The 67,714-nt window shown below is 41.5% G+C and overlaps 1 protein-coding gene and 1 non-coding gene across 3 annotated transcripts; both read left to right on the top strand.

The window, feature by feature from the left end:
* Positions 1–22,925: 22,925 nt before the first annotated feature.
* On the top strand, positions 22,926–23,028 carry LOC112209366 (small nucleolar RNA U13). Its single transcript, XR_002944103.1, has one exon. It is a non-coding gene; the product is annotated as a small nucleolar RNA U13 (small nucleolar RNA).
* Positions 23,029–29,369: 6,341 nt separating this feature from the next.
* On the top strand, positions 29,370–34,128 carry DRD1 (dopamine receptor D1). 2 transcript variants are annotated; one of them, XM_016954223.4, is made up of 2 exons: positions 29,370–29,523; positions 30,587–34,128. In XM_016954223.4, the coding sequence occupies exon 2, from the start codon at positions 31,070–31,072 to the stop codon at positions 32,408–32,410; it is 1,341 nt and encodes a 446-aa protein (XP_016809712.1). In that variant the 5' UTR covers positions 29,370–29,523; positions 30,587–31,069; the 3' UTR covers positions 32,411–34,128. The 2 variants fall into 2 exon arrangements, with proteins under 2 accessions (XP_016809712.1, XP_001149473.2); XM_001149473.7 differs by lacking the exon at positions 29,370–29,523 and adding an exon at positions 29,530–30,470.
* Positions 34,129–67,714: the final 33,586 nt, after the last annotated feature.

Genomic DNA, 67,714 nt, shown 5'->3' with positions numbered 1-67,714 from the left:
AGGTATGGTGGTGCATGCCTGTAATCCCAGCTACTTGGGAGGCTGAGGCAGGAGAATTGCTTGAACCTGGGAGGCGGAGGTTGTGGTGAGCTGAGATCGCACCATTGTACTCCAGCCTGGGCAACAAGAGCGAAACTCTGTCTCAAAAAAAAAAAAAGTGTAGAATATGTAGCATGTTAGAAGGTAGTAAGTCCTATAAGGAAATAAAGAAGGGGGTGTGGGGGTGACAGGGAGCCAGGTCAGGGAAGACCTAGGGGAAGGTGCCCTTTCTTGTTTGAATGGCTGTAAAACATTTCATGGAGCAGGTGTGTCAGCTTCTACCTGACCTGTTGAAGAAAATCTTTTTGCACTACCCACTCATGCACATTGGATGCAGTGTGTTTTTTTCTCAGGTGAGGGAAGACCTGGAGATTTTGGGTCCAGAAACTCAGCAGAGCCTTACAGAAGGGAGGGAGAGGAATGCCGGTAACTGAGTGTCCACTGTGAGTGGGGCAGGCAACACATACCCTAACAACCACTTGCACAAATATCTTCTCTCGTCTTCACTGGAACCCTGAGGGGTTAACTACTTATATCGGTCAGGCTTCTCTAGAGAAATGGACCAATAAACTGTATCTATATCTATATCTCTCTCTATATACTATATCTCCATCCATCTCTCTCTCTCCATCTATTTGTCTAGCATGATTTATTTTAAGAAATTGGCTCACATAATTGTGGTGATTGGCAAGTCTGAAATCTCTAGGGCAGGTCAGCAGGCTGGAAACTCAGGCAAGAGTTGATGCTGTAGTTTTGAGGCTGAACTTCACTGGGAAAATCAGGTTTTCCTCTTAGGGCCTTCAACCAATTGAATGAGGTCCATCCACATTATTGAGGGTAATCTTTTTTGTTTAAAGTCAGTTAGTTGTAGATGTCAACCACATCTACAAAACTCCTTCGCAGCAACACCTAGATCGGTGTTTGATTAATTCACTCTATAGACTAGCCAGGTTGGCACATAAAAGCAACCGTCACACTACTCTACCCCTGATTTTACATCTCCATTTCTACTCTTGCCTCTAACTGTTCAGTCCCTGATCTCTTGGAAAGGTAAATAAAATCATGCGCCCTCTGCTTTTAAATCAGCAGCAGCTTCCAGTTATACTTATGATAAAATTTGAACTCTTTACTGTGGCCTATGGACCCTCATGATCTGTCCTGTTCCAGTTTTCCAGTTTTACCATATACCACTGCTCCCCATGCTCATGGTAATGCTGGCTCAACAGGGCAGCTTTACCTACCACAGGGCCTTTGCATATGCTGTTCCCTCTGCCTGGAATGCTCTCAGGTCAAATGTCATTTCCTCAGAGGTACCTTCCCTGGTCACCTGTCTGGAGTAGCCCCTCTCACTCACACTGGAGCTCATTGCTTGTTTATTTCTTTTGTCACACTGTCACTATTCAGAATTACCTCCTTTAGGCCAGGCATGGTGGCTCACGTCTGTAATCCCAGCACTTTGGGAGGCTGAGGTGGGAGGATCACTTGAGACCAGGAGTTCAAGACTGGCCTGGGCAACATAGTAAAACCCTATCTCCACAAAAAATTAAAAAATTAGCTGAGCATGGTGTGGCACACTTGTTGTCCCAGCTAGTTGGGAGGCTGAGGTGGGAGGATCGCTTGAGCCTGGGAGGTTGAGGCTGCAGTGTGCTGAGATCATGCTACTATACTCCACCCTGGGCAATAGAGCAAGATTATTTCTCAAAACAAAACCAAAAACAAACTAAACAAAAAATTACCTTGTTTACTTATTTTTGATTTGTTTCTTCTCTATGTTTTCAGCTAGAATTTTCTACCATAAGGGCAGGAATCCTGTCTTCTTTATCCCCTGCTATATTCTCAGCTCCTTGAAAAGTGCCTGCAGTTACTGTCACAGCCCAGATTATGCCACGGAACCATTGTGGTGAGGACTCTGTGCTATCCACCCCTGAACACTGGACGAAAGTCACTCCTCTCCTGAAACTGGTTGCTGCAGCCACTACCAGAATGGAGTCTCCCCTCTCTGGGCAGGAGCATCTGATTGGCTGAGCTGAGGTCACATGCCAGGCAACATCAGACCTTTCCTGTAGTGGCCAATGACGCCTGCCTCCCACTCAGACACAGAAGTTCCCTCCTGCCCTTTCTCAGTCAGGGTACCCGCACTCCCGACATCACATCATCCTGCTTTCTGTCACCGGCTTTCCATAATTTCTGACACTAATTTTCAGTTTTTAGTGTCACCTTCCTCAGAGGTGCCTTCCCTAACCACTTGTCTGGAGTAGCCAAGAGTAATTGCGTTGTTTGTCGTTACTTTCAATGGCAAAAACCACAGTTACGTTTGCATCAAGCGAATACTTTTGCCTGTTCTGGAACTCATTCATGCTCTGAAACATTTGTTATTCATATCAATGGAATCATACGGCCACACTTGTATGTGTATATGTCTGGCTTCTTTCACGCAGCATGTTTTTGAGATTTATCCATGGTGTTGGATTTTTTTTCCCATTGTGGCGTAAAATTCTGTTATATATCACATTTCTTTTTGTATCCATTTTTCAATTGTTGGACCTTTACAGTATTTCCAGTTTGGGGCTGTTATGAATAAAGCAGCCAAGAACATTCAAGCACAAACTTTTTAAAAAAATTAATTTATTTATTATACTTTAAGTTCTAGGGTACTTGTGCACAACGTGCAGGTTTGTTACATATGTATACACGTGCCACGTTGGTTTGCTGCACCCATTGGCTCATCATTTACATTAGGTATTTCTCCTAATGTTACCCCTCTCCCATCCCCCTGGCCAGCATTTCTTGTTTTAGAGTGAAAGCCCAGTAAGCCTCACATACAAAGCATCTGAAGAACACGTCATGAATTGGCTCTTTGTTTAAAAATAAAGCGTGCTAAGCATCGCTTAGAAGCCAATTATGGCTTTGAAATAGTTCCTAGAGGCTAAAGACAATGTTTATCATTCTGAGAAAACTGAGCCACTCCATTATGGGTTTTAAGGAACTGGTTCATTAGTCAAATTAATCTTATTATATGTAATAGGGCAGAATTAAGGAAGAAGTGATACTTCACATTTCTCTTTGCCCTGGTTCAGCACTTGCTGTTCTATTTCCTGCACTCTTTGGAGAGGAATACCACACTCTGCCTGCTGTTTAGATCCAATCCATGCATTCATCTAACATGTATTTGCTGAGCACCTACTCTGTGCCAGCGCAGGACGGCACCAATTAGTGAGTGAGACTGAGTCCCTCCTTTTGAGAAGCTTGCGATAAATGAATACATACACATTCCATGGGTGATAAGCAGGATGAAGAATGTGGAATGAGAGGTGAGAGCAAGGCAGGATGGGGGCCTATTTTAGAGGCGATGTGGAGGGAAGGCCTGTCTGTAGAGGTGATGTTGGAGCAGAGGCCTGAGTGAAGGAAGAGAGTGAGCCGTGTGGCTATCTGGGGAAGAGCATTCCAGGCAGAGGGAAGAACAAGTGAAATTTGCCTCAGGACTGTCCTAAAGGCAGATTGTAAAGGAAGCTAGTGTGAATTTCTGATAAGGATGTTGACCAGACTGAGACATGGGGAGGCTGAGGGTAAACTAAGTCAGGGCTCCAGCAAGTACGTACAGCACCATTGTAGGAATTTCGCAAGGTTACCCTTTCTGGCAGACAAGTTACAGCTGACCTCCTGAGGCTCCTCTCTAAGATTGAAAGAGCCCCAGGCTATGATTGAAAGAGGCCCAGGCAGGCCCAGCTCGTAAGCAGAGTCCCTGGTGAATTCCAGCTTCCTCCTGCTCCCCTGGGCAGGAGCATCTTTGTGCAGTGCACAGGCTGCACAACTGAATGTGGCAGTCCTCACGGAGGGTCATTTGAAACAGACTCATCCAAGTCATAGGCAAATTGCAACACAGAGTAGACATTCTTTTTCTGGTTATTTTGTTATGGATTTGAAAACTGTCACCAAGAACCCTGAAACATTCGTGGAGGGATAATATATCGAGATTTTGGCTGGTTAGCTGATTAACTGATCCAACCCCCAACTCCCTTTGCTATTCCTCTCCTTCCTCATCAAATGGCTGAGCTGTTCTGGGCTAATTTTCTCAATGATAAGCTGCATCAAGGCAGAAAGAAAGGCTCTAGACTCAGAACTCTAGGGTCAATAAATCTGAATCCTTAGGGGGATGGAGAAAGTCTGAATGGAGACAAGATGTTTGAAAGAAATCATTCACTTTATTCCCGCCCTCCATGTCTGTTTTCCTGTCCTCTGTAGGCAACAGCTCTAACACGTTACAAAATATCTTTGCAGAATATGTAATGCTTTGGGCCTATGGTTTTAAGTTATAAAAATGGTATTCTTTTGGAGATCCCATTTGCTTTCTCACTTGTCACTCACTTCTGAGTGCTTGGGATCTGTTTATGTTGTTTTGTATAGATCTAGTTTGTTCTTTCTAACTCCTGATAAAATTCCCTGGTGTAGAGCCACCACGTTTTACTTACCTACTACCTAGGATGCATTTTACTTATCTACTACCTAGGATGTGTTGTGGTACTTCTCAGTACCATAAACCCTGCAAAAACTTATTAACGTATATCCAATTATGGTCTTGTTTGATAAGGACTCCAGAAACATATCCAGGGGTGAAATTTCTGTAGATACCTGCATGTCTAATTTAGATAGCACTGTCAGAGGACTTTCCAGAATGATGTCATTGTATAACTCATCACCAGTGTGCAAAAATGCTCCTGCTTTTTTCATATCTCACCAAGACCTGGTGTTATTCTTCTTTCTAAGTTTTGCCAATCTAATGGGAATAAAGTGCTATATTGTCATTTTAATTTGTATTTCTTTGGTTATTAAAAAATTTGAGAATCTTCTCCTCTACTTATTAGCACTTCTTTATGTTTGTTGCCTTTTTTCCTTTCTTTATATCTTTGTAAGTGTTCCCAGTCTGCCAAAAACATTGCTAACATCTTCCCCCAACCTGTCATCCTCCTGTTAGTTTTGTCTCCAGTGTACTTTTGTTGAACAGATTATCTCGAACATCTGTGTAATTAAATCCATTAATTTGTTTTTCTTTTGTTTTGGCCTTTTGACGTCTTATTAGAGAAGGTCTCCCTCAACACTGGGCTTAAAAGGTTTGCTCTAATGTTTAATGCTTTCGTTGTATAGTTTACACCTCACATTCAGGTCTTTCATTCATCTAGAAGGTAAAATGTAATCTAAAATCTGTCTAGAGTTTGTATGCGGTATGAGAGGTAGGAATTCAGCTTTATTTTTCTTCAAAGAGTGAGCCAGTTTCCCTTGCACTCTCAGCTAAACTGGATCAGGGCGTTTAAGGCATGTCAGGATTTACTGCTCCCACAGAATGGAAATGATTTCATCAGGCTGAAGGAAGAGGAGAGCAGAGGGAAAACGTGGAAAACTCAGATATTAATGTGCTCCACGGAGAATGAATCTGCATCCTGCTTCCCTGACAGAGCATGGTGATGAGTCTTGGGAGATGGGGACTTCGCTTCATGGAGATTCTTGGGCTCTCAGTGTGGGATATGGAAACAGCTAGCAGATCCAAAGTGTCCCACGGACGGGAATGAGGGATGTGTAAACACAAGTACTGACAGACGGATGAGCAACTATGTAACCAGTGAGCTCTTTGAACTGTCGCAAGATCACATGGGCCCTCCCACTATGTCCTGGAAATTAGATGTAATCCCTAGAAAATGAGGAGGTAGGTAAACTTCGAATTAACTAAAATAAACATTCAATCACCCCGGTGGAAAGAGGGCTCCAGATAGAGACTTTTTTTTTTTTAAGCTCAATTATGGGAGATGCTCATGTTATTGGCTAATAAGTGAAGTTCACACATACATCTTTATGGTTTCAGTTTGTCTTACTACATCAAGCAAGGGGATGCCTGAATTAAACTTGATCAGTTGCAACCATAGGTTGGCTAAGAATCCAAGAGTTTGGCAAAAATCAATGAAAGTATCCTGTGAGAACCAGTTGCCTATATGAAACTTAGAATAAAGAGTATTGTAAAATTTATTATCATTTGTAAATTTTGCTCTACACATCCTTTATGTCAGTATATTTATAATAAATTTACTTGATAGGTGCAGCAAACCACCATGGCACACATTTACCTGTGTAACAAACCTGCACATCCTGCATGTGTACCCCAGAACTAAAAATAAAAATTAAAAAATAAAATAAATTTTCTTTCTATATATACACACCCATATATACAGCATATATATACACATATAGTGTATATGTATATGCATGACAGCAAATCTCCTGAGGTGCCTATATGCATATTCACATATGTGATATATCCACACACATATCCACAGTGTGGACCCCAGCACTCCCCCTTAGTGTTCTGGGTTCCAGAACCAAGAAGCATCTCCTCCAAGATGGGAAAAACGTTGTCCTTAACGGCAATGTTGAACAGTTGAATTATTAAGCAAATCTGGAGTAGCTCTTCCTGGGGAAGAAAATGTTTTCATTGCTTAAGCTAATTAAGTTGGAGTTACTACTTCTTGCAGCGAAAATGTCCTCACTGATACCCTGATTGTGGAATAGTTTGGGGGCTAGTTGTTAAGTAATCGTCTGTCTGCTCCAAACCCAATTTTTTTGTGCAATGCTTTGTGATTCTATGACTCTGTAAGCCACATTTGTGCTTTGCCAGCTGGCTCTAATGCAGACCCAGGGAGGGAGGAAAGACTGAAAGCAGAAGGAGAGACATGTCCCTTCCCGATTGCATCTTATTCTTCTTGGCATCACTACAGCCTTGCTTCTTCATCCAAGAGCTAGGTTTTTCCCACACACCCTGATTCAGCCCCATTACACCCCTTTAGAGATCCCAGCACCTCTCCTCAGGGTTCTGGGTCCTGGAACCAAAGGGCCTCTCCTCTAAGCTCAGGGCCAGGAGCACCAGCCAAAAAGTGCTCTCTTTTCCCCGAGTCTCTCCGATTTCATAATCCCAGCCTCTCCTCTTCATTCCCCTGGTATTAGGAATGGTAGCTGATTCCTGCAGTTGCTACACTGTGATGGCTTCAGTGTTCTGTCACCTGTTTAAACAATTCTTTAGATTAAATCCTCTGTTAAAATAACTTCTGTATTTTCTGTTTCCTGATGAACTCCCTGACAGACAGAATGTGTTCAATGGACATTCGTTGATTATCTTCCCATATCATTACTCCCCTTCTTCTGCTGAGAGAAGCAGTCACTTGTACCCCAGTTTGTAGCAGCCACTTGGTTGGAGAGCATAGAATCCAGATTTCAGCTCCAGGATGATTTGCTTAATCCTACTAGCATGTTACGTGCCCGTAGCTGCAGTTCTTGGCTAAGACAAAAGGCATGTGTTCCAACTGGGGACAGAGAGAGGGCCTTCAGGATGGCATGGGAGGCAGAGAGCTCTGGAGGCCCAAAGGGAGAGGTGGGTGCTGCTGGGAGGGAGTGCACCACATGGGGCCAGAGGATTATGCTGACATACCCAAGTGCATGGCAGAGAGAGGGAGAGAAATCCAGTGCCTGGCCTCGATGCTGACCTTCTGGAGTCAGTACAAGCTCTGGGCTCTTCTGCCATTAGTCTCACCTCTGAATAAATTGGGCCAGATGTTCTGTTATATGCAATCTAAAGAGCCATAACTGATGGCATGAAGACGGGAAACCAGGGTTTATTGAGCACACAGCATATACCCAGCTCTGGGCTGGGCTCTCTTGTGTAAGCTGTGTTGCTGAGCCCTCTTTGTACTGCTGTTTCCATAGTACACATGTGGAAACTGAATCACAGAGAGGTGAAGTATTATACTCAAAGTCACACAGAAAGTAAGTGCAGAGCCTACATATTTTTCTCAGACAACATTTTGTGATGAGGATAACTATAATTCAGGTTTAAGTGGCAGCAAAACTATCTATGCCCTCAGAGAGAACAAGGGGGCATGTATTTAAAGAGGAACACATAGAAAGGGGGTTTTCACATAGAAAGTCTTAGTCATCCTGACAGGATTCTTCTTGTTGACTTTATTGAGGCATAGTTAATATAACACACACTGCACAATTCACGGTAAGTTGTATAGTTCATTGAGTTTTGACCAAGTTATATACATTTGTATATCTACTATCACAATTGAAATTTAGAATATATCCAGTGTCCAAAAAAGTTTCCCTTGTGTCCCTTTGCAGTCAAGCCCCCATCCCCAACAACCATTAGTCTGCTTTCTGTAACTCTAAATTAGCTTAGCCTTTTCTAGCATGCCCAATCAATGGAATCCCTATAGCATGTCTTTTGTGTCTGTCTTGTTTTGCTTATCACAATGGCTGTGAAATTCCTCCACGTTGCTGCGTGCATCAGTGCATTGTTCCTTTTCATTGTCATGTAGTATTCCATTGTATAAGGATGCTGGATTTTTCATCCATTGAACAGATAGGATTTTTGAGACCAGCTTCTTGGCAGCCACTGGAGTGGGAATTTTGGCCAAGAGGCTTTGCCAGGCACGGTGGCTCATGCCTGTAATCCCAGCACTTTGGGAAGTCAAGGTGGGAGGACCACTTGAGGCCAGGGGTTTGAGATCATCCTGGGCAACACAGCCAGACCTTGTCTCTATGAAAAGAAAAAAAAAAAAAAAAAAAGGAAGAAAAGAAATTAGCCAGGTAAGGTGGTGAGAGCCTGCAGCCTTAGCTACTTAGGAAGCTGAGGTGGGAGGATGGCTTGAGCCCAGGAGTTCAAGGCTGCAGTGAGCCATAATCATGCCACTGCACTCCAGCCTGAGCAATAGAGCAAAACTCTGTCTCTAAAGAAACAACAAAACAACAGAAAAAGGCGGCTCTGGGGTCTGGATGACTTGGGGAGGTGTGGTCCAAGGTGGTGGTGCACTGAACGGTTCTGCTTGTAGCTTCTCCATGCAGAGGTGGCCTCTGAAATTTCTGTTTACCTCAATTCAGTACCTCTGTAGACCATAACAGCTTCCTGCTTTGTCAGATTTTCAGTGCAATCCTGAAAATGACCGCTTGAGGCAGAGTTGCAGAGGAGGACAGAGAGGCTCAGGGAAGGGAGAGCTTGCACACTGTCAGCATCGTTTTGCAGGGCTACGAGGAGGGTCCAGGTTTTTGTTTCCAGGTGCATGACTCTCCCCCTTACTAATCTCACTGTTGACTTCAACAGCCCCGCTTGCATAGGAAGAAGTCCCTAATGTGACTGAGCTCAGCCTGCAAATCAGCTCTTGACATTGTTGGCTGTTGCGTAGTGTGGAAACTTCCTTGAGGAAAAAGGCCTTTGATTTGATTTTGGTGGACAGGGAGGGAGGAAAAAAATCATACACATTCTCTGGATTACATCAGAGATAAAAATGGGACTTTTTAAGAGGGCCCTGTATTAAACAAAAATCTGTGAACACCTATTCGTGTTGTAGCTGAGGCACTTGATTTTTCAGCTAATATTTTGCTTTGTTTAAAGATGCTGATGGTTAATTTGCATACAGCTGGAAAAAAGTCTGGTTCTTGCATGGCAATTTCTAGGAGACCTGACACCCTTTTAACCAACACACTGCCTGCCAGGTGTGTACTTGATTTTTTTAGACATGTTTGCATGCAGCTAAGGCCAAAATGTGTTCAATTCATTTAGGAGAAATGCTGCAGCGCAGTACGCCAGAGCTTGAAAAATGCACTTGGATTTCAATTCAATTTCCCTGCTAAATAGTGCATTTGTGTCCGTATGGCTCAATGTACTCTAGCCAGTATCGTGAATCTCAAGGCTTTCTATTGCAGACAACAGAGGTCCTTCCTCCTAGAGTAAACAGAAAGTAATTTGTTAAAGGATATTGGATAGTTTGCAAAACTCTGGAGTGTTTAAAGAACCAGGCACAGCACAGTTGGGAGAATCAGTCAGTCATATCAAGGGTTGTTCTAGCAAAAACAATGCAGCTGTTAACCACCTGCCACTCGGCACCTGTAGGTCTAGGGACTAAGCCACAGAGCTGTCCAGGTGAGCCTCTTATCTGCCACAGTCCTACCTTTCACTTCTGACAGTCATGACCAAGTCTAGGGGTACATCAGACAGGCCTAAACCAGGTCACGCACCTGTACCCACACTGCAAAGGAATCTGAGACTTTGCTTTTTAGCTCTTCATCCCCTATCGTGCTGTGAGGCAAGCTTCGAGGGCACTGGAATGGGTGCTGAGGGAGCCAGCTTTTTCAGTCTCTGCCACAATTACTCACCATAATTCAGCAGAGACCATGATGTTAGAGGAGCAGAGCCAGAGTCTATGTTGTCCCATTCAAGGCAACGTTTCAAAGTTTGATTTTTGAACCTCAGTTTCCTAATTTGAGAAATATGGTTAGAAATCGTACATTACAGAGCATGGTGAGCGGCTTGGATCTCCCTTCAAATAAGAACTTGCTGTTTCACTGTGAGGAGTGAATTTAGCTGACAGCTTCTAGCTGTCAGAGCCTTCAGGGTCCACCTTCACTTTTGAGCAGAGGCCACACTGTTTCCAGTTCCCGCCAGCCAACGACCAAGCATGGTGGGAACACTAGGGCCTATTTCTGCCAATGCATGATGCTTGTGATGGGAAATCTTTGCTCTGAAGATCCCTATTGGGTTGGGGTGGCTGAATCTTCTGTCACATCTGCTTCGCAGTCTTTTCCCTGCCTAATCCTGCTTCCTCTCCTTTTTATCATCCACAGGTATTACCCCTAATAAACTTCTTATATTCTTAATTCTGTCTCAGTGTCTGCATCCCAGGGGACCCAATTGATACATGGGACTTTGGTGAAGATGAAATGAGGCAATAATCCATGAAAGCATTGAACAGAGTGCATGATACACAATTTTGAGAATTTCCTCTTTAATTCCTCCCTTTCCATTATAACCTATGTCTAATCCGATAGAAACTTCCATTATTTCCACCTTCAAAAATGTACCTTGAGGCCAGGTGTGGTGGCTCACACCTGTAATCTCAGCACTTTGGGAGGCCAAGGTGGACAGATCACTTGAGGTCAGGAGTTCCAGACCAGCCTGGCCAATAAGGTGAAACCCTGTCTCTACTAAAAATACAAAAAATTAGCGGAGCGTGGTGGCATGCACCTGTAATCCCAGCTACTGGGGAGGCTGAAGCAGGAGAATTTTTTGAACTGGGGAAGTGGAGGTTCCAATGAGCTGAGATAGAGCCACTGCACTCCAGCCTGGGCAACAGAGCAAAACTCTGTCTCAAAAAAAAAAACAAAAAAACCCAGAACAAAACCTTGAATTCATCTACTTTTTGACGACCTCCAGTGCTAAGACTCCAGTCCAAGGCACCATTGTTTCTAGCCTTGTGTTAGTTTGCTAGGGTGACATAGCAAAGTACCATGAACTGAGTGAATTAAGCAACAGAAATTTATTGTCTTGCAGTTCTGGAGGCTGAAAGCCCAAGTTCAGAGTGTCGGCAGGGTTGGTTCTTTCTTGGGGCTGTGAGAGAGGATCTGTTCCATGCCCTTGGCTCTGCTGCTGGTGGTTTGCTGATAATTGTTGGTATGCTGTGGCTTGTGCGAGCACCACCCCAATGTCTGCCTTCATCGCATGGCATTCTCCTTGTGTGTCTGTGTGCAGCCAAATTTCCTCTTTGTCACTTATTTTATTTTTTTTTGGGACAGAATCTCGCTCTGTCGCCAAGCTGGAGTGCAGTGGCATGATCTTGGTTCACTGCAACCTCCTTCTCCTGGGTTCAAGTGATTCGCCTGCCTCAGGCTCCCGAGTAGCTGGGACTACAGGCATGTGCCACCATGCCCAGTTAATTTTTGTATTTTTAGTAGAGATGGGATTTCACCATGTCGGCCCGGATAGTCTCAGTCTTTTGACCTCGTGATCTGCCCGCCTCGGCCTCTCAAAATGCTGAGATTACAGGCATGAGCCACCACGCCTGGCCCCAAATTTTCTTTTTTTTTTTTTTTTATAAGCATACCAGTTATGTGGATTAAGGAACCACCTTCCTCTAGCGTGACTTCATCTAAACTTAATTACACATGCAACCATCCTATTTCCATAGAAGGCCACATTCTGAGCTACTGGGGGTTAGTATTCAGCATGTGATTTACTGGGGAACACCATTCGGCCCTTAACAGGCCTGAACAAAGCCTCCTACTTGGTTTCCCTGCTTCCTCTACTACCCAGCATTGAGGACAATCTTACATGCTTGGATCTGACCACATCGTTCCACCGCTTGGCTCCCTGGGTGTCCTCCTGTCACACATGGAATACCGCCCAACCTCCTCACGTGGCTGGCGAGGCCCTTGTGCTCAGGCGTGGACATATCTCTGGCTTCATCCCTCACCACTCTCGTCAGCTCGGTAACTCGGGCCTCCTTTCCTCAAGTGTGCTGAGTTCTTCCCCACCCCGCGGCTTGTGCGCTGGCTGTTTTGCGCTGTCTGGAAATCTCTCCCCTCCTGGCTCTTTCACAGATAGAATCCTTCCCTTTATTCAGGTCTCAGCTCAAACGTCACTTCTTCCAAGAGGTCTTCACTCACCCCCAAGTTAAGAAGGCTCATCCATCGGGATAGGTTAAATTATGTTGTGCTAGCAAATGATCCTCGAATCTCAGTGACTTACAACAACAATTCTTTTTTGTTTTGTTTTGTCTTTGAGACAGAGTCTCGCTCAGTCGCCCAGGCTGGAGTGCAGTGGCGCGATCTCGGCCACTCCCGGGTTCAAGCAATTCTCATGCCCCAGCCTCCCAGGTAGCTGGAATTACAGTCGTGTCCCACCACGCCCAGCTAACTTTTGTATTTTAGTAGAGACGGGGTTTTGCCATGTTGGCCAGGCTGGTCTCAAACTCCTGGCCTCGAGTGATCCACCCACCTGGGCCTCCCAAAGTGGTGGAATTACAGGCGTGAGCCACTGTGCCTGGTCCAACAATGACAATTCTATCGAGGGCCAGCTGCAGCTCCTGTTCACAAAGACTTCACTCTGGGACACAGGCTGATGAACAGCCTTCACTGGGACATTGCTGGACTTAGGGCGGAGTGGAGAAAGTTGGTGAGCCTTAAGCATAAAAACCAGGCTTCTTCCTGGCAATAATACACTTCTCTCCAGCCTCATTTTATTGGCTAAATCAGGTCACATGGACACTCCCCAGTTCCCCAGGGTGGGGACCTATAATAGTCCCATACAGTACAAAGCATGTGTTCCTTAGGGATGTATAAAGTCCCATAGCTAAGCCTGAAGTCAATGAGCTGGGCAAGTAGAATATTCTCCCAAGGAAAGGCAGCAAATATTATGAACAATAATTTACCAAAAAGGTCACCCCCAGTCTGTATTTTCTCTTAATGCTTCCTATTGTTTGCTTTCTTTCATAGCAATTATTACAATTATAAATTGTAAATAAGTCCACGGTGATTTAGGAGCAGTGTGTGTACTGTGTGTGTATAAATACGTCATCGGATAAATGAATACGTAAACTTGAAAGATCATGGAACAAGGCCAGACTTTGGAATCAGATAGAATCAAGTATGAATCTCAGCTTTGCCTCTTCTTAGTATATGACCTCAGGCTAGTTAACAAGTATTTCAGTGCTGTAGTTTCTTCGTATTCAAAACAAGGATGATAAAACTTTCATCACAGTTGGCCCATAGAGGGCACCAACAAAACATTAGTTTCCTTCTCACTGTGTTGGTTTTGTAGCCATCATTATTTTTTAGGCGTGTGTGTTCACTGCGACATATATGAGCAATAACATGACATTGATTATGTTGCAGCAAATATAGAAGAACATTTTTTTTTTTTTAAATTGTACTTTAAGTTCTGGGATACGTGTGCTGAACATGCAGGTTTGTTACATAGGTATACATGTGCCATGGTGGTTTGCTGCACCTATCAACCCATCATCTAGGTTTTAAGCCCCACATGCATTAGGTATTTGTTCTAATACTCTCCCTCCCCTTCCCCCTTGACCCCCTGACAGGCCCCTGTGTGTGATGTTCCCCTCCCTGTGTCCATGTGTTCTCATTAGAACAACATTTTTATACTGGCTTTGATTCAGAAATCCCTCCATTTGAGATTGGCTGTGTTTTGCAGTAATTTAACCCAATTAATTAAATTGTAGATTTATACATTAATTAAAGTAAATTTAATTTAATTTCATGATCTCTTGCTCTGCCACTGAGTCTCATATGCTCTAGTGAATGTGTTCAATTTGGCTTTAAAAAATGACATCTGTTGATCTATTGACTGCCTTGTTTCAATTTGCAAATTTGCTTTTCATGCCATAAGTAGTTTAAAAAATATATTTTTTAAGTAATAATAATGAGTCTTAGTCTCAAATCAATCTATGTGATTTGGAGAGTTATCTCTGGCTCTTTAGCATTTGATCCAAGAGCTACTCCGATATACAGAATATCCCAGCCACGCTTTCTCCAATGGATAGAGATTATGGTCTTTGAAGTTAGACAGGGCTGGGCAAGACACTGGCTCCATCATCTTATTCATTCTGAGACTTTGGGAAAATCCCCTCCCCTCTTGGAGCCTCCATTTTCTCTTGGGTAAGATGAAGATGATGTCTGCACAAGCTCCTCACCCAGACGGGATGAGTGAAGACTATCACATCATGCCCAGGAATCAGGACTGGTGCAATTGGTAGCTTTTACCGGCCCATGAGCTGTGGTACCTGCCACTGCAGGAATGAAAATAGGAAAGAATATTAGACAGAAACCAAAATAAAAACATGAATGTACTGCCAAATAAATCTTCATTCTGGAGGGCTCAGGATGACCCTGGAACGAGGTGGCAGCAGGGTGCATAAGGGGTGGCAAGCAAACGGCAGGTATTCTTTTTTCCATAGAACAATTTGGGGATGGCTCTCTGGTAGGCAGATAGCTGCAGCCACTTTATATAGAATGCTGGCATTTCAGGGAATGTTCTTTGGCAAAAGGAAGCCTACCCTGGCTGACTTCGTCCGAAAGAGGACTTGATGGTAAACATAACGGGGCACTCACAGGCTAGAAAAGAGCGCCGATCCTTCAGGTCTGCCATGGAGGGGTCAGGGAAGCACCGGGGGCTTCAACAGCACACAATGACAGAGCAAGACTCTGGAGGCTGTTGCCTGATGGCTCAGCTCTGACCTCCTTTTCTTTTTATTGTGATAAAATAATATAAAATTGACCATTTTCACTCTGTTTAAGGGTATGGATCAGTGGCATTGACTACCATCACGTTGTTGTGAAACCATCACCACCATCTATCCACAGAACTCTTTATATTTTGCAAAACTGAAACTCTGTAATTGTTAAAATAAAGACTTCAGATAAATTAAATTTAACAGAGTTTAAATGAACAAAGAAAGATTCATGAATTGGGCAGTCTCCTAAACCAGACTAGGTTCAGAGAGACCCCGTTGCTGCAGTGTGGTCAAAGATCGCTGGACAGAAAAAGGAAAGTAATGTACAGAAACTGGAAGTGAGGTGCAGAAACTACTGTATTGGCTACAGCTCAATGTTTGCCTTATTTAAACAGGGTCTGGTCACCTTTGATTTGCAGAAACTCAGTGACTGGTACAAGAGTAGGTTACAATCTGTTCATACATCCAGTTAGGAGACAGTTCACCATGTATGGAGGGATCTTTAGGCTAAACTTAAAATATGTAAGCAGTCCGCTTTAGGCTAAGCTTAATTTAACACTACAAATTAGACAATGACTCCCCCTCTGCCCAGCCCCCGCAACCACTATTCTGTTTCTATGAATTTGACTACGGACCCCCTATGAGGGGAATCACACAGAGTTTGTTATTTTTGTGACTGGCTTATCTTACTTAGCGTAATGTCTTCAAAGTTCATCCACATTATGGCATGGGTCAGAATTTTCTTCCTTTTTAAGGCTGAATAATATTTAATTGTATGTATATACCACATTTTGTTTACTCATTCATGGACAAGTAAACAAATTAATTGACTCATTCCATCAGTGGACATTTGAGCCGATTAACCTTTTGGCTATTGTTAAAAACAATTAATTTGGAGTCCATGTGGCTGAGAACCCAGTACCTTGGATTCCTACATAAGCAAACTGAAACCCCATTCAGTGTGAGTGACCATAGCCTGGGAAAATGAAACCCCAGCTTAACCATTCAGAAACTGCTAACTAACCTCTCACTACAGAATTTACCAATCAGAAACCTCCAGCTGACCTCTAACTGGAGACTTCCTGCCTTAGCCAATCAAATATTTTCTTTGTCTTGCTTTCATGAACACCTTTTAACAATTTTCCCCTCACACCCTCTTGGTGGAGCCCAAACTACTTGCAGTTTGGTGTTACCAGATTCATGAATCATTGTCTGCTCAAATAAATGCTTTAAAATGTCAACATGCCCACGGTGATTTTTTCACACTACTGTAAATGATGCTGTTGCAAACATAGGTGTACAAATAACTCTTTGAGTTCCAGCCTTCAATTCCTTTGGGTTATGCACCTAGAAACAAAATTGCTGGATCATATATGGTAATTCCATTTTTAAGTTTTTGAGGAACTTCCTTGCTGCTTTCCATAGTAGCTGCACCATTTTACATTTCCACCAGCAATGTGCAAGAGTTCCTTCCAATCCCTCTACATCCTCACCAACACCTGCTATTCTCTGCTTGTTTGATAGTAGCCATCCTAATGGGTGTGAGGTAGGATCTCACTGTGGTTTTGGTTTCCATTTCCCTAATGATTAGTGATGCTGAACATCTCTTCCTGGGCTCATTGGCCATTTGTATAACTTATTTGGAGAAATGTCTATTGAAGTCCTTTGCCTAGTTTTTAATTGTTGTTGTTGAGTTATAGGAGTCCTTTACATATTATGAATATTAATTTTTTTATTAGGAATTTGATTTACAAACATTTTCTCCCATTCTATAGGTTGTCTTTTTTTTTTTTTTTTGAGACGGAGTCTTGCTCTGTAGTGCAGTGGCGCGATCTCGGCTCGCTGCAAGCTCCGCCTCCTGGGTTCACGCCATTCTCCCGCCTCAGCCTCTCTAGTAGCTGGGACTACAGGTGCCCGCCGCCACGCCCGGCTCATTTTGTTTTTGTATTTTTAAGGTTTCACCGTGTTAGCCAGGATGGTCTCGATCTCCTGACTTCATGATCCACCTGCCTCGGCTTCCCAAAGTGTTGGGATTACAGGCGTGAGCCCCACGAGCCCGGCCTATAGGTTGTCTTTTTACTCTGTTTACAGTGGCTTTTGATGTGCAAAATTCTTTATTTTGGAGTCCAATTTCCGTCTTTTTTCTTTTGTCGCCTGTGCTTTTAGTGTCATAAAGAAGAAATCACTGCCAAATCCAATGCCATGAAGCTTTCTCCTTATGTTTTATAATTTTAACTTTTCCGTTTAGCTCTTTAGTCTATTTTAAGCTAGTTTTTGTAGATACTGTGAGATAAGGGTATGACTTCATTCTTCGGCAAGTAGATATCCAGTTCTTCCAGCAACATTTGTTGAAAAGACAGCTCTGTCCTTTTGTCCTTCTGTCTCCATGGAAATTTCAGATGCCTGAGAGAGTCTGAACAGAGTACTGTGGGTCTTGTGCCTGTCCCACGTGGTCAGGGGAGTTGAGGCCCATGATGGGCAGCCTGCGAGGACCACGTGGTCTGGGAGAGACCAATCCAATTGTTGTTTTTTGTCAGGTGACCAAAAAAAGAGGTGCCCTCTGCAGCCAGGGACAGAGTGTCAGCATGAACCATCATTGTTTGAAGATGGGAAATCTGCCAGGTTCATCAGTTCATTTGCCTCTGTAACACGAGAGAAGACACAAACAAGGTTGGATTCTGAGTCTCCTATTTCTGGCAAAGTAAAATGTCAGTTTATAAACCTTCCGAAAATGATAGATGCTGATTTGAATACCATTTCCTGTGATGGTCAATCAGCATGAAAGACCTTGAGAGATTCAAGGTACATTATTTACAGACAACCTCTTAAGGCCCCTTTTGTGGTTTCTAATCAGGGAATGGAGGTTTTTTTTTTTTTTTTAATTTTTAGTTCAACTGTTTTTGGGGAACAGGTGGTGTTTGGTTACATGGATAAATTCTTTAGTGGTGATTTCTGAGATTTTGGGGGATTCATCACCTGAGCAGTGTACACTCTACCCAATGTGTAGTCTTTTATCCTTCATCCCCCTTCTAAACTTCGCCCCAGAGTTTTATTCTTGAAATGTTTCCTACTTCCAATTTTATCATTTTTTTTTTCCTAAAAGGCTGTACTGTTCAGGATTTCATCTACAGGTGAAGCCACACCAGCTTTTTTCCTTCCTTTACCTACATTTAGGAGGATCTTCTTCAGCAAGATTGCACACAGAATTTCTTCCAATAAGGCAAGACCTAAAGAAATCTAAGACCTAGTAAAAGTTTATATAACGAAGCAATGGATTTTAAAGTAAGGGGCAAATAGGGTATAATATTTGCTACCATATCCGGTTGCCTCAGGTAGAAATAGAAGAGTCAATTAGAGGTGCTGCTCCTCTGATTTTACAGTTTCTCTGAAAGCTGGAGACACATAGCCCATGACCTAACAACTCAGGTCCATGGTGTATGCCTTGGGGAGGCTGGGATGTTGATGCGGAGGCTGGTTGAGGTAACCCATACAAGAGACATTGAGACCTGGATTAGAACACTGGGTATTAAAATCAGGTGAAAGGAGCAGATGTCTCCCCGAATCCCAGAAGAATGAGCAAGAGTACATGACTCTGAACGTGGTGTAGGCAGGGGAAGCATTACACAATGCTTATATGTAATGTATTTTTAGTAGAGACGGGGTTTCACCGTGTTAGCCAGGGTGCTCTCAATCTCCTGACCTCATGATCCTCAGCCTCCCAAAGTGCTGGGATTACAGGCGTGAGCCACTGCTCCTGACCTATAGGTTGTCTTTTTACTCTGTTTACAGTGCCATTTGATGTGCAAAAGTTCATTTTGAAGTCCAATTGTTGTCGTGTATGGAGAAGATGGAGTGTTTTTCACCAACGGAGGAATTACAAGAGGAGCAGCGAGTTTTGGAGGAAGATGATAAGTTTGATAAAAAACACAAGTAAAATCTGGGGGAGCTGTTGAGTGGACAGATGATATAATAGAAAAATTCCAGAGAGGTGGAGGGCTGGAGATTGGGGTCACAGTGTCTTGTGGGTGGCATGGAGAGGAAACCTTTACCCAAGGTACCCAGGATTCTGTCTGTGAGGTTGCTGGTCATTCTCCGGGACGTCCTCAAAGTTTTCCATCTCTTCCAAATTAAAGCTGTCAGAGGTGTTGAACCAGAGCAACTCCATCTTGAATAGGAGCTGCGTAAAATGAGGCTGAGACCTATTGGGCTGCATTCCAAGATGGTTAAGGCATTCTAAGTCACAGGATGAGACAGGGGGTTAGCACAAGATACAGGTCATAAAGACCTTGCTGATAAAACAGGCTGCAGTAAAAAAGCCAGCCAAAACCCACCAAAACCAAGATGGCGACGAGAGTGACCTCTGGTTGTCCTCACTACTACACTCCCACCAGCCTCATGACAGTTTACAAATGCCATGACAATGTCAGGAAGTTGCCCTATATGGTCTAAAGAGGAGAGGCCTGAATAATCCACCCCTTGTTTAGCATATAATCAATAAATAGTCACAAAAATGGGCAACCAGCAGCCCTCGGGGCTGCTCTGTCTACGGAGTAGCCATTATTTATTCCTTTACTTTCCTAATAAATTTGCTTTAGCTTTACTCTATGGACTCACCCTGAATTCTTTCTTGCACAAGATCCAAGAACCCTCTCTTGGTGTCTAGATTGAGTCTCCTTTCCAGTAACAAAACTACTAAAATATGTGGACTTCTTCCAGTTTCTCTACTTCATGAGCATAACAAGGTCTCTCGGGTATCCTTGAGACTCTATAAATCTCTGGATAAAAGTACATTGACCTCAAAAGTGCTCTGATTTTAAAAGGACCCTCTTTCTCCCCTCCCCACACACTCCCACCTGAGTCTTTGCATACATTGTTCCTTCTGCGAACATGCTTTTCCCTCCTTCTTCATCTAAGCATGTCCTATGAGATCTTTCTTTAAGATCAGATTCAGTGTTGCATCCTCCGTAAAGTCTCTTTTGGTGCTCTATCCACCCTCCCAAAGCTGGGATGGGCACCTCCATTAGCTGTATTTCTGGAGGTACAGCTAATCAGGCCAATCTCAGTGTCCAAAATTGGGCGATTTGGTGTCTGCTAGCTCTGATGATTCCAGGTAAGATAGCAGGGGATTGCCCACTAGAAGCAGGTAATACACTTCATTTATTTAATCTTTTAAATATGTTTATTATAGGGAATGAAGTTTGTAAATGAAGTAAATTATGGGGGAAGATCCATCATTATATAGATGATGTAGGGTCATCAGTCATCTGTTAATTGGGAAAAAACCTGAGGTTCCTTGTGTTTAATTCTTCTCTTCGCTGGCCAGGCAAGCCAAAACTGTGGCTCCAGCTGCGTTAAATCCAAATAAGACATAAAACGTGTTTCCCTCCCTATTCCTTCTCCTCTCCTTTCTCCTTCTGCCCTTTTCCCTCCTCCTCTTTCCCTCTTCCCCTCTCTCTCTTTCTCCTCTCCCTCCTCCTCCTCTTCCTTCTTCTCTTCCTCTTCTTCTTCAGCTGATCAGATAGAGCTCTCTGATTGTAAGTCACAGAAATGTACCATGGCTAACCTAATCAAATGGAAATTCACTGGAAAGGTAACACTGAGTGGAGGGGAGGCTGTAGAGCCAGGCTTGGGAAAGGACAAGGAACAAAGCACCCAGGGCTTCTGGAAGCAAGAGTTCCATAAATAATCTCACAGCAGAATCAGTCTGGTCAGAGGGATGCTGATGAGGCTGATGCTGTTTCATTCATATGTGTTCAATTTCTCTGTCCTTCTGCTGAAGATACAAATCTCAGGGAGGAAGCATCTGGTCAACCTGTCTCAGGTTATGTGTCTACTCCCTTAGCTAGGGAGGGGCAGGCCCTATCAGACCAGCAGAATGTATTCGATAAAGAACACGCCATTTCCCCAAAATAATCTGGGATGTTTTCTTCAGAGAAGGTGAAGTGGATGCTGGGCTGGAAAAGACCAGTGAATGTACACTTTACATACAGCCTTTGCCAAGACAAAATGCAATGCAAGGGAAGATTTCCTGATCTGTGCTTATATACTTGATACTTTGGTCGGGATTTCACGTAAGCTTCTTGGCAGCTGTATTTGCATTTTCAGGGGTGGGAAATAAGGAGGGCATGTAGGTGAAGAAACTTGACCAAGGCCCCACAGCTTGATAGTAATGGAGCCAAGATTCAAACCCAGGTCTGTCTGACCCACTGTTCCTTCCACTGCAGCCCCAGGCTCGTCTCCTGAATTGGGATACCTGAAGCTGGGGGTGAGAGTGACCAGTGCTTGTGTTCTAGGGAGGGGAAGTAATTAAACCATTGCAGAGGCAGGCTGAGAGGAAAGCCCTTTGTGAATTGAAGGATACTCTCTGGGCTCCTCCAGTGATATATAATCTCATGGGCCGAGCAGACAAATTAGCAGCTTTCATTTCTTCGCAAAGCATTGATTTCCAGCCTCAAGAGCCCACTTCAGCATTTTTCACTGCAGAGACTCTCCCCTGGGCTTCATTCCTGTTTTCTATAAATGGCCTAAAGAAGACTCTCTAAGGTGACTTAAATAGATTCTATGTTTACACAGGATAAACAATTTTTGTGGATTAGCCTGTCTTTCATCTCAGCTTAGGTTATGACTTTGCTAGCAAGTGCATTTTTCTTTTTCAACGAAATCAAAGCTTATAGCAATTCTATATTGTGTTGTGCTAAAGGTATTTATCATTTATCACTGGGATATAAATTCTATGAGGACAGGGAGGTTTGTTTTGTTCACTGCTATGATCCCAACACCTAGAACAGTACCTGGCCAATAATAGGCACTCAAAAAATACTTAGGGAAGGCATGGTGGTGTTCGTAACCATTCCATCCCTTCTCAAAGCATTGGCACTCCCCAAAGCCCCTAAAGACCAGGCTGAGCCAAATGGACCCTCTATGTCTCCTAAAAGTGAAGGATTTAGATGGGGGAAGATGAGAATGCTGGAACCGTAATGACAGGTGTGGCCAGGGCTAGATTTGATGCTATGGAGGGCCAGAGCCATGAACCAAGAGCAGTTTTGGGGTATTAAAGTATTACTGGACTAGTCTCCACTTCTAACCTCAGTTCTTCTTGCCTGATTAGATTCCTTTGCCTTTTAAGATTTAAAACCTAAAAAGTTGAGACTTAACTCTAAAAGTTGTGACTTTTCTTGATCTCTGCTTCCAGACAATATGGAATAACAGGGATTAGATTTGCCCTCCCACCAGATACAACCAATTATATGAACAAAATACACGTTTCTCCAGATACTGGATGTCAGGAAACAAAGGACAGCGATCCCCGAAAGATGGGGAAAAATGAGGTAAGACTTACTGTCACCCAGCTTACTGCCTCAAAAGATGGTCCAAGCCATGGCGCAGGGAGGGGGAATACAGGTGGAGTCCGGGAGACTCCCTGAGTTGAGTGAACAGAACTAAGGGTCCAGGGAGATCAAGACAACCAGAGGTCACAGAACAGAGTACTGCAAAGGAGAGACCTGCAGAGAAAGAGACAGAGAGAGAGAGAGAGAGAGAGAGAGAGAGAGAGAGAGAGACAGAAAGGACTCCGGAGATCTTCAGAGAGTGCCCTTTGAGCGTTCAGCAGAGGACTAACCAGTACATGAGTGTGCAGAAATATAAGTGTGGAAATTATAAGGAACAGTATCTCAGTGTCTGGCACTGACACAGGGCCATGAACAGGGTTTGCCACCACCAGCCAGATACACTGAAAAAGAATCTTGCTTCCGTAACACAAAATAAATAACCCCAGATTAAACTCTGCTCTGGTTCTACCTAGCACCTCTTAAAAGCAATACCTGAATCCTTTTGTGGTTCATAAGCATGATGATTGGGTTTTCATGCTTATGTGTGTGATGTGCTGCCTTAAACCTTGTTACAGTGTCAGCACGTCACTCATCTGATGTGAGGAAAAAAAGGGGAAAAAAGGGACAAAAGAAAAAAGAGGGAAAAAAAGAAAGAAAAAGAAAAAAAGCAAGAACTGAAGGATCAAATTATTTCCAAATAACTTAATTATGTTCTAGAGCAAAGCTCAAGAATATTTTTAAGAATAAAAAAGGCTAGCACCAACTAGATAAAATTTGCAATGTAGGGCATCCAAAAAAATTAGCAGGCATGAAAAGAATTAGACAAATATGACCCATAATGAAGAGAAAAATCAATTGAATGGACACAGAGGTTAGAATTAGCAAAGAAGGACATTAAAATAGTTATTATAACCATATTTCATATATTCAGAAACTTAAGTAGATACACAGGAAATTTAAAAAAGACATAAAATGAACTTTCAGAGAAGAAAACTACAAAATGTGAAATGAAAAATACACAGAATGAGATCTGACAACACATTAGACCTTGCAGAAGAAAAATGTTAGTTGACTCAAAAATATAACAATAGAAACTATCCAAAATGTAATACCGAGGGAAAAGAGAGTAAGGAGAAGAGAACTTGCATCAGTGAGTTGGAGGCCAACTGCAAGCAGTCCATGCATTTGAAGAACCCAAAGAAGAGAATAAAAGGGGAAAAATTCAAAAAAAATATTTAGACCAGGTGCAGTGGCTCACGCCGGTAATCCCAACACTTTGGTAGGCCAAAGTGGGCAGATCACTTGAGGTTAGGAGTTCGAGACCAGCCTGGCCAACCTGCTGAAACCCCATCTTTACTAAAAATACAAAAATTAGCTGGGCATGGTGGTGTGCACCTGTAATCCCAGCTACTCAGGAGGCTGGGGCAGAAGAATCACTTGAGCCCAGGAGGCCAACATTGCAGTGAGCAGAGATTGTGCCACTGCACTCTAGCCTGAATGACAGAGTGAGACTCTGTCTCAAAAAAACAAAACAAAACAAAACAAAACAAAGCAAAATTAAGGAATAATGACCAAAGTTTTCGAAATTTGACAAAAACTGTAAGCCTACAGATTAGAAAAACTCAACAAATCCCAAACGTGCTAAAGATTTGAAGAAAACTACTCTGAGGTAGATCTTGATCAAATTGCCCAAAACCAGTGATAAAGAAAAGAAAAATCTTAATAGCCAGAGGAAAGAAAGACATGCTATGTAGAGAAGGACAAAGATAAGGGTGATGGCAGATATTTTGTTGGAAACAATATAAATAAGAAGATAGCAGATCAACATCTGAAACCATTAAAATGAAAAATCTGTCCATCTAGAATTCTATATCTAGCAAAAATATCTTTCAAGAATGAAAGCAAAATGGATACTTTTTAGAGATATAAAAGCTGAAGAAAATCAACCACCAGCAGCCCTGCACTTCAGGAAATGTTAAAGGTAGTCCTTCTAGCAGAAAGATGATCCCAGATGGCGATAGGGATCTATATAAAAAGGAAGAACATCAGAAATGGCACATGGGAAACATATAGTATTTATTTCTTATTACTTAGAGTTCTTTAAAAGAAAATTGACCATTTAAGAAGACTTGGAAGAATACTATTGTAGTGTTCTTAATGATATATGGAATGATATAATATCACTTGAATGCAGGCTTCGAAAAATATTACATATGTATATTGTAAAATATATATATGTGTATGTGTGTGTATATATATATAGACAGAGAAATGATATAAACTCTAAAGCAACCATGAAAATAACAAAAAATATAGAAAATTAGCCAATAAAAAAGATGAAACGGAATTATAAAAACTACTCAGTTAAGCCTATAAAAGGCAGAAAAGAGGGGAAAAACAGAACGAAGAGCAGGTGCAACAATAGAAAACACATTATGCATGTTACACTACCCACCAACCACTGCAGAAACTGATATATATTGATTTTGAAATTTTAAAGTGTTGATTTTTGAATTGTATAACTATAGGAGAGGAAAATATGACATGGGATTAGGAATTTCAGAAAAGTTACATTATTGTCTGAAACATGCATTCTAGTTACTTAGTCAAGGTCGGCCAAACTTTATCTTCTTTTCACTAACATCGTAAGCTAATCATTTTGTGTATGAAGTCCGCTTTAATAATCCCAAAGAGTCTTAAATACATCATTTGATATACTTGACCGTTCTGTTGCTTTATTTAGTCTTTTATGAGATTAAGCTCCCCTTTGATAGCGTGCCTTCTGTATTCACTGACTTTTATATACTCCAAATAAAGATTTGTTGAAAAGCATCATTTTGACCTCCTCCTCTTCGCAGTGCGTAAATCACCCACAGTAGAGCTTAAAAGACACACTAAATTGGGAAACAAAGGTGCTTTTGTGTTGGGTTTACATTCTCAGCATGATCTAATACCTGATTGCATTTACATTTGTGTTCTTGAGGTTTGTGGGGGAGATTTTTATAGAACAAAATAGAAGGCTTTGTTTCACCGTAGCTTCAAATAAGAAAATAGGAAAAACTCCAAACCTCTAGCAAAACTGTAAGTTCCTCTGAAATTCACACTCTGTGCAAAGTGAAACAGTGAGATTTCAGCCCCATTTTACTCTTTCCTATTCTCTCAGCAATGACGTTCAAAAGCCAGTGACCTACGTCTGTTAGGAAGGAATCTCAGGCAGTGAGTTATAGAATGATAGACAAACTGGTCCAACACTCTGGTTTTCCTGGTGATCTTAAACAAAATCACCTCCTTGGTTATTCTCAGGTTCTCTCCTTCTCTACCTGTTAGTCGTTTTTGCTTTGCTGGCTGGGTTTCTGAGCCTTTTTTGTATGTTATGATGTCTAGTCTGTTTTCTGCTACTGTAACAGAATACCACCAACTGGGTAAATTATAAACAATGTAAGTTTATTTGGCTCATAGTTCCTGGAGGCTGGGAAGTCTCAGATCGTGGGGTGGCATCATAACTTGGCAGAAGAAGAGACTACACAAGAGGCAGGGAGGGAATGGAGGCTGAACTTATCCTTTTATCAGGAGCTCTCTCCAGCAGTAACTAACCCACTCCAGAGATAACGAGATAATGGCATTAGTCCACCCAGGAGGGCAGAACCCTTTGGCCTAATCACCTCTTAAAGGTCCCAACTCTTAATCCTGTCACAATGGCAATTAAATTTCAACATGAGTTTTGGCAGAGACATTCAAACCATAGCATATGAGTAGGGAGGAGATTTAATATTGAAATGACAGAAATTGTCATTTCATTGAAAATGACAGAAATTTACTTGTGATCAAGAAATAGCTCTCAATCACTACCAAAATGGTATGTGTTGATTTGATCACCTGGACTTGTCAGATAAATGGGTTGAGAGAAAAAGATAAAGGTCAGTATGGGCTAGTTTGAAATAATTTAGGTGATTTTTCAAGCAAAACAAAAAGGTTTTTTGAGCAGCTGGTGGGCTTGAGAGAAATGAGAATATGAAGTATGTTATGAATGTTCCTTTGAACACAATTTTGATTAATATTTAAATGTCGTGTCAAATATTTTCCCACTGTTAAACTGCTGTTTTCTTGAGCATGATCCCACCTGAAGCCCAGGTGTTGTGCTGTGTTTGTCATCCTTGTTTTTTAATTACAAGAGCAGTGGCGGCCGGGCGCGGTGGCTCACGCCTGTAATCCCAGCACTTTGGGAGGCCGAGGCGGGTGGATCACGAGGTCAGGAGATCGAGACCATCCTGGCTAACACGGTGAAACCCCGTCTCTACTAAAAATACAAAAAAAAAATTAGCCGGGCGTGGTAGCGGGCGCCTGTAGTCCCAGCTACTCAGGAGGCTGAGGCAGGAGAATGGCGTGAACCCGGGAGGCGGAGCTTGCAGTGAGCCGAGATCGCACCACTGCACTCCAGCCTGGGCGACAGAGCGAGACTCCGTCTCAAAAAAAAAAAAAAAAAAAAGAGCAGTGGCATTGTTGTTGGCTCTGAGAAGACTTGGGAATTGGGGGCACTTCTGAAAGGCAGTCATTAGACAGAAATTTTATCCCTCAAATTGGCCTTATCCTTACCTCCAGAGTCTGCTATCTCGATTTTGGGGTGGCAGGGCAGGTAGTGTGTTCTTTTGAGGTTACTTCCTGAAGTACATTTTCTTGCCATATGGAATATTCCTATGGAGTCCTGCTTCGCCCAGTCCAATTCCACTGGCTCATTATCCCACAGATCGGGATCCTACCCCTTCCTGCTTTCCAAGGTTAATGCTGAATTTCTCCTACCTATTTTATTTCTGGGTAGTTTCAGTGGAAAATTGCAGATGCCAGGGTAGAATGTCAGGAGTTAAATGCTCAGGCTTACATGACAAGTCTCGAACCAGAAACATATCTTTAATTTGTGTTTATTAGTAAAAGGGAAAGAAAGAAAATGAAACAAAGTCAAGAAGTTTGGAGAATGACGGCCTTGGGGAAAGTGATCTGAAAGTGTTACATTAAGCGTGACTTAGGGCTCTACAGAAATGCAGTTCTTGGGGAATGTGTGTGGCAACAATTGCGTCTCTGACCCCCAGTCTGTTGGACGCTGTGTGTGACGGCGAGGCCATGGGTGGGAGGAGACAGCTGTAAGCACAGGCACCGGAGGGTCTGTGCCAGCAATATGGTCCTTTCATCTAAAGCCAAGGTGCCAAAGGCCGGGCGCGATGGCTCACGCTTGTAATCCCAGCACTTGGGGAGGCCAAGGCCGGTGGATCACCTGAGGTCAGGAGTTCAAGACCAGGCTGGCCAACATGGTGAAACCCCATCTCTACTAAAAATACAAAAAATTAGCCGGATGTGGTGGCAGACATCTGTAATCCCAGCTACTTGGGCGGCTGAGGCAGGAGAAGCGCTTGAACCCTGGAGACGGAGGTTGCAGTGAGCTAAGATAGCACCATTACACTCCAGCCTGGGCGACAGAGCAAGACTCTGTCTCTAAATAAACAAACAACCAAGGTACAGTTTGTGCTGGCGAACTAAATGGAATTATTACTTTGGTTTAGGGTTTTTTTTTTTTTTTTTCCCAGAGAAAATTCTTGCTTCTGATATGGTGCGTGGCTGTCGTGGAGATTGGACTGTTAGTTTTTTTTTTTTTTTTTTTGAGACGGGGTCTCGCTCTGTCGCCCAGGCTGGGGTGCAGTGGCGCGATCTCGGCTCACTGCAAGCTCCGTCTACCGGGTTCACGCCATTCTCCTGCCTCAGCCTCCCGAGTAGCTGGGACTACAGGCGCCTGCCACCACGCCCGGCTAATTTTGTTTTGTATTTTTGCCGTTTTAGCCAGGATGGTCTCGATCTCCTGACCTCATGATCCGCCCTCCTCGGCCTCCCAAAGTGCTGGGATTACAGGCGTGAGCCACCACGCTTGGCCTGGACTGTTGGTTTGTTAATGGGTCCCAGGGGTTCCTGCCTATTGAGGGCTGACGGGGTCCTAGGTTTGGTGCCAAGCCCTCTGGAAACACCGTCTCAGTTAACAGTTATGACAATCCTGTTATGTCCTCACCGTTTCACAGAGGAAGAACCCGAGCTCAGAGAGGAGAGAGTGCACATGCATCCGACAGTGGCAGGGCAGGACCAGGAAGTCAGGCAGTGTGACTTGGGGGATCCATGCTTATTCTCCTCCCACCTTTCGGAAGGCACAGGAAGGCACCACAGTGTCGCAATTTATGCACAATTAGTGCAAAGTCTCACCTGTGAGCTTGCCTGGGGCAACCAGGAGAAGCTGGGGGCTCCTTCTCCACCAGGCCCCGCTGCCTCCATATGACTCTTCCCTGTATTTTAGCCCTGTAGGTAATTTTCCAGTTTGTGGGCTCCTGTACCACATGCGGTGAGTTAAAAGAACAGGTGGGCAGCGGCGCGGCTCCCGCGTGAGCTGTGTGACTTTGAGCAGGCCCCACTACCTTTCCGAGCCGCATTTCCACCTGGGCGAAGCAGGTTGAGCCGGCCTGGGGGGGAAAGATTCTTTTATCGGGGGAACAACGTAAGGCGTGCACCGGGAACACGGATGCTGCTGAGTCAATGCCCGCTCTGCCGTTCTCTTTGAGAGTAAGGCTTGCGTCTCGCCTGCTCTAGCGCCCCAGGTTTGAGCGCAGTGGGCGCACAGGAGGAAACATAGATTCACGAATGCAATGCCAGCAAAGTAAAATTTTTCACCCTTGTCCGTTTTTCAGGGTGTTTCAAGCGGAGGAGTCCTGAGTGGAGAAGATTCCGCTTCCCTGTTTTCAGGTTCTGGCAGTCATGGACCGGGAAGAGCGAGTCGGGGCGCGGGTCCCTGGCGGTCGCCGGAACCCTTGTGAGTGAGGTTGGTACCCGCGAGGGCACAGCGGGGGCTCGGGAAGTCGCAGCCGCCGGCAGAGGGCGCCCCGGGCACACGGAGCGCGCGGCGCTGGGGTTGGGGCGCTCGCGAGGTGCGGGGCACCGGCTGCAGTCCGGCGTTGACCGCAGCCGGGACGCGCCCGCCACCTGGGCGGGGAAGGAGTGAGTCCCCTCGGGGCGCAGCGGCGCGCGCTGGCCCGGATCCCAGCTGCGCCGCGCCCTCCCTGCGAGCGGTGAGTACAGGCGCCCACGGGCATCTCCAACCCTAGTTAGGGGACACTTGGAGACAACGCAGGTCGGACGTCCGCCGGCCGTTCTGGGAGTTGGTGTGCGGAGAATGGGGGGTGCTCCCGCTCGCTTAGGGCTTTGGGTCCGGCTAGGGGTTGACCCCAAGAGGGGCTGGATGTCGGGGCTGAGCTTTGCTTTCAGGGGACTCAAGCTTACTTGAGGTTCTGACATTGGATTTGTCTCGCGGGCCCTGCGCGTGCTGCGCGGGGCTCCGGAGACTGGCGAGGTAACCAGGGAGGGCAAGCACTCACCGGGGCGTCCTCCGCCCACCTCGCCCGCAGAACCATCCAGGGGGACCACGTGCGGCTGTCGCCCGCAACTCTGCCTGTCAAGCGAGGACCGCCCCCAGGGCAGGGGAGGGGACGCGCGGGCGGGGTGGGCTGTGCCCCGCGGGAACCCCGCCGGCCTGTGCGCTTGCTGGTGCCAGCTCGGCTCGCTGCCTCGCATTGCCACAGGCTCCTGAGAGGTCGCGGGCAGTGCCTGCGGGGAGGCGCGGGGCCCTGCTCTGTAGGGCTGAAGGCCGCCCGAGGTTCGCCAAGGCTCTGGGCTCTAGAAAGGAAGCCAAGAAAAGAAGCTGCCCAGGTGACCAGTCCTGGGAGTGCTCTCTCTCAAGGAAGCTCCGAGCGCCCAGGAGCCCTTAGCCGGGGTCCAGTGCCCTTTGAACAATCTCCAGCTGTTCAAGGAAGTGGGGCGCCGCCGCCTCTCTTGGGACCTGGCCTGGGATCCTTTCCCCAAACGCACCCCAGCGATTTTTGCGCACCGCGAGCCGAACCCCTGCTGCGCGCAGCTGGCTGGGCTCAGGCGCGCTTCCTCAACGTTTCGGAGCCGCTGCCCCCAGCGAAGTCCACATTCCAAGCTCCAGGGGCTTTGAGAGAGACGACCCCAAGGCAAGGTAGGTGGCTCGGAAGGGCTCGCCCTGGGAATTATTAGGTTGGGCTTGACGTGAGTAATGATGCCATCTGCTTAAGTCTTGGAGAAAGACCGTGTGTTTTCCTTTTGCTTTTTAAGGCGTTTGGAGAGCTGCTGAGGAGCCAGGGGCTTGGAGGAGCGAGAAGACATGTATTTTCAGCTGAGTCTCAGAAGGGGAGAATCTCCTGTCACCACCAGAAAAGCAACAGCCCCGAAATGTCATTGCAACTGACTAGCAGAGCAGAGGCCCAGGAGTCACTGGATTGATGATTTAGAATATGCTAAAAAGCCAGTGCTTTATTTGGGGAATTCAGGGGCTTTCTGGTGCCCAAGACAGTGACCTGCAGCAAGGGAGTCAGAAGACAGATGTAGAAATCAAGAGTGACCATCCACGGGATTGACTTGGATTGCCACTCAAGCGGTCCTCTCATGGAATGTTGGTGAGACCCGCTGCCAGGGAAGCAATCTGGCTGTGCAAAGTGCTGCCTGGTGGGGAGGACTCCTGGAAATCTGACTGACCCCTATTCCCTGCTTAGGAACTTGAGGGGTGTCAGAGCCCCTGGTGTGCTTTCTCTTAGGAAGATGAGGACTCTGAACACCTCTGCCATGGACGGGACTGGGCTGGTGGTGGAGAGGGACTTCTCTGTTCGTATCCTCACTGCCTGTTTCCTGTCGCTGCTCATCCTGTCCACGCTCCTGGGGAACACGCTGGTCTGTGCTGCCGTTATCAGGTTCCGACACCTGCGGTCCAAGGTGACCAACTTCTTTGTCATCTCCTTGGCTGTGTCAGATCTCTTGGTGGCCGTCCTGGTCATGCCCTGGAAGGCAGTGGCTGAGATTGCTGGCTTCTGGCCCTTTGGGTCCTTCTGTAACATCTGGGTGGCCTTTGACATCATGTGCTCCACTGCATCCATCCTCAACCTCTGTGTGATCAGCGTGGACAGGTATTGGGCTATCTCCAGCCCTTTCCGGTATGAGAGAAAGATGACCCCCAAGGCAGCCTTCATCCTGATCAGTGTGGCATGGACCTTGTCTGTACTCATCTCCTTCATCCCAGTGCAGCTCAGCTGGCACAAGGCAAAACCCACAAGCCCCTCTGATGGAAATGCCACTTCCCTGGCTGAGACCATAGACAACTGTGACTCCAGCCTCAGCAGGACATATGCCATCTCATCCTCTGTAATAAGCTTTTACATCCCTGTGGCCATCATGATTGTCACCTACACCAGGATCTACAGGATTGCTCAGAAACAAATACGGCGCATTGCGGCCTTGGAGAGGGCAGCAGTCCACGCCAAGAATTGCCAGACCACCACAGGTAATGGAAAGCCTGTCGAATGTTCTCAACCGGAAAGTTCTTTTAAGATGTCCTTCAAAAGAGAAACTAAAGTCCTGAAGACTCTGTCGGTGATCATGGGTGTGTTTGTGTGCTGTTGGCTACCTTTCTTCATCTTGAACTGCATTTTGCCCTTCTGTGGGTCTGGGGAGACGCAGCCCTTCTGCATTGATTCCAACACCTTTGACGTGTTTGTGTGGTTTGGGTGGGCTAATTCATCCTTGAACCCCATCATTTATGCCTTTAATGCTGATTTTCGGAAGGCATTTTCAACCCTCTTAGGATGCTACAGACTTTGCCCTGCGACGAATAATGCCATAGAGACGGTGAGTATCAATAACAATGGGGCCGCGATGTTTTCCAGCCATCATGAGCCACGAGGCTCCATCTCCAAGGAGTGCAATCTGGTTTACCTGATCCCACATGCTGTGGGCTCCTCTGAGGACCTGAAAAAGGAGGAGGCAGCTGGCATCGCCAGACCCTTGGAGAAGCTGTCCCCAGCCCTATCGGTCATATTGGACTATGACACTGATGTCTCTCTGGAGAAGATCCAACCCATCACACAAAACGGTCAGCACCCAACCTGAACTCGCAGATGAATCCTGCCACACATGCTCATCCCAAAAGCTAGAGGAGATTGCTCTGGGTCTTGCTGTTAAGAAACTAAGGTACGGTGAGACTCTGAGGTGTCAGGAGAGCCCTCTGCTGCTTTCCAACACACAACTAACTCTGTTTTCAAATACATTCCAGTGTATTTTCTGTGTTGTTCATAGTCAATCAAACAGGGACACTACAAACATGGGGAGCCATAAGGGACATGTCTTTGGCTTCAGAATTGTTTTTAGAAATTTATTCTTATCTTAGGATTTACCAAATAGGGCAAAGAATCAACAGTGAACAGCTTCACTTAAAATCAAATTTTTCTGGGAAGAAAAGGAGATGGGTTGAGTTTGCTGTATACAAACAGGTGCTAACACTGTTCCCAGCAAAGTTTTCAGATTGTAAAGGTAGGTGCATGCCTTCATAAATTATTTCTAAAACATTAATTGAGGCTTACAGTAGGAATGAGAAATTTTTTTCCAGAATTGAGAGATGTTTTGTTGATATTGGTTCTATTTATTTATTGTATATATGGATATTTTTAATTTATTATATAATAAATATATATTTATCATATTTAATAGGATAAATTAATGAGTTTTATCCAAGACCTTACAACCACATTTCTGGCCATTTAACTAGCACTTTATAAGCCAATGAAGCAAACACACAGACTCTGTGAGATTCTAAATGTTCATGTATAACTTCTAGAAACACAGCAGAAACTGATAAGGGAATAAAGTTGAAATGATTCCTTAAAATTCATGGACACAGATAAATGCAAGGTGAGAATTGACAAATGCTATAAATGCTTTCTTTTTCTGAAAAGATTTTGAAAAATTTAAAAAAGTGTAGCTACTGCTGTGTTCAAAACGTTTTAAATGACAAAAGACTTTCCCAGGGGAATTTGCAGTTCTGTAAATATCTTAAATAAAAGCCAACTTAAGAAGAACCCAGCATTAAATTTACGATCTTAGGTGGTAATGAAAAGTATATGCTGCTTTGTATTTATGTAAAATAATTGGCCCTCTCCATCTTTTCTCATTTCATGTGTCAGGTAGTTTTTCTGAACCACACAAATGGCTTTCCTGGAGAGAGATCTGTAGCACAGACAGTGGGTTACAGCAGCCCCACTGAGGGACCAAACTCAAACCCTGCATTTCCATCTTACCAGGTCAAACCAAACCAGTCAGTGGGGCTACTTTTTATAGTGCTTTAATCCGAATTTAGAGCTGATTTTTAAAGGAGTCTTTAAATGTTAATTGTATACTAACAAACGAATAGTGCCTCATTATCATCCTTGAGTCAGATACTTCTGTTGGTGGGAGAAACAGAAGAATCCTTCCCTTTCGGTGTGTTGAGCTCCCCCAAAGCCATCAGCATCTCTTTTGACAAATGCTAGTCCTTTCTCTGTGCTTTGGAATCAGGTTCCTGCATCATCACCCGGACTGTAAAAAGTATCATAAGCCTCCCTTGCCAGATGCCAACTCGTGGGGCATTTCAACAGAGTTTCTTTGAAATGTTTACAACGTATTCTTCTTGATAAGCAATGAACTTAACATTTAGATGCAATCCGTGAAAAGAAAAAAAATCTGAAAAATATCTCCTGCATCAGGTCTGTGTTATTTATGTATTGTGAATGTTTTCTTAATTTTATTGGCTGTATGCTTTCTTACACATAATAAAAATATTTTGTGAACTCAAATCAACCCTGAATGAGCTGTGTTGCATTTGCTAAATGTGTTTTTAAAACTAGAACATTTCAGATCTACAGGGAAGAAAACACAGGCATTTTCAAGTATATATTACTTTTTTTTTCTTTAATGGAAGTTTCTTCAGTTATGTATGGCACATGTTGCCTTCGAATATTTAAAGTGAAAATGTTTTCTGATTTGGGCTATGTGCTATTTTTCCTTCTGTCTTCATAATTTTTTTTGAAAAAAGGAATTACTTGAGGAATTATTTTACTTTTCATTTCACAGATTTTAAATCTTTCTAAAATCTCTGCTTTTTCTTTCAAAAAGCCTATTTTAAAGAAAATAAAAATTTCAGAAAAGACCATGGCTTGCTATTGGGTTGGGTTGTTGTAGCCTCTCAGTGGATGGCAACCACTGTACATGTGACGGTTGTTTTAAAAGTAAAATATAACAATTTTTTTTTCTAGAGAAAATATACAGGTTGTGATGCTGAGCTTATCAAAATGTCTTATGAGGCACATCCGTAGGTCCTGCCAAAGCTACTCAGTTAATATGCTAAGCCATTTTTTTCCCCCTGTACTGAGGAAAGAGAACAGCGGAACAGCAGGTGATATAGAAATTAAGGGTTAAGTTTACAATTTGGAACATCACATAACAGATGGTGTCTTTTTAAATTCTGTATTTGCCTTCTCTGGGCTTTGGCATATAATGAACATACCTAGAATGAGCACCCAAAAAGCATGATGCCTTTTCTTTCTGTTTCATAACTTCATGGATATCTTTTTTCTTTGAAGCCTAATTTTGTTCTTAAATTAGAAGCTCAGCAACACAAGCTACAATGCTCAGGCAGAATTGTCAAACCCATGAAATATGAGCCTTTACCATTTATCTCGGCAAAAGAGTGCAAATGAATGATATGTCTAGAAATTATGTTCAATAATTATAAAATTCAATACACCTTCAATGAGACTACTTTGGATTCCTGGCATGTTGGATTGATAAAGGGCATCTTACAAAATGTTAATTTTACTCAAAGAACCTTTCGGAGAATTTGATTTATAATTATAAAAGCGAAATTACAAGATGACTTTCACTTCATTTTTAACGGTATCGGTGAGGCTTAATGATGCTAAATATATGTGAAACACTTTACCAAGATTAAGACAAGTCGAAAGAGGTGCTTTTTCCCCCTCTCCGTCCGAGAAGACATCTTTCCTAATCAACTAGATACACAGCTCTTATTGGTAACTGACACAGCAGGAAGTTTTGTGGAAGTGGGGACCGAGCACCGGGCTTCAATGCATAGGGTAGGTTTCATTCAGGAAAGTGACTGGTTTCTCTTGGCATCTGAGCAAGTCATGCTTTCTGAGCCTCAGTTATCCTGATCCATTAAATGGGAGGAGCAAAACCTCTGCATTAACTTTTTCATTGGGGGTGTTGCCCCCCAAAGCAAATTGATATGTAGTCTAACTTCAGTGACTTTCTGAACTCTCCACTCTCTGGGGGCTCCATCATGATTTATCTCCAGGCCTGCACCAGCAGCATTTCAGCCACTCTTTCCCCCAGAGCCAGCCCACAGTTGAGGGCCTGGAATGCAAAAAAGCTCAGGCTTTGTTTCAGGCAGGGGAGGGCTGACATTTCAGATAGGAATTGCATCTACCTGTGTGAGCATAGCCCTATGCCTTTGCCTCTCAGCCTGTTTGCCCATTTGTGAAATGGAAATAAATATGCAGGTTCTTGGGAGGGTTAAAATGAAGTTAATGCCTATAAGAGCTCTGAGCACTGAGAAGTGCTCACTGATTCTTTGCAAGATCTCTATTCTGAAGGGGTTAATCACAATATTTGTTGCATTAGTAATAATGGATTTGCTATATACTTGACTTGTTGCATGTTTGCTTAAAGCAAATGGAAATGACTTTCAGAGTACAGGTGGTTTGGGATTTTCCCAGACACTATTGTCTTTTGCTGTGGTTATCTGGTATTCCAAAAGCAAGTGGCTTTTTATATCTGCGTGGTTAAGAAAATTGCTTTAAGTTACCACTAGATACTGATTGAAAAAATCTATCCACAACATTTTCTTCTTAAAATGTCTTTATCTTGTAGAATTTGTTTCAGGAGTAATAAATGAGTTGATGGCCTGCCGGCTGTTAAATTTAGGACTTACTGCTTTGCACGATCTGGTTACTTCGGTCATGAGAAGGATTGAGCCCTCTGGGCTATGAAATTGTAGTACTATATAGGTAAGATGCAACTCTATGGATATGTTTGAGACTTCCTGGATATAAACGATGACAAATCAACCTGTTTATTTTATGGAGGATTGAGAAGATGGTGAGCATTCTAGCACAGACAAAACCTCCAGGATTTTGTTAGCAGGCCAATCTATGTTGCCTTCTGTCACGTTAAGTAACTTCCGTGTGATGCACAGAATTTAAAAAGCAGCATTTGGACTTTAGTCTGTTACATCATTCAAGATTTGGGAGTTGTAATTTAAATAGTATTAGAAGCTCAAGAATAATCTCTGATTTAAAAGGGTTTAACTTTCTAATCACTATGAGAAAATATACAAAGCCAGTTGGAATTTTTCTCATGCTCATAGAATACAGACTCTACCAGCTTTCAAAATGGGTAAATGTTTTCAGCCATTGAAAAGGGTCTGCCCTGAGCTGCGTACTCAGAAGTGATACTACTTCTTATGCTTCCACTGGCAGAAATGCTAGCAAAATGGCCGTGGTGGTGGGATCTAGGAAGGCTGAATTGTAGGGCAAGATGTTCCATTTCATTTAAAAAAAAAATGGACAGGCTGCTTTACATCCCTTGAAAATAAGGTGGGGGTTTGGTCTCTACAATAAGGAGGTTAGATAAGATGCTTTCTAAGATATTTTCTGGCTTAGAAATAGGAGATATATGGCTAACACCGTGAAACCCTGTCTCTACTAAAAATACAAAAAATTAGCCGGGCGTGGTGGTGCATGCCTGTAGTCCCAGCTACTCGGAAGGCTGAGGCAGGAGAATCGTTTGAACCTGGGAAGCAGAGGTTGCAGTGAGCCGAGATTGGCCACTGCACTCCAACCTGGGTGACAGAGCAGGACTCCGTCTCAAAAAAAAGGAAAGAAAAGAAAAGAAGTAGGAGATATAAAATCTATTATAGGCAAAATATGACTCTGATAGTTCCCCCGATGCGTTTCTCAAGTGCCCATTCTCTTTGCTTTCAGAAAGCTAACAGAGGGATATTTATAAAATGCAAATTTGATGGCTATGCCATTGCTTAACATTCTTCGATGGCTCCTGATTACTTTTAGTAAAAAAATAAAGTTCATTCAGAGCCTTTCATGATCCTGCCTCTGGTGGCCTCTGCAGCCTCATCTATTGCTACGACCCCAGCGGCACCACCCTGCAGGCATTGTGAGCTTCGTCCAGTTTATGGAGTCCTTTCCTGTTCTTAGGCCTCTGTGCTTGCCGTTCCCTGACCTGGGGCACCCTTCCCTGTAGCCTCTGTCTGTCCACTCTGACTCAGTCAGGCATCAACGTCAGAGTTCTTCCTTGACGTCTTCTTCCCACCTCTACTCCCTAATTTCTTCCCAAGGGCTTACCACATTGTCATGAAGTGATCTCCTTACTTCCTTATTATTTTCCCTAAATTATGTGCATATGAGAGCAAAAGCTATTTTATTTTTTCCCTCTTCTCTTTGTATATTCCTAAGCCTCTGACACACTGCCTGGCTTATAGGAGTTGCTTATTAAGTCTTTGTTAAATGAATGAAAGAATGAACAAGTCAAAATAAGGAATGCTGGAGTCACAATTTCAGTGAAGTTTATTTCTGGGTGCTTGATGTATTTGTGTAAGTCTGCTAGGCTTTCTCTAAAGTCTTTGGGTACAACTTCCACATGATTTCTGAGGCTTGCAGTTCCCTAGAGTGACATGGTTGTAGAGAGGTAATTGCATATATATATATATATTGCAATTATATATATATATTGCATAATATATACACACATATATATGTATTGCATAATATATATATTGAATCATATATATACATATACACACATATGTATGTGTATGCATATATGTACATGTATATGTATGTATATGCTCTAAGTACATATCATATATATCATATAATATATATAATATAATATGATATATATGCATATATATGCATATGTACTTAGAGACATATACATACATATACATGTACATATATGCATACACATACTAGTCTTAGAGGAGAAAGACACATATGCAAATAAACCATCACCAAAAAATGTTTTGAAAGTTTGATGTAAGGAGGAGTTTTTTTTCCAGGTAATGCCACTAATTCAATTTTACTGAGCCTTGATAACCACATGCCCTGCATTGTGTCAAGCACTATGCATTCCTTATTTCATTCCATTCTTATACTCATCCTACGAGGTGGGCGCAATTATCATCATTGCTATCTTACAGATCATAATTAATATTGAGAGAGGGCATGTAATGTGTTCAAGGTCACACAGCTGGTAAATGATGGGGCCAGCTTTGAATTTAGGCTCTCTGACTTGAAAGCCTATAGTTTTAATCAATAATCTGTTTACTAGGAAATAGTCCTAACCAAACAAGGACTTCCTAAGAGGGTTCCAAATATCTCAAATATTGTGTGTTAAAAAATTCTTATTATTATTGACATTTTTCAAGGATATACAAAAAGTAGAGAGAATGGTTTTATAAACTGTGAACGAGTTGTGAACATTACCCAGCTGTGAACATTAGCAACACTGAGGTTGATGGTCTTTGAAAGAATTAAGTGAGCAAGGACAACAGGAAGCTTCTATCTTTGGGTAGAGTGTAAGAAAACGTTTGAGACATTTAAATTTCAAAAACACGACCTTGTGGAGTTCAAAGATAACAAAACAGGGAGATGGCTTACTCAAGGGCTGAAACATTCCTATGTTTGCAGATCAATTCAATCAGGGTACACTTTATTTCAGCAAACATTTACCTACACTTGCCTGGTGCTTTTGGAGAGGGACATGAGAGGGTAAAGGCAGGATGGGGAAGATGGGAGAGTGTTGCTAGCAGAGCATGGGAACCGAGCACAGGTCTGGGAAGGAAGTGGCATTGGAGGTGGGCTTGAAGGACGGACAGAGCTTTGACAGGTGCAAAGAGACAGGGAATGAGGAGAGCTGGGGTGGGAGCTCCAGCGCCTGAAAACATGGGACTGGGAAGTGGGTGCTAGATGGATTTTCTGGATATAGGCCGTGAAGTGGAGAAGAATTTAAATGTATTAGGTTTGATCCAAATGGGGACTTACAGGCTGCCAAATTAGTGGCTTTGGGGTGATCTCTACCCTCTGCAGAAGCCCCTTCTCGGTCACCTGAAGAATTAACCAGATGATTTCCCGATAGCCCCAGGGTGTGAGCGTGCCCTTCCCTTCTGCAAACTCTCTCCAGCTGTGCTTATCTGCCCACTGCTCTCAAAGGCATACTGGTGGCACCTCTTTGCTTTTCTTCCAAATGGGACACCCTTCCTCCTTGTCATCCTCATCTGTTTGAGACTCATTTCAAGTGTGGGCCTCAGAGCTGGAATCTTTCCCTCCAGACTACAGCCCCTTGCAGGACATCCGTCTTGTCCTGTGTGCTGTTTGGTTCCCGTTCTCTCCAGTGAGTGAGGCAGCCCTTGGAGGGCTCAGTGTGTCCTTTTCAACACTGTATTCCAGCACCCAGCATGGCCTGGCATGCAATAGCCATCCAAGTTAATATTTTAGTTCATTAGATGAATAAGCGAATTGATAACTTTATGAAAAGTTTAGGGTAGGTGCTTATTATACACTTACCTTAATTTTTGTTGTGGGATTGACTCTGCTGAGTTTATAAGGGCTGATCCTTTCTGCTAAATTAGGTTTCTCCATCACTGACACAATCACAGGAAAAATAATTGAAATAGTGTTTAAATGGCAAACTAGGGCTCTCTCTCATGGGGATGTGCCTGGATAGCAATCAACCCTTTTAGCCAGGAGAGAGAGGAAATGTCAACCAAATGTCACAAATGCGCTCCCAGATTATCTAGCCCCATGCACGCTGTTTTGAGATTGAGTTTTTAGGACAGATGTATTTAGCATTATAAACATGTTGACTGTAATTAAGATAATGGTCAGCCCCATTTGTAAGATGCTTCTTTAATGCACACTGCTGTTTACTGTTAAATGGTTGAGGGGGGGTGTCGGGGGAGACGGGTGCTCCACACTAATTCTGCTGAAACAGCTGTGGGTTTTTACTTGCTGTAAAACAGTATGTTCCTGACTGGCAAAGGAGAGGATTAAAGAGGATCCAGTCCAGGGGCAATAAGGTGAGGGTTCTAGTTTGTTTAAAAAGACTGGTCATAATACCTTCAAGGCAAGAGCAAATTGGCATGCCATTTTTAGAAAGCTGTCATTGGTACTAATAACATTGCTTGCTCCTAGGGCCATGACATTTAGAATGTCACACTTGGATGAGGTTCCATTGAATAGCAGAACTTCTGGGTTAGGGGCAAGAAACAGACACTTTCCTGCCCTATTCATAGCAGTGTAAATGGATATGGACAAGTGCAAGGGGGATTTGGCTAGGACAACCAAACTTTAAAGCATGCACACAATTTGGCTCAGCAATCTTGCTTCCATGAATCTCTTTTACATGCCTCCTCACCTATGTGCTCAGAGATGTGTGTGTAAAGGATGCACACTGCAGCCTTGCTTGTAAAAGTCAACTGAAGACAACCCAAGTGTCCAGCAGGAGGGGAATGAATTACTAAAATGTACATTGTTGCTAGTATGCGGTAGTTTAAAAGAAAGGTAGATCCATAAGCATAGTTAAGAAAGAACTTTCAGAGCATATTAGTGAAAAAACAAGTTGTCAAGCAATACAGTTCCTTTTATTTCAAAAAGTGTAAGAAGTATATATTTCTTAATGTAAATACATAGAAAAAGATGTAGAAAAGTGCCTACCCACCTGAATAATGGAAACAAATAATAAATAAATAAATGTGGGTGCATAGACAGATCTCCCATGCAGAAGAATTCCAAATAATTTAGGTAGGTAAGTCCCAGTCCTCAAGTGTAAGCTCCACCCCGTGACTGTGCACCTCTGCGGTATCTCTCAGGAGAAGAGTGAGCTTTGGGGAGAAACAAGGTGGGGAGGCCTTAACGTTTTACTTTGTATATTTCTTGCTTTTTACAAGAATCTTGTGTTTACGCGTATCATAGGTTTAATTAAAATAAAATTATTAGAGAAGCATGCTGGACTGGGTGTTAGGCAGGAAGAGCTCCAGCTGTGGTTGCTTTGCTGGCGGGGTTGGGACGAGGGCGCTGAGACCCTGAAAGAAGGTACAGTCTTGAGCACTGTGTGTGTTTCTGAGCTCACCTGTGCACATCTCTGGCTTGATCATCAGTGCCTGGTTTGGCTGAGGCTGGCTGGGACTGGGGCCTGGCTTGTAGAGGCTCAGCTGACCAGTGCAGATCACAGGGTTACAGGGCCTGCCCTGCTCCCAGCCCTTGCCCTTTCCCCCAGGACATGACTTTCACCACTACGTGGAGGTCTTACACAAAGGGACCCTTTTACTGAGCTTCCTCAGAGTCCATATTTGGAATAATGCTGATGAAATTCATCTCATTTGGAAAATAATGCACTGTGTGCCCTTCTTATAGGTTAAATCATTTTCTCTGTTCAGCTTTTGGGAAATGATGAAACACACCCACAAGGGGGTCCCTGGGGACTCCAGGTTGGGCATCATTAGTGGGAACAGGTCCGAAATCCTAGAAGTTGACACAAAGTGGCTCTTCTCAGGGGCCTGCCTTGTTTTAAGACCTTCATAGACCTCAACTACGCTTACTTTTGGTGCCACAATGCAAATCAGATCAAACATATTAAAATGCTCCCACCTCCTTCTTAAATATATACATATATATATTTGCTGCAAAAAAGAAGAATTTTTAGATGTTGTTTGTGAAATTGTTCTTAATTTTAATTTTGCAGTCCTTTTGTCATATTTTGGAGCCAATGCATTTCCCCTCAGGTCAGTTTTGGATATTTTATTAATAGTAAAAGCTCAGAGCCCTGGAGACTTCTAGTACCCTGGCTCTGAACAAACCACAGCAAGAATTTTCTCCAAGTTTTGAGAGCAAAGATGTCAGGTGCTACTGGGCACAGCAAGAATGACCACTGCCATTTTCCCGATTGAATTCTCTTGGTTTTCTAGCTCGGTTGCTGTTGCTCAAATGTTTAAGAGCCGCTTCTAAAAAGCAGTCTACATTGTGACATCAACCACTTCTGATTATTTTGAAACTGAAAAACACTCCAGTGTTTGTTCTTAGGTTTAACCTTTTGGGAGGTTTTCAAATTCTATTTTTCTCATCATTGACATAGATATTAAATGTTTTGTGATATTTTTATGTTAAATGTTCCCACAGGCTCCTAATTATAGATGTTTCCAGAGAATAGCAATGAAGGCTTCAAGTTCTAAATCCAAGGTTTGAGGATCAAATTTTTAGGGCAGTATTGAGGGAGGAATACTCAGAAAGAGTATTCAGAAGGAGAAGAAATTTAAGTGTGAAGCATCAGACTGTATAACCTGCAAAAGATTAGAAGAATGAGTCAAATGTAGAGGGGCCTCAGAGGTGAGATACTCAATCAGGGAGCATTGCTAATATGTAGTCAATCGTAGACAGAGATTGGTAAATGAGGTTAAGTGATTTCAAACACAAGTTTGTATAGGAGAATGTCTTTGGGGGCCTCTTCTTAGAGCATCAGTTCCTGAGTGGCCGACTGCTTTGGCCAGACTAAGTTTGCATGTCATGAGACCTCTGCTCACACTCACTCTACATTCACAGGAATGAGCATAAAGAGTCAACAGTCAGCTCGATTTTTCTTGTTTTTCTCCCTGACAGTTATTTAACTACTGATGTGCATTTAATAGAGATTTCAAATTCAACAGAGAAGGAGGTGGGCATGGAGGGAGGGAGAGAGGGCACGGAGGAGGAGAGGAGAGCTGGCAGAGGAGAGAGCTTGGGGTTTGTCAAGAAATATGGGCTACCAGTTCACGTTTTTTAAACGCAAGTTTTGGCTAGGCACGGTGACTCATGCTTGTAATCCCAGCACTTTGGGAGGCTGAGGCAGGCGGGTCACCTGAGGCCAGGAGTTCGAGAACAGCCTGGCCAACATGGTGAAACCCCATTTCTACAAAAATACAAAAGAAAACAATTAGCCGGGCATGATGGCAGGTGCCTGTAATCCCAGCTACTCGGGAGGCTGAGGCAGGAAAATTGCTTGAACCCAGGAAGTGGAGATTGCACTGGACTTTAGCCTGGGCGACAGAATGACACTCTGTCTCAAAAAATAAAAAATAAAAAATAAAAAACAAACAAAAACTAAAAGCAAGTTTGTATTATAGGATAGATTTAGATTTACAGAAAAGCTGCAAGGGTAGTATAGAGAGTTCCCATATACACCACACCCAGTTTCCCTTATTGGTAACACCTTACGCTAATATGGTCTCAATTAGTGAACTAATATTGATATATTATTAATTAAAATCCATATCTTGTTTAGATTTCTTTCGTTTTCCCCTGAAGTCTTTTTTTCCATTCCAGGATCCCATTCAGGACAGCACATTACATTTAGTCATACATTCTCAGGGTCCTCTTGGCTGTGACAGTTTCTCAGATTTTTCTTATTTGGATGACTTTGACAGTTTTGAGGAGTAGTGGTCATTTGTAGATTGTCCCTAAGTTGGGATTTGTCTGCTTTTCTCATAATTAGACTGATGTTATGGGGTTTTGGAAGGAAGATTGCCGAGCCATTTTTATCACATCATATCAAGGATGTATACTATCAACATGACTTATTACCTTGATCACCTGGCTGAAATAGTGTTTATCAGGTTTCTCCACTGTAAAGTTACCCCCAATTTCCATATGATATTTTTTTGAAGAACATCATTATGTGCAGTTTGCACTTAGGGGTGGGGTTATCTATGTGAATTATTTGGAATTCTTCTGCATAGGAGATGTGTCTATTCTTCCATGGTTGTTTGTTTATGTATTCAATTATTTATTTATGTCGGTATGGCTTATGTAACCTACGTTTGACTTTGAGTAATAATCCAATACCACTTTATTCTGTTGCTCAGATCGTTCCACCTTTGGCCATTGGGAACTCTGTCGTTGGCTCCTGGATCCCTTTGACATACTCCTATCATTGTGGGTTTTTTCTTTTTTTCTGCACTTCCTTACTTTCTGGCTCTATAAGATGTTCCAGTTTCATTTCGGATATTTCCTGCCCCAGCCCTAGAATCAGTCCTCTCTCCAGGGAGCTCTGGTTCCTTTTATTGGAGGATGGTGTTAGAAACCAAGATCTGGGTACTTAGGTGTGCTCATTGCTACTGGAGTGTTGTTACTTATAGGTCTTCTTAGCTTACAGAGCAAATAAATGTATGCATCTTCAAGCCCATGTGCATACATGTAAATATTTTTATGTGTAACCATTTGTATCTATACTAAGTTAAACTTGAGTTCTTGCTGACGTCTCCAACTTGAATCCATTACCACATGGGTCATTCTAGCCTCCTCCCCTTGCTTGTCTATAACTCCCATTCTAACAGTGAGGAATCTGGATCCTACTACTTTCCATCCATTTACTGAATTTTATTTATTAATATTATTATTTTGAGATACAGTCTTGCTCTGTCACCCAGGCTGGAGTGCAGTGGTGCTATCTCGGCTCACTGCAAGCTCTGCCTCCCGGGTTCACACCATTCATACCTCAGCCTCCCGCGTAGCTGGGACTACAGGCGCCCACCACCACACCAGACTAATTTTTTTTTTTTTGTATTTTTAGCAGAGACAGCGTTTCACTGTGTTAGCCAGGATGGTCTCGATCTCCTGAACTCATGATCCACCCGCCTTGGCCTCCCAAAGTGCTGGGATCACAGGCATGAGCCACCACGCCCAGCTATTATTATTATTTTCTAATTTCAGCTTTTATTTTAGATACGGGGGTACATGTGTAGGATTGATACTTGGGTATTTTGGACCCAGGTAGTGAGCATAATACCTAATGGGTAGTTTTTCAACCTATGTCCCTCTCCCTCCCTTCCCTTTCTCGTAGTCTGCAGTGTCAAAGTATACAATGTTGGTGGGAATGTACACTAGTTCAGCCACTGTGAAAAAGTCATTTGGACGTTTCTCAAAGAGCTTAACACAGTGCAACCATTCAACCCAGCAACCCCATTACTGAGTATATGCCCAAAGGAATATAGATCATTATACAAAAAAGACACACACACTCATATGTTCATCACTGCACTATTCACAATAGCAAAGACATGGAATCAAACAAGGTGCTCATCAATGGTGGTGGATTGGATTAAAAAAATGTGGTACATATATACCATGAAATACTATGCAGCCATGAAAAAGAATAAAATCATGCCCTTTGCTGCAACATGGATGGAGTTGGAGGCCATAACCTGCAGCAAACTGATGCAGGAACAGAAAACCAAATACCGCATGTTCTCACTTATAAGTGGGAGCTAAACATTAAGCACGCATGGACAATTACTGAATTTTAATTGTTCAATTCCATGACACAGGTATAGTGGTTTCAGAGTTGTTAGCTCATATCCCTGTGGGAATCAATTTTATCAAGTGTGTAGGTACAATGTTTATGTGCAGTTCCTTAAGGCCTTTTGTCTTACAGACTGCACCATTTCCAAACTACTTAACGTCAGTCCTTTTTTCTTCTACCCCCTTCAGTGAGGTTGTTTCATACATTTGTAATATAGTTAGATTATTTTGTCATAGTCTACATTCCATCCTAGGATATGCTGAACTCCCAAATGATTAAAAAATCCATACATTAAAGTACACTGTTTATGCTGTAAAGTTCTGTGGTATTTGAGAAATACATAATGCTATGTATCCAGCATTATAATATCATGTAGAGTAGTTTCACTGCCCTAAAATACCTCCTGTGCTTTACTTATTCAATCTTCCTTCTGCCAAGCCACAGCAACTGCTGATCTGTTTACCCTTTGTGTAGTTTTGCCTTTTCCAGAATGTCATATACATGAATTCATACAGTATGCATTGCCTTTAGACTGCTTCTTTCACTTAGCAATGTGCATTTAAGATTCAACCATGTCTCTGTGTAGCTTTCTCTTTCTCATTTCTTTTTATTGCTCAATGGTATTCCATTGTATGGATGGACAGTGAATGGTATTCCATTGCATGGATGGACAGTGAATGGTATTCCATTGCATGGATGGACAGTTTATCCATTCACCTATTAAATAAAGTACGACTTGGTTGCCTCCAGTTATTGGTGATTATTTAAAAAGCTGCTATCAATATTTGCATGCAGATTTTTGTGTAGATACAACTTTTAAAATCAGTTGGGTGAATATGTAGGACTGCTTGTAGTTTCTAGATCATATGGGGCTTCTGTTTAGTTTTGTAAAAATCCACCAAATTATCTTCCAAAGTGGCTATACCGTTTTGCATTCCCACCGGCAATGAGTAAGAGTTCTTGCTTATCCACACCCTCATCAGCAAATTGTATTGGCATTTTAACAGTAGCCATTTCAATAGGTGTGCTGTAGTATATCATTGTTGTTTTAACTTGAAGTTCCTTAATGACAAGTGATATTGAGCATCTGTTCTTAGGCTTATTGGTCATCTGTATACCTTCTCTGGTGAGGTGTCTTTTCATATCTTTTGCCCAACACTGGATTGTTTTCTTGTTGAGTGTTCTTTGTATATTTTGGATGCAATTTTTAAAAATTAAATATATGTTTTACAAACATTTTCTCCCAGTCTGTGGCTTGTCTTTTAATTCTCTTAATAGTGTCTTTCACAAAGCAGAAGTTTGAAATTTTAATAAAATACAACATATTAATATTTTCTTTTGTGGACTGTGCTTTTGCTGTTGTATCTAGAAATATATCACAAAACCCAATGGTATAGAGATTTTCTCCTGTGTTTTCTCATAAGTATTTTATTTTATTTTAATTTTTTTTGAGACAGGGTCTCTGTACTCCCAGGCTGGAGTGCAGTGGCATGCGTATAGCTTACTGCAGCCTTAAACTCCTAGGCTCAAGCGATCCTCCTACCTCAGCCTCCTGAGTAGTGGGGACTACAGGTGCGCACCACAATGCTCAGCTAATTTTTTTTTTATTTTTAGTAGAGATGAGATCTCATTATGTTGCCCAGGCTGGTTTTGAGTTTCTGAGCTCAAGCAATCCTCCTGCCTTGGTCTCCCAAAGTTCTGAGATTCCAGGCTTGAGCCACCACGCCAGGTCCTCTTCTAGATATTTTAAAGGTTTACATGTCGCACTGCTCTATGATCAACTTTGAGTTAATTTTTGTGTAAGGTATGAGGTCTGTGTCTAGGTGCATTGGTTTACATCTAGACATCCAATTATTCCAGTATCATTTGTTGAAAACACAAAAAGCAACTTGCTTTAGGTCCTTGTTCAAAGATCAGTTGACTACATGTATGTGGGTCTATTTTTGTGCTCTTTATTCTGTTCCATTAATTTATGTTTACCTTTTCACCAATATCGCACTGTCTTATTTATTGTATCTTATAGTAAGTCTTGAAATTGGGTAATGTGAGTCTTTCAACTTTGTTCATTTCCAAAATTACTTTGGCTATCGTAGGTCCCTTGTATTTCTATATAAACTTTAGAATCAGTTTGTCAATATCTACAAAATTGCTGGCTGGGATGTTGATTCTGATTGCATTGAATCTATAGATCAAGTTAGAAAGAATTGGCACCTTCACTATATTGAGTCTTTAAATCCCTGAGCACAGAATCTCTCCATTTATTTGTATCTTGCATTTCTTTCGTCATTGCTCTGTAGTTTTGTGCATACAGATTCTGTACACATTTTGTTATATCTATAAGTATTTCATTTTATTGTGCTGTATGACATTAAAAAAATAAATTCCATTGTTCATTGCTAGTATATGGGAAAGCAATTGACTTTAGTATGTTGACCTTGTATCCCACAATCTTGCTATAATCACTTTAGTTCCAGGAGTTTTCTTTTTTTGTAGATTCTTTGAGGTTTTCAAAATAGACAATCATATAATCTGTGAAAATAATATTTTTATTTGTTTCCAATCTGTATACTTTGTATTTGCTTTTCTTGTCTCACTGCATTAACTAGGATTTCTAGTATGATATTGAATAGAAATGGTTGAAGAAAAAAATCTTTTTCTTGTTCCTTATTTTAGGGGAAAAGCATCTGGCTTGTCACCATTAAATATGACGTTAGCTATAGAATTCTGTAAATATTCTTATTTTTATTTTTTGAGGAGGTTCACATCTATTCCTAGTTTCCTAAGAGTTTTAAAAATCAGGATTGGCTGCTAGATTTTTGTCAAATGTCTTTACTTCATCAACTGATATTATACAATTTTTCTTCTTTAGCTTGTTTATATGGTGGATTACATTGATTGATTTTTTAAAATTCCAGCTACTTGGGAGGCTGAGGCAGGAGAATTGCTTGAACCCAGGAGGCAGAGGTTGCAGTGAGCCGAGATCTCTTCATTGCACTCCAGCCTGGGTGACAGAGACTCCATCTCAAAAAAAATTATTTTTATTTTAGATTCGGGGATACACGTGTAGGGTTGTTACAAGGGCATATTGCATGATGCTGAGGTTTGGGCATTCTATTGATCCCATGACCCAGATAGTAAACACAGTATGCAAAAGAAAGTTTTTCAGCCCTTGCCCTGCTCCCTGTCTTCCTTTATTTTGGAGTCCTCAGTGTCTGTTTTTTCCATTGTTATGTTTATGTGAACCCAAGTGGGATTTAGTTTCTACTTATAAGGGAAAACATGTGATACTTGGTTTTCTGTTTCTGCATTAGTTCACGCAGGGTAACAGCTTCCAAGTGCACTCATGTTGCTTTGAAGGACATGATTTCATTCTTTTTTATGGTTGGGTACTATTCCATGGTGTATATGTACCATATTTTCTTCATCTAATCCACTGCTGATGGGAATCTAGGTTGATTCCATGACTTTGCTATTTTGAACAGTGCTGCAGTGAACATATGAGTGCATGTAGAATGACTTATTGACTTATTATCTTCTTAGTAGAATGACTTATTTTTCTTTGGGTATATACCCAGTAATGAGATTTCTGGATCAAATGGTAGTTCTATTTTTAGTTCTTTGAGAAATCTCCAAACTGCTTTTCACAGGGGCTGAACTAATTTGCATTTCCTCCAACAGTGTATGAGTGTTCTCTTTTCTCCACAATCTTGCCAACATCTGCTATTTTTTGAATTTTTAATAATAGCCATTCTGACTGGGGTGTGAGGGAATATCTCATTGAGGTTTTGATTTGCATCTCTCTGATGATTAGTGATGTTGAGCATTTTTTAAAATGTTTGTTGGTTGCTTGTATGTCTTCTTTTGAGAAGTGTCTGTTCATGTCCTTTGCCCACTTTTAGTGGGGTTTTTTGTTATTTTCTTCTTGATTCATTTAAGTTCCTTAAAGATTCTGAATATTAGTTCTTTGTTGGATGCATAGTTTGCAAAAATTTTCTCCCATCCTGTAGGCTGTCTGTTTGCTCTGTTGAGGGTTTCTTTTACTATGCAGAAGCTCCTTTAGTTTAATGAAACTTTTGATTGTGTTGCATTTGCTTTTGGGGTCTTCATCATAAATTCTTTGAAAAATAAACAATGAAGAAAGGACACCCTACCCAATAAATGGTGCTGGGACAACTGGCTAACCATATGCAGAATCCTACTTCTCACCATATACAAAAACTAACTCAAGATGGATTAAAGACATAAATGTAAGACTTCAGACCATTGATTGATTTTTGAATGTTGAAATAGCCTTGCATATCTGGAATAAATCCAATATGGTCATCATGTAAATTTCTTTCTAAACACTGCTGGATTTGATTTAATAATATTTTGTTGAGGATTCTTGTGCTATTGTTCATGAGAGATTTTGATCTACAGTGTTTCTTTTTCGTAATGTCTTGTGATGCCTTTATCTGGTTATGGTACTGGCTTCATGCTAATAGAATGAGTTAGAAATTGTTTCCTGGAAGAGATTGTAGGGAGTTGATACTGTTTCTTCCTTAAATCCTTAAATGTTTGGTAGAATTCACTTGTGAAACTCTCTAAGCCTGGTGTTTTCTTTTTTTGGAAGGTTAAGAGCAACATTATTAATTTGATTTTTAAATAAATATAGGGATATTCAGGTTATATTTTTCTTTGTATGAGTTTGGTAGTTTGTATCTTTTAAGGAATTGTCTTTCATTTCACCTACTTTATCAAATTTTTGGGCATAGAGTTGTTCACATTATTCTTTTCTTATCCTTTTAACGTCCATGGAATCAGTTGTAAAGTCATTCCCCCCCCCCCCATTTCCGATATTTTAATTTGTGTCATCTCTCCTTTTTTCTTGATTTGTCAAATTTATCAATTTTATTGAAACTTTCAAAGAACCAGCTTGCTGATTTTATTGTTTTTTTCTGTTTTCCGTCTCATTGATTTATGCTCTAGCTTTTAAAATTCTTGTTTTTCTTTTGTTTTCTTTAGGCTTAACTTACTCTTGCTTTTGTAGCTTCCTAAGGTGGAGACCTAGCTTACTGATTTGGGATTTTTTTTCTTATATGCACTTAATATTATAAATTTCCTTTGAAGAACTGTTTTTGTTGTATCACACATATTTTGATATTCAGACTTTCATTTAGTTTGAAATATTTGTTAACTTTGAGACTTCTTCTTTGACCCATGTGATATTTAGAAATGTGCTGTTTAACTTATAAATATACGGGGTTATCTTCCTGTTGTTGATTTTTAGTTTAATTCCATTGTGGTCTGAGAACATACTTTGTATGCTTTTATCTGTTTAAATTTGTTAAGATGTATCCTATGGCCCAGAATGTGGTCTATCTTGGTGAATGTTCTGTATGAGCTTGAGAAGAATGTATACTCTATTCTTGTTTGACAAAGTATTCTGTACAATTTATATACAAAAATAGGCTAAGTGGCATAAACATACTCAGAACTAAATCTGTCTCAGTGCAGTAATTTCATGTTACCTTGCACCTGTAAGTCAGGCTTTGCCCAGGAAACTTCTCTTAGGTTATTTGTAAATATCTCACCAATCTTATGAGTTAGGGTACTATAAACAAATTCAGGCTTACAGGAGTAAAATTACTTGTCTGAAGTCTATCTGCCAGTAAATGCCACCTCTCAGGACTGACAGCAATATTCCTGCTCTTTCCACAAATACCACCACACAAAGTAGCTCAAGTTCTAAAATGATTGATTAATTGGAGTTTTATGGAGGAAGCACTAGTCCTCCTTTTCAATCTAGCTAAATTAATCAGTGTAGGAGGCAGCAAGACTTACACAGGTGAATAGAAAAGTCATCTTTAACACGAACAATAGGAATGTAGGAGGAACTAGCAAGAATGGATTAGTAACGAAGAATGGGCTAAAGAATGTGAAGTCAAGGGCAATTAGAAAAGAAGTGTTAGTTTCACAGAAAATTAAGTAGTTTGAAGAAGGGGGAAGCCAGCTGAAGCTTATTGGTGCTTTTATGTGTCAGGCACTGTGCTGGGCACTTTTACATTCATTTCCTCATTTAATGCCTAGATGAAGCCTATGAAATGTCCCCACAGCCTGTGGATTCTCCCTCCCATCCCCAGGCCACAGCATAGCGATGCTTCTCAGGGGAAAAGAGGAGGATACCAGAAAATGAAATGGTGGAAAATTTGAAAAGAAATATAGGGTGGTAACTGAGGATCTTGAACTGAGAGAAATTTACTGATATCAGTCTTTAGGGAAACATGAGACAAGAGAATGGGCATTCTGGCTGCCAATCATCATGGGTCAGGGAGTGGGTGGGCCCTGGGATGGGGGAGGGTAGGACTTCCCCTAGACCGGACTGGAGTGTGTGTGGAGGCCAAACTGAAGTTCTGATGCTGGGATGATCTCCTTGGCCTGTGAGGCACCAATGGACCCAACACTCTGACCTACTCACCTCTTTGTATAAGCTCTCCAAAATTTAGGGGAGGACTAGTTCTAGGCAGAACACATGGCATAATGGACTGAATTCTTTCTAACATAGACTCCCTGGATTATAAATGTTGCATAGAACTATGTGTGTGTGTGTCGTGTGTTGAGAGAGTTGAGTCCCCAAAGAGCTTCACTATGGAGGTAGAGGTTTGGTGCAGCAACCACAACAAAGCAAGACACTTAAGAAGAGGAGATTGTGTATTCCCTACTCCCTTTGCTGTCTTCATTAAGCATTTGGAGAAAATAGTACCTATACCATTCGGCCATGGGGATGCATGTCCCAGCTGGACATGGCCTTGATGTTATGCATCTTCAGAGATAAAGTAATGTGTCCCTATCAGTCACCAAAGTCCCACAGCCCAAGCTGCCTAAGGCAACAATTGAGTCAAGCAGAGCTTTTTGTGTTCTGATCTTTTGATAGTGGCTACAAGACCTGCTTCCTTAGACTGAATAGACACCCTGCAAGTTCTTGGGATCACCCTGGGTGGGAAGACAGACCTGCTCCTGATAGGGAGTGACTTAGTCAGTTTGGGCTGCTACAATAAAATATCATAGACTGGGTATCTCATAAACAGTAGAAACTTATTTCTCACAGTTCTGGAGGCTGGGAAGCCCAAGATCAAGCAGAGTCAGTGTCTGTTGAGGGCCCATTTCCTGGTTCATAGATGGTATTTTCTCCCTGTGTTCTCACAGCTGTGTCCTCATGTCTAAAGGTGAAAGACAGCTCTCTGGAACTTCTTTTATAAGGGCACTAAACTCATGAACTCTCATAATCTAATCAGCTCAAAGATCCCACCTCCTAATTCCAACACATTGGTGATTAGGTTTCAACATGCAAGTTTTTGGAGAAGACAAATATTCAGACCATAGCAGGTAGATGGGAGATTGAAGTTGTTTCATTTAAATATTAAGAAAAATATATATCTTAAGCTAGCAAAGTTGGATGTGTCAGCTGTCCAAATAACAAGGCCCTTTGCCTTGGATGCAAATCAGAAACTGTCTCATGAGTAATTCTTTTCTTGTTGTGGGGGGGGGGGTGGTGGTGGGCACAGAGGGTAAATGATAAATATATTCTGGGTGCCAGTGTTGAAGGGTGTACATTTGTGGTTGAGATCTGTCAGATAGCCTTTTTATATCCCGGTAGCATCCAGCACATAATTCAGTAAGCAGTTCAACTTGGAATTATTTTAAAGATTTTTAGCAGTTTTACCGGAAAGGACAGAGTATGATCTCTGTAAATATTTGATATGTGGACGAATGGGTGAATAGGTAGAGGGATGGATGGACATGTGAGTGGATGGAAGGATGGGTGTGTGGGTGAATGGAAGGATGGAGGGATGGATTTATAGAAGGATGGATGAATAGGTGGGTGGGTGGATGAAGGGATGGATGGGTGGGTGTGTGGGTGGAGGAAAGGATGGATGGGTGGATGTGTAGGTGGATGGAAGGATGGATGGATGGGTGCGTGGATGAATGGAAGGATGGAGGGATGGATTTGTGGGTATATGGAAGGATGGATGGATGGGTGTGTGGGTGGATGGAAGGATGGATGGATAGATGGGTGAGTGGATGAAGGGATGGATGGGTGAGTGTGTGGGTGGAGGAAAGGATGGATGGATGGAAGACAGTGTCATTAAAATTTCTGAGACTGAGTATAAGTAGCAGAACCAGACACAACCAGATTATAGTGTGTGTTTGATTGCCAGCTATCTGTGTATACTGTCCTATGTTGACAGCACTTCTACCTTGTGGGTTTCTCCTTGTGGGTTATTACTTACCGGGATTATGAAACTTGAAAATATTGGCATAGTGCCCATCAGCTGGAGGTGAGGGAGTGCAGACCACAGGCCCGCGCTTTGCCTGACCAGGGCTAAATTCATCTCTTCCAGTCACTTCCCCAGCCACTGTTGCCTTGTTGCTCTGAGCTGCAGTTTCCTCATCTACCAGAAGAGGATGAGAACCACTATCTCACAGAGTGGGTGTAAGAATCGAAAAAGACAGTAGTAATAATTATGGTTAATATTTAAAGAAAGAGAACTCTTACTGTGTACCAGGAATTACTTTATGCTCTCTGTATATCCCAACCCACAACAATACAATGAGGAAGCTAGTGTTACAGCCCTCATTGTGCAGAGGAGAAACTGAGGCATGGAGAGGTTAAGAGACTTGACTAAGGCCTCCAGCCAATAGCCCAGATTTGGGCTTCAAACCCAGAGAGGCTGTTTCCAGGGTGTGTGCATTTAGCCTTTTAGCTATGCATCCCTAGACTGTGTAGAGTGCTTGGCAAGTGGTATGCCCCTGGCATGTGGTGGGCCTTCAGTAAAGGGGTAGTTCCTTTTTTCTTGGTTCATTAGTTGCCCTGATCTGGCAATGGTGGCCTGTCCCCTGTGGCCAGAGCTGACAGGAGCCTGGAGAGATGGCTGGTGAATTCACTCTTGACCAGTCATGCAAAGCCCTTTAATAAGGACTTTTCTTTTGATGCTTTAATCCTAGTTCTTAAAAAGTGAAAGACATGGATTTCAAGACCCATAAGAATAAAATGAGTGTTCTTTACCTCAGCCCAGGACTTGTTAAAGAACAGGAAGCAAATCTACTCCCAAATGTGTTTTAAGACAGTTCTTTAAACTCCTTTGCAATTTTGGTGCATAGATACTTTAGAATACAATAATAAGAAAAGGGTTTTTTTGAAAGAATGCCAAGGGCTACATTCTCTACTGTTCTTCTTCTTGTTTGTTCTGTGCAAAAGGGTGAGATAATGAGGTGGTGGTCAACTTTAGATTCTTTTCTACTGTAATTTAGGTTGATGTATTAACATGAGCAGATTACTCAGCCATTTGGAGTCAGAAATAGAAGGTGCATATCAATCCAGGCAGGTGCAAAACTCATACAGTGAAATGAGCAGTGTTTCCCTGTGATTAGAACAATTGTCTCAGGAGGTTGAATAGAAACATTGCTTCTACTCCTTGCTGTGTGATCCCAGCTCAGTCATTTCCCCTCTCTAAGCCTCAGCCCGTGCACCTGAAAAAAAAATGTCAATTGTTTTATAGAGAGTGGCTGTGATGATTAAACAACCTAACATTATATTACTGTAAATCTGAAGTGCTGGATAAATGTGAAAGATAGTACTCATTTTTGGAAGGCATGGGGTCCCAGTTACACAGACTGGATTCAAGTCTCAGCTCAGGTACTTCCTTGCTGAGACTTGGTTTTCTCTTCTTCAAAATTGGGATAGTAATACTGACATAACAGGATCTTTTCTTCTTTTTGGATTCAATGAGATGAATACATTAATGTGCATGCTCACTAAATTTTAGCAATTATAGTCTGATGATGACCTCTGGCTTAGAAGCAATGCCACAAAGGTTAGGACACAGATAGAAATAAAGAAATGGCTTACGCCATTGACTGGTTGCAATTAAGTGTTCTTTTCATTTCATCTTGTGTGCATTTGGATGTGTTTACATTTGTGTGTGTGTGTGTGTGTGTGTGTGCTTTGGCATGGTTAAGGACAGATTTCCATAGTGAGAACTGGGATGAGTCACAGAATCAATTTAGTCTTTACAACAGTTGAAAGCACAATGGAGCACATTCTCCTTCTGGAGGCCACACCCAACCCATGGCTGACTCTGGCCTAATTCTCTGCAATCCAATTATCATAGGCACTTGCTGGGCAGTTCAGCAGGTCACCTAGAAAGAGTGATATTCATTGTTGGTGGCAGGGGTATGGTTTTTGGTGTGATGGGGCACTTCCCTAATGTAGGATGTGCTGTCCACACCTGCAGCTCCCACTGGGCTGAATGTGTGCTTGCGGCAGAATGTGGAAGTACTTTACACTCCTTTTCTTTCTTGCATTCAAGGGGAAGTCATTTGAATATTCTTCACGGGCCATGTGCACATCGCATCACACCTGGAGTATTGCACACCTTCCTCATTGGCTGGCTAAACCCTAGTCTCATTCCATTCATTTATCTTTCACATTACAGTCACATCCACAGTTTACACAACCCACCTGATCATGTCACCCCCCTGCCAAAAAGCTTTCCCTGGGTCCCCATCACCCTCAGGATAGAGTCCTGGCTGCTTTGCGTATTACGGGACTTTTCCTGAATTGGCCTCCACTTGTCTTTTCAGGCATGTTCCTGCATTCCCTGCTGTGCTATAATGATTTGTGTACAAATTTGCTTATCCCATTAGCTCACGAGCAACTCATGAGGAAAAACTAATTGATTCCTCTCTGTGCATAGATGGTGCTCAATAAATATTTTTTAGACACAGTTTAGCCAAGTGTTTAAGAATTCAACTTTGGAGTCAGTTTGACTCTTGGATTCACCAGTTTATTGATCTATAACTTAGGTCGGGGAGCTAAGATGGCTAAGTCTTAGTTTCTCCCTGTGTAGGAAGAGGCAGTGGTGCTTATCTCATAGGAATGTTGTAAGAATTAGATGAAAGAATGCAGCAAAGGGCTTGGTAAAGAGACTGGTATGTATTAAGAACTTAACAGATGTTAGCTTTTATTGATAAGTGTTTGTTGGGCCCATACAATAGCATAGTCTATGAAAAAACAGAATCATAAAAGGGACACTGAGTAATGGTTTTTTGATTCTGGAAACCACCTGGGACACAGGATTAAAGATGGTCTTTTGCTGAGAATGTGTTAATGATGGTGATGGGAATTGTTGGGAAACTTTGCTGTCTGATAATACGATAGAGTACATTTAGCTGCAAGTAAGAGACAACCAAACTCAAATGGGCATAACCATTTTGAAGAAGGTTAATTGGCTATTTACCCCACAGTGAAGAGGTTGGATGGGCTCCAGTGTTGCTTTGATTCAGATGTGCAACAACATCATCAAGGATCCAGGGTCTTTTTCTCTCTGTGTTTCCTCTCTGTCATGGTAGCCTCATCTCAAGACCATAACCCTTTCCTGTTGCAGTTTTAAGAGGGCTCTCAAAATCTTCTGGGACTTGATGACCATGTCAAGGGAGAGGTACAAGGTTGCTCTTAGAAATTCCCTCAGAAGAGTAAAACCTTGCTTTTCTAAAACCACCAGCTAACATCTTTTACAATCTCATTGGCCCTGAATTAATCAAATACCCATCAATGAACAAATGGATCGTGGTCAGGGAATGAGGTTGTGCTAATTGGCTTGGCTTGAGCCATTGGCCCAGAACCAAGACATGTGTTCTGTAGAGGTGGGGATAGAAAACCTAAGTATGGAGAGGAGGGACAGGATGCAAGGAATTAACCTATTTTCTGAGCTTCTGTAAGAATCAGCAGCTCTCACTGTTCCTGTGCAGATTTCGCAGAGTGGAAGACATATCTCTGTACTTTTAGTGCCTTTTCACCTAGGTGTTTTAAAAACTGCATTCTCATATCTTTTATTCTCTAGTCACCACCAACAATGCAATGAAAGAATTATAATAATTATGTTTTCAGGCCAGGTCCAGTGGCTGACGTCTGTAATCCCAGCACCTTGGGAGGGTGAGATGGGCGGATCACCTGAGGTCAGAAGTTTGAGACCAGCCTGGCCAACATGGTGAAACCCCATCTCTACTAAAAACAAACAAAAAAAAACCCCAAAAAAACAAACAAAAAAAACCCCCAAAAAAACCCAAACTAGCTGGTTGTGGTGGCGCGTGCCTGTAATCACAGCTACTCAGGAGGCTAAGGCAGGAGACTCACTTTAACCTGGGAGGTGGAGGTTGTAGTGAGCCGAGATCATGCCACTGCACTCCAGCCTGGGTGACACAGTGAGACTGTCTCAAAAAAAAAAAAAAATAGGTTTTCATTTCATGTTTTGGTGTGCCTACTATTTGCACTGCTAGATGCTGTCCATATTTTAGCTTTCATTCTCTGAAGATGTTCTTTCTAATAACTCTGAGATAAGTGTTACTAGATCCTTTTTATAGATTGAAGAAACAAACTGGAGCTCAGAGAGGTCAGTGTAAATTTTTCAAATTCACACAGAAATTAGTGGCAGACCCAGGATCTGATTCAGGTCTGTCTGATTCTAAAGCCCACATTTGTTCCAAGACTCCATGCTACTTTCTTATTCTAGAAGCAAGGCAGACTTCCATTTGAAAATGGATGTGCAAACTTCATAATCTCTTCGTTTCTTCCTGGAAATCATCCAAAGCAATAAGGAGAACAGAAAACAAAAATTCAAACTCCTTTTTCAGTGAAGCTAGGAGACAGACTGAAAAATATTTGGTAAGAGCTGCCAAGAGCACCCAGGAGCTGTGCAAGAGGGAGAAGCCAACAGCAGAGGAGAGAGCTCAGTAACGCATTGGACCAAAAAAATTACAAAAACTTCTTGAAGCTGGGGGAACCACTCTGAAGGGAAAAAACTGTATCATTTAATTAAAAAAGAGAGTGAAGAAATAGAATACATTAAGATGTGGAAGAAGTCCCCCTGAACTTGGTTAGGTTCAGAGAAGTGAGGAGGCTGGATGTATCAGTCAGCTTTTGCTATATAACAAACACGCCCAAACAATAAACATTTGTTCTTGCTCATGTGTCTTCAAGGTGGCTGGGGTTAATGTATGTAGGCTGTTCTAAGCTAGGTTTGACCCAAGTTTGACGGTTGAGTGCTGGTCTTTTCCACATGTATCTCAACCTCCTTAAATCAATGGCTACCTGAGGCATGTTCTTCTCGTGATGAAAAGCAAGAGTCAAGAGGATAAACTCAACTGCATGAGTAAATGTCATGCTTTTGATCGTGGCATACTCACTAATGGCTCCTTAGCCAAGTATCATGCCTTTGGTCATGGGATACTCACTAATAGCTCATTAGCCAAAGCAAGTTGCATGACCAAGTCCAAGTCAAGGGGTAGACAAGTACAATCCATCCACCAGAAGGCAGTAGCAAAGATGTAGATATATGGCGTTACTACAGGGAGAAAAGAAGGGAGAATGGGAATTTAATCTTCCACACCAGGTTACATGTAGAAGCATGTTAGACAATCCTTGTTTAAGAGAAGCAGCCTAACTTTGTAGCAAGTGAGGAGAAGAGAACCTCTGAGTTGTGAAAGCTGACTTGATTATAATTCCACCCTGGCCTCTCTCCGTCTATAGCAAATACATGGCTCGTGAAATCCTAACGCGTTTAACAATAAGTGATAAAAAATACACTAGTGCTGCATTTGTAAGAAGATACTATGAAAAAAAGGAGGAAGGGAACAGCAAAATTTATGAATAAAAATGTTCAGTAGTAAAATGGCTTTGGAACAGATCAGAATTGTGAACAAACACTACTATGAATTAAACATCATAATGAAGCAATAATCTCTAAAAATAACCATTATGTAATACCTCAGAGATGAGCTTGCAGGGCAGCAGAAGATGAAACGTGATCTGGCAAAACTCAGAGAAGAAGGGGAAGAAAAAACAGAATAGAACCATGATGAAAATGAAGACAATACTTGAAAGAGCATAAGTGTTAATAAACACTACAAAAATATAAGAAATGACATAGAAAATAGAAATGAGAAGCGCAAACAAAGTAAAATGTAAATAGAGTTAAAGAGGAATAGATAGTGATAGATTTAATGCACAGGAAAAGGACATTAAATATATGCATAACTGGCATTCCCAAAGAAGAAAACAAAACCCAAAACAGAACAAATATTAAAGGTATAAATCAAGAAAGCATTCCTAAAATAAAATAACACTTGAATCTACACATTGCCAAGGACACATTTTGTACCTGAGAAAGGTGACTGTGAATGGTCAATGCTGAGACATTTCCTAGAAAAATTAGTGAACTGTGAATATAAAGATTCCTAGTATTAGATCTTATATAGGACTTTATTTCCTTTGTCCCCAGCTGGCTTCAGATTTTTCCAGAACAACATTCAATTCTAAACGACAGTAGAACAACACTTAATATTTAAGGAAAGAGAGTATGAATCAATGATTTTATACCCAGTCAAAAAGTTCTTTAAATAGAAAGGTTAAAAAAATACAATTTTAAAAACACAAGAGCTCAGAGAATGTGTTCCCATGAGCCTTCCTTGAGGAAAATAAAAATGGCAAACTTCAACCAACCAAACATTTTTTGAGAAACTATATACAAGGACTGGCAGTGAGCATTATACATATTTGATGGGAGAACTAAGAGATATTAATGAGGGTATTCAATTGGCAGGAGAGAAGGTGAATGTTATATATTGTAAAACATTACAGAAATGATAGCCCTTACCCAAACTGGGGGAAGAAAAGGTAAAAACAAAAAATAGATGGGGAATAAATTATATTGAAGATTTCATGTAATTGCTGAGAGTAAAAACGTAACGTTTAAACTTCCAGCCTCTGGAAGCTGGAAAAAAAGGCAGTCGCAATACAAATCATATAGCCAGGTTTTGCTATATAACAACCAACCTCAAGAAGTTAGTGGTGTACCAGAACATCACAACATCATTGTTGTTGATGTGTCCTTTGTCTGACTGAGGTTTGGGCTGATTAGAAATGATATTGTCAGGTAGCCCTGCCTGAGGCTGTGGGCCATCTGGGCTTGGCTCCAGGCCATGGACTGGGTTTAGATATCCACCTGTATTAGCTCTGGATCCAGGTGAAAGGGCAGCAGATACCCAGAGGAAATCTTCTCATAGCACACCACAAGAGCATAAGCAACCAAGCCAACCAGTAAAGCACATTTCATGCCTCTGCTCATGCTGCATCTGCAAAAAATTCACTGGCCGAAGCAAGTCACATGTCTAGGCCCATCATCAATGGGGTAGAAATAATATATTGCTCTGGAGTGAGGAATTTTAGACAATAATCCAATTTACCATGGCATATTTAAAGTACAAATATAAATATTTAAAAAAATTCACTAAAATTTGCTAACAAAGAACTAATAAATAAGTAAAAACATAGAGGACTAAGAAAATAGAGGACTGCTCCCTGGTAGCTGTGAATTTGTTATGTTACATGGTGAGGGTTGCAGATGGAATTTAGGTTGTTAATCAGCCAATCTTAAATAGGAGGTTACCCTGGATTATCTGTGGGCCTGATGCCATCACAAGGGTTTCTTAAAGAGGCAGAGGGAAGATTTAACTCTAGAACAGAAGGTCAGAGTGATGCAATCTGAGGAGGATTCAGCCCACCATTGCTGGCTTTGAAGATGGAGAAAGGGACTGTAAGTCAAGAAATGTAGACAGCCTCTGAAAGCTGGAAAAAAATAAGGAAACAAATTCTCCCCTAGAAGCTCCAGAGGGAACAGAGCCAGGTCAGCATTTTGGTTTTAGCCTAGTGAGACATATTTCAGACTTCTGACCTCCAGAACTGTAAGATAATACATTCCTGTTGTTTTAAGCCATTGAGTCTGTGTTAATTTGTTACAGCCCAATAGGAAAGTAATACACTTACCTATGAATGAAAGAATAAATTCAGGATGGATCACCAACGAAAACTAGTATTATGGTATTTGTAAGACACATGTATGAAATTGAGGGATTCAGTAAGCTGCGAAACAAAAAAATGGACAAAGAGTATAGTTCTCAATGAAGAACTAAATAAAAGTATCAGCGTTAATTAAAGTGAAAACTACAAGAATTACCTAAAGAAAAAAACAGATACATAACAGATATAAAGTAATATTAAGAACTTTAATTCAACTTTCTTAGTCAACTACAAACCAAGTAGATCTAAACAGTTTAATCAATTAGTAATGTAGATGTAGTTAGCACAAAGGAAACTTTTTACCTTAAAAATAAAGAATAGAGTTCTTTTTAAAACATGTACCTATGGAAGAAGTGCAAAATTTGACCACGTATTAGTCCACAAAGAAAGTCCCAATACATTTCCAAAGGTAGATATGGTACAGGAAAATTTCCTAATTTTAATGCAGTAGAAGTAGGAATTAAAGATAAAATAAGAAAAAACCCTCATCTCTTCAGAGTAAACAAACAAAACTCTTTTAAGTCAGGGCAAAGAAAAAGTTTCAACCAAAATTAGATTATATGAAGGAAATGATAAATGAATTCTACTATCAGTACCTATAGATGGTGTTCAGGGGAAAATTCATGGTTTAAAAGACTTATATTAATAAGGGAGAAGGGGTAAACACAAACGAAGCTACCACCCTAAGAAGTTACAATAGAAATTTAAAAAAAGAAAACAAATGGAGCAAAAATAAGATCACAAAATGGGGTGGGGGTGGATATCACCATAGATTCCATACAGATTAAAAGGTAACAAGAGAATACTAGGAACAATTATATGTATGTACATTTGGCAATTTATATAAAATAAATTTGTTGAAAGACACAAACTACCAAAAGTCACCAAAGAAAAAAGTAGATAACCTGAATTGCCCTAAATCTATTTTCAAAATTGAATTTGTAGTGAAAATCCTTCCAAGAAAGAAATTTTCAGGTCCAGACAATCTCACTGGCGAGTCCTACAAAGCATTTACAAAAGAAATAATGCCAATTTTACGTAACTTCTTCCAGAAAAGAGAAGAGGAAGGAAACTTCCCAACTCACTTCGTGAGTTTTAAATCATCCTGATTCCAAAACAAGACAAAGATAATATGGGAAAAGAAAACTATGGGTGAATATCATTCATGAACATTGTTGTAAAAGTTCTCAAGAAAACATAAAAAAAAGAACTCAGCAACATATGAAATGAATAATATACCATGAGTAAGTGGGGTTTATTGCTGTGATGAAAGACTAGTTCAGTAGTTGAACCCGATCAATGTAATTCACCATATCAATTGAGTAAGGAAAAAAAACTCTATATGATTATTTTGATTGATGCAGAAAAAACATTTGAAAAAAATACATCATCGTTTGTGATAAAAACTCTTAGTGAGGTAGGAATAGAAGGGAACTTCCTTATCCTGATAAGGGGCAGATAACATCATACTTAATAACTGAATGCTTTCCTCTAAGATTAGGAATAAGGCAAGAATGTCCATTCTCCTTCTCTCTTTTAATAGTGGATTAAAGCAGGATAGAGAAATACAGGCATATAGGTTAGAAAGGAAGAAATAAAACCTGCTAGAACTATGTAAGTGAACTTAGCAAGTTTACAGATTCAAAGTCAGCACATGAACATGAAAATCAATTATATTTTTATATACTAGCAATGAGCAATGATAATGCAAAATGCAGAAAGACAGAAATAAATGGAGAGACATGCCCTGCTCGTGGATTGGAACCTTCAATAGAGTTAATCATGACATTTCTCTGTATATTGATCTATGAATTTAATGCTGGTCCAATCAAAATCGCAACAGGATTTTTTATAGATATAGACATACTTATTATAAAATGTATATGGCAAGAAGAAGAATCTAGAATAGCCAGAAACATTTTGACAAAGAAGAATGAAGTTGCATTTTAAGATTAACTATAAAACTATAATAATCAAACAGTATGGTATTGGTGAGGGCATACTCACATAGATCAATGAAACAGAGTAGAGATTTCAGAAACAGTGTTTGGAATAGAGAGATTAAAAACCAATCAATATGGCCAATTAATTTTTGATAAAAATGCAAAAGCAATTCAATGGAGGATAGTTTTTCAGCAAATGGCATCAGAACCATTGGATATTCATTTGCAGAAATATGAAGCTTGATCTAAACCTCATGTCTTGTTCACAAATTATCTAAAAATAAATTATAAATATAAATGTAAAATATAAAAACTCTAACAACTTTAAAAGAAAACATAGGAGAAGATCTATATGACTTTAGGTTAAGCAAATAAGTTTTAGACATGACACAAAAAGCATAATCTATGAAACAAAATGATAAATTGATCTTAATCAAAATTTAAAACTTCTTTATTTTTATACTGTAAGTTCTAGGGTACATGTGCACAACATGCAGGTTTGTTACATATGTATACATGTGCCATGTTGGTTTGCTGCACCCATTAACTTGTCATTTACATTAGGTATTTCTCCTAATGTTATCCCTCCCCAACCCCCCAACCCCACGACAGGCCCCTGTGTGTGATGTTCCCTGCCCTGTGTCCAAGTGTTCTCATTGTTCAGTTCCCACCTATGAGTGAGAACATGTGGTGTTTGGTTTTCTGTCCTTGAGATAGTTTGCTCAGAATGATGGTTTCCAGCTTCATCCATGTCCCTACAAAGGACATGAACTCATCCTTTTTTATGGCTGGATAGTATTCCATGGTGTATAAGTGCCACATTTTCTTAATCTAGTCTATCATTGATGGACATTTGGGTTGGTTCCAAGTCTTTGCTATTGTGAATAGTGCTGCATTAAACATACATGTGCATGTGTCTTTATAGTAGCATGATTTTTAGTCCTTAGGGTATATACCCAGTAATGGGATGGCTGGATCAAATGGTATTTCTAGTTCTAGATCCTTGAGGAATCGCCACACTGTCTTCCACAATGGTTGAACTGGTTTACACTCCCACCAACAGTGTAAAAGCATTCCTATTTCTCCACATCCTCTCCAGCACCTGTTGTTTCCTGACTTTTTAATGATAGGCATTCTAACTGGTGTGAGATGGTATCTCATTGTGGTTTTGTTTTGCATTTCTCTGATGACCAGGGATGATGAGCATTTTTTCATGTGTCTGTTGGCTGCATAAATGTCTTCTTTTGAGAAGTGTCTGTTCATATCCTTTGCCCATTCTTTGATGGGGTTAATTTAAAACTTTTCTAAGTGAAATAAACTGTTACGAGAATGAGAAGAAAAGCCACAGACTGGCGGAAAACATTTTCAAGACACGTATTTGACAAACAACTTATATCCAGAATATAGAAAGGATATTCTGAACTCAATAGAAGGAAACAAATAACCCAATAAAAACATGGACAAAACATTTGAACAGACACTTGTTTAACAAGCATATACACATGGCAGTAAGCATATGAAAAGATGTTCAACATCATTAGCCATCAAGAAAATATAAATTAAAACTGTGATGAGATACACCAACATACCCACTGGAATGACTAAAATTAAAAGCAGAAAAAATCTGGTGATAGCAAACACCAGCAAGTGTGTGGAGTAACTGGGAGTCTCCTACATTCCTGGTGGGAGTGTAAAATGGTACAGCCACTGAAAAATAGTTTAACAGTTTCTTATAAAGTAAAACATACACTATCAATCAAAACCAAGCAATTCACTCCGAGAGTATTTACCCTAGATATAAATACTGTGCTCACACAAAACTCTTTACACAGATGTTTATAGCAGCTCTACTCATAATCACATCAAACTGGAAACCACCCAGATGATCTTTAACAGGTGAATGGATAAACAAACTGGTACAGCTATCCAACAGAATATTATTCAGCCATTAAAAGGAACAGACTATTGATACAGGCAACAATATAGGCAAATCTCAAATGCATTAGACTGAGTGAAAGAAGCCAGTCTCAAAATGTTACATACTTTATGTTTTCATTTATATGGCATTCTGAAGAAGCAAAACTGTAGGGACAGAGAACAGATCAGTGGTTGTCAGGGGTTAGGAATTGGGAAATGGAGTGATTACAAAAGGCCAGCTTAAGGAAATTTGGGGAGTAATGGAAGTTTTGAAATAGTTACCATTCCATCCATTAGAAAAAATGCTATGTTTCTAGGGGAATTTTACCAAACTATTAAGGAACAGACATTCTTTACAGTGGACAGCCTGGCAGACAACACAATCAAATGATCAAAGTTAACATCACTTGTAATGAGACAAACATACATGTGCCGCCGGATATAACGCACTGAGAAGGACAGAAAATCATTTCTGTGGTATTTCTGACCAAAAATGTGTGGCCCGAATCTAGTCATGACAAAATACAATTGAGGGATGTTACATAAAATAAATAGCCTATACCCTTAAAAAATATCAGGGTTAAGAAAGAAAAAGACTGATAAATTGCTCCAGATTGAAAGAGACTAGAGGAACATGACAACTAAATGCATGTGTGATGCTGTATTGGGTTCTGAACCAGAAAAAATATTTTTCTGGAAAAGATATTATTGGGAAAACTAATAAAATTTGAATAAGGCCTATGGATTAGATGATAGTATTGTATCTGTTAATTTCCTGATTTTGATAATTGTGTTGTGGTTATATAAGCCTATGTCCTTGTTTTTAGGAAATATACACTAAAGAATTCAGGGTTAAAAAATATATCTACAACTTAATCTCAAGCACTTCAGAAAAACATGTATGTACCTCCAGGGAATCTAGGTATATAGCAATTTTTGTAGTTTTAAAATAATTTTTTTCTGAAAATCTGTAATTCTTCAAAACAAAATGTTAAGTAATAAACAACTGATAATTCTAATTTTGTTTAAATTTATCTGGAGCAAAAGAAAAGGAACATATTTTTCCAATTTCTTTTACATAATGAGATTAACTTTAATAAAACCTGATAAAGATAGAGATGAACAAAAAACTACAGACCACTGTCACTTATGAATGTCAATAGAAAATTCTAAAAATCACGCCTGTAATCCCAGCACTTTGGGAGGTCAAGACGGGTGGATTACTTGAGGTCAGGAGTTCACGACCAGCTTGTCCAACATGGTGAAACCCTTTCTCTACTAAAAATACAAAAATTAGCATTTTTTTTGTGGCATTGTGGCCTGTGCCTGTAATCCCAGCTACTTGGGAGGCTGAAGCAGGAAAATTGCTTGAACCCAGGAGGCAGAGGTGCAGTGAGCCAAGATCATGCCACTGCACTCCAGCTGGGTGACAGAGTGAGTCTCCATCTCAAAAAAAAAAAAAAAAAAAAAGTGCAGCACAGCAAAAGAAACCATCAACGGAGTAAACAGACTATATATAGAATGGGAGAAAATTTCTGCAAACTATGCATTGACAAAGGTCTAATATAGAGCATCTATAATAAACTTAAACAAATTTACAAGAAAAAAAAACCCCATAAAAAAGTGGGCAAAGGATATGAACAGACACTTTTCAAAAGAAGACATATGTGCAGCCAACAATCATATGAAAAAAAATAGCTCCCGAGGTGGGCAGATCCCTTGAGGACAGGAGTTTGAGACCAGTCTGGCCCATATAGCGAAACACTGTCTCTACTAAAAATACAAAAAATTAGCTGGGTGTGGTGATGTGCACTTGCAATCCCAGCTACTTGGGGGGCAGAGGCATGAGAATCCCTTGAACCCAGGAGTTGCAGGTTGCAGTGAGCCAAGATCATGCCACTGCACTCTAGCCTGGATGACACAGTGAGATTCTGTCAAAAAAAACAAAAAAAGAAAAAAAAGCTCAACATCACTGATTATGAGAGAAATGCAAGTCAAAACCACAATGAGATACCATCTCACACCAATCAGAATGGCTGTTATTAAAAAGTAAAAAAAAAAAATAAATAACAGATGCTGGCAAGGTTGTGGAGAAAAAAGAACGCTTATGTACTGTTGGTGGGAGTGTAAATTTGTTCAACCATTGTGGGAGACAATGCGGTGATTTCTCAAAGACCTAAAGACAGAAATACCATTTGACTCAGCAATCCCAAATCATTCTATTAAAATGCACATGTATGTTCATTGCAAATGCACATG

The sequence above is a fragment of the Pan troglodytes genome, chromosome 4 (genome assembly GCF_028858775.2).
Source record: "Pan troglodytes isolate AG18354 chromosome 4, NHGRI_mPanTro3-v2.0_pri, whole genome shotgun sequence".
NCBI lineage: Eukaryota > Metazoa > Chordata > Mammalia > Primates > Hominidae > Pan > Pan troglodytes.
The sequence above is the reverse complement of the archived record's forward strand: the minus strand, read 5'-3'. Positions and strand labels throughout refer to the sequence as shown.

Bases quoted from the DNA above. Each gene is read 5' to 3' on its own strand.
- DRD1 (XM_016954223.4), top strand. From the start codon at position 31,070: ATGAGGACTCTGAACACCTCTGCCATGGACGGGACTGGGCTGGTGGTG.